This window comes from Metopolophium dirhodum, chromosome 6 (assembly GCF_019925205.1).
Source record: "Metopolophium dirhodum isolate CAU chromosome 6, ASM1992520v1, whole genome shotgun sequence".
Classification (NCBI taxonomy): Eukaryota; Metazoa; Arthropoda; class Insecta; order Hemiptera; family Aphididae; genus Metopolophium; species Metopolophium dirhodum.
Window position 1 is genome coordinate 26,780,992 of NC_083565.1, and position 72,089 is coordinate 26,853,080.

A 72,089-nucleotide genomic window follows, 5' to 3' on the forward strand; every position below is an offset into this window, starting at 1 on the left:
CTCTGTTATTTATGGCACTACCAAAAGAAATCTACTAAACACTCTAGACCCGATTTGCAATCAAGGAATTAGATTAGCTACAGGAACTTTTAGAACTAGCCCAGTAGACAGTGTCTTATGTAACGCAGGTGAACCTCCACTTCAGATTATCCGTGACAGCAATACGGTCAAATATATGATCAAGTCGTCAAACCTGCCAAACTATATACTGCCTCCAATTTCCATCATCCTTTCCCAAACTCTAAAGCAAAAACACCCATTACGATCTACGAAAACTTCACCCGAATCAAAAAGAATATCAATCTGAATATAGACACAATCAACAAAATCCCCACTCCCTCACGTGCACCTTGGAATTGGTCCCCTAATATAAAAACTGAACTACTCAAGTTCAATAAAAACATAACTGAAAACTCAATCATAGTATCCCATTTCCATGAATTAATTTACTTACATTTCCACGACCACGCGCTAATTTAGACATACGCGTCAAAAAGCTCAAAAGTAACAGGTTTTGCAATAGTTGATGGCACCGAAGTCAAAAATTCCTACTCCCATCATTCACCAGCATTTACACAGCGGAAGTATATGCGATATACATGGCAGTACAACTTATAGTCCCATCTCACAACCATTCCACCCTCATAATGAGTGATTCTCTTAGTGCCCTCATATCACTTCAAGACCAATACCCTCAGAACGAACTTATTCAGCGCACCAAAGAATGTATCTCATCATCGAAAAACAAAATTAATTTCATGTGGGTCCCATCACATGTAGGTATCCCTGGGAACGAGAAAGCGGATGCAATGGCGGATGAAGCGGTCACCTCTGGACCTACCCCCTTCATAACCAAAACCATCACCAAAGACCTGATAAATGAAGCCCAAAAACGTATCCTCACATCATGGAAAAACCACTGGGATGACATTCCAACAAGTAACAAACTAAGGAACGTCAAAAAAACTGTTTCAAAATGGTTATACCCTGAAAATGCATCATGGAGAGAACAAATAATAATAAACAGAACTAGAATAGGTCACTCCAATATTACCCACTCCTACTTAATCACCAAGGAACTCAGACCAATGTGCAACTTATGTAACTTGCCCTTTACAATAAATTGAACACATAATCATCAACTACCCCTAATTCGAATCTTCACGCTATCTCCTCAAATATCCTACAGCACTATGGTTTCGTTCCTTTATTGATGGTATGAAACCACTTGTTAAAATTCATGGAGTCTCTTCTGACGCGTTTGTGGATGATGTAAAAGTGTTCTATCGTGTCCACTCTCTAAACGACTGTCTTATCCTACAAGATGAACTGAACGCAATTGTTGCATGGGCCAATAAACTAGGATTGGATTTCAATATTGCTAAATGTCATCATATGACCTTTACACATCTTAAATCCCCAATTAATTTTAAATACACAATTAATGGGACTATTCTGCAATCATTCGATAAATCTGTCACTGATCTTAAATAAATTCTTAAAATATACCAGTCATGTACTTCAGTATTGAATGTCTTCCTCATAATTATTTACCAGTACGTGAGTATCTCAAACTAGATTCACTAGCTGATCGTAGACGTGCTTCTAACCTTACATTTCTATCCAAATTATTAAATGGACAGATTGACTCACCACACCTTCTCTCTCTCATTCCTTTAAATGTCCCTCCTTGCTTCACCCGTCAACACACCACTATTTATTTACCTACTTCCTCCACTAACTATGGTTTAAACGAATCACTGGAGCGCTGTATGTCTATCAACAATTCAGACCCCTCCTTTACCATCTCACAAACCTAATCAATCTATAAACTGTATCTTTAAACTGCACTGTTATATCCCACTATTGTAATTATTTGTATTAATATTAAATGTAAATAGGGCTCACGCCCGTATTGTATGCTAAAATAAAATACAAATAAAATCACTCGATGAAGCCCACAATCAAAACAACATCATCAATATTTAAATTTTTTTTAAAATTAATTTGTTTAGATGATTAACTATAATTCTCCCCTCTGTGCGAAATTCAATCTCTGAGATGTAACATAGAGATCCCATTGAGTCATAAGAGGTTGTGTTTTTGTGCTTAATGACCACCCAGAGATGTCACTGGCACGCTTAATGCCCAGTCTCGCGAAGGTACTGCATGCGATGTCGCATTGTAACTGCCATGCGCAATCAGGTTGAGATTCATGGGACTACCCATTTTCATCATACTGACTTCGCATAGAGTGCACATGCATAGTGAATATCCAGAAAAAAACAGGAAATACCAATTTCATCAGATTTGAACCTGATCCCCTAAATTATTTGACCTACGCCTAACCAATTGGGACACGCTACTGAGATACTATCACAATTGTATTGTAGTGTATTCAGAGTAGAATAATCGGTTTTTGTGATGTATATTTGCAACTTATCAGAGAGATAAATGATTAATAATTTAACCATGTAACTTCTATATAAAGTCACACAAGTATTAGTAGTAAGCAGTCAATAGTTTTATGGTTGAGAGTTAATAGTTTGAGTGGATGGTCGATAGTTGAAGTTGAGGACTGACAACGACCTGAAGAGGACCTGCGGACGACCAGCTCAACCCACATTTGGACGTCGGCACCCACGACACACCATGGCCCGATTAGTAACCCTGAGTTATAATTTATAAGTATTACCTAATAATATAATAATAAATTCATGTTTAATAATAGATACATATATATATATATATATATATATACGTTGAGTACTTTGCATCACATAAGGTAACCCTGATCCCTAGTAATAATAGCACATACCGAGGTCGAGTCTCCGAGACCTCGTTAATATAAACAGAACGACACCGAAAGAGTGGTAAGTGCGACAGGCGAAGAGGAAACGTTACTGGTACGACAGATGTAACATTAATTATTGTGTAATTCGAGATTTTGGTAATAAACCGCATAAAGTATCTAATCTTTCTTCTTTTCAACCAATCTTAGCTGGCGTCCCACAAGGATCTATACTTGGCCCAACATTATTTAACATCTACACATCCGACATCCCGCAATCACCGCACATAAACATAGCCCTCTTCGCGGACGATACTGTCATCTACTCTGAATCTCGCAACCCAGAAGCAATATCTGTACACCTACAAAACTACTTAAATACATTATCTGTCTGGTGCAAGAACTGGAAAATATCAATTAACCCATCAAAAAGCGTAAGTGTATTATTCAGTCTACGCCGTAATCCTACTCCACCACTGCTAACTTTTAACCACGAACCAATTGCATGGCCACACCTCTCTTCTAAACTTCAACAGGCCTATTAACGTCTAGGGATGCTCTTCCCTATCTAAAAGCAGAAAGTCTTCGCTACAAAAAAAAACTTTCCCTTCTTATTTATAAGCAAGTACTACGTCCATTAATCACTTACGCCTGCCCTATTTGGGGTAACTGCGCACAAATCCATCTTAAAAAACTGCAAATATTTCAAAACAAAGCTTTAAGAACGACAACAAACGCTCCATGGTTCGTAAGGAACTCAAACATACACAAAGACCTCAAAATTTCAACTCTTCAAGACCACATCAAGCTCACGGCTCTGAGCTTCTTCGAATCCATCCATAAGTCAACAGGCTCAATAGTCAATACACTACCACATTAACATCAGACCACCTTTACAGCGCCGTCTCAAACGAGGTCGCCCGCATGACCTAATTCCTCAAGACACTATCTAACTTAAGTCTCTAACTACTGTTATCATCTAACGTAAAATTGTAATTTATTCATCGCACTTATTACGCCAAAATGTATTTTATCTTTCATCTCTAGGTATAGATAGCGAAAGCTAGGAGTACCTTATTGTAATAATAATAAAAAAAAAGAAAGAAGTATCTAATGAAGTATCTCTCTTTTCCGATATTATAACTTATACAATGATATATGGCGGAGGTGATATGCCTGTGTGTATAGTGTATACACATGGTAAAATAAAAATATTATACATGTGATATAACTGTTGTAAGTATGTGCTGATAAAATATAATATGTGTCAGTCACTTTAGTGATATGTATGTGCATACGCGTATGCGTTTTCTCATACATAAGTGTGAAACAAAACATTTTACTCGAGTCGGATGGGTTTTGTTGGTGGTGACGGTGACTGGTAACGCATGTGTTTTTCCCATGCACATTCATGAATTATAATATATATATATATATATATATATATATATATATATGTCGGTATTGATATGTAAGTTGTTGTATTATTTAATCAGGTATTGAGTTATGATTTATGAAGACTAAAATTATAATACCTTTCATAAAAATACTTACGCATCAAGTGTTGTTCAATTCATAGTAATTTACTTGATTGGTATGATGGTATATTGGTATGAAACCCTACTATAAAATAAGAAAATAATATGGAACAGCGTATACATTTGAACTAGTTTCAAAATTCGTAAGATTGTCAATGTATATTTTTTAAGCAAAAACTTTTACCATAATAAATGAGGGTTTATCGTTTCAGTATAGTAGACTTGAATATAAATATTTACAGTGATCTATGTTTATAAATGACGTCTGTTTCTACAAACGAATTATGTACCTTATGTTACGTACCCACGTATTAAGTAGTCATATATTAACTATGTACAGCGCGCCGCACGTTTCTAATAATATTTGACACTATAACTAATAAGGCAATTAGTATAGTATAACATGCGGAGGTCGTTGCAAAATCGTAGAGAAAACAATTAAACTATAGAAGGTGCCGTCACATACGTATCTTTCCTGGAAAGCCAACGCCCTTACGCAGGATACGAGTCGACCAGCATACCAAATACGAGACCCGAACTCTGTCTCATGACCCACCCACTCCAAAGGACACAATCATATATATAGAAGCCCAGGACAAGAGCTCTTCAGACGGTTAGGGACATTCAGAGTCAGGTCGTAACACCACTCACAGTTTATATTTTATCTTAAAGAGTCGTAACACCACTCTTTTACACCATAAATTATAACATTGTATTTTTGTACTACGTTAATAAACATTCATCATACCTAGTACATCACGTATTTTATTTCCGCGTTGATGTATATATCGACGTCGGTTGGGACGTAACACTTATACAATGTTTGTATTTTGTATGTATTATCCAGGGATTCTAAGAATTAATGTCGTACAATGTAAATGTTATATTACAGAATAGATGAAATAGATTCCATCTATTCTGTGGTTATATGGGTAGGGAGACACTATTTCCAATCTGTTTTTCACATTTTTTTTTTCCCAAAACTTCTTTTTCTCAATACCATTTTTCCCAAAACTTCTTTTTCACAATACTATTTTTCCCAAAAATTATATTTATTAATTATATTTTTCACAATACAAAATTCAATACAAAAAAAAATAATTTATCGTTAATTTTAAAATGTATAAGTAAAAAAAAAATTATTATAAACAAATAAAAGTATTAAAATTTTAAATTATGACCAATGGCCGTGAGGTATGCAATAATATCATTGTTATTAACAAATTCGTCATATTTAGAAACAATATTATAAATTCGTTCCTCTGTTTTTAGTTGTACCTTATTACGACATTTCCTTATTTTTTGTCCTAGATTCAGTTGTCGTAACATGCACTCAGTGTCAGCTTGTTCTTTTCCAAGTTCATTAAAAAATGTGTATACGCTAGGATGTTGTCGTCCAACAACCACTTGGAACCGATTATGCCAGCCTTCTGACAAATTATTTGTTCTTGCCAATCGTTGGAGTACTGTATGGTACTGGTTCCACAGTTTTGGGGGGAATCTGGGTTCAGTTCCTTTTCTCCGACCTCTGGCTTGCCTCCCACGGATGTAATTTATCTACATTAAATATTTAAGTTATACTTAAAATTTGAAATTTGAATATTATATTATGTATATTAAAAAATAATTTACCTCAAAATATTCTGCAATTGGCATATACTCGTCTGGTACTTGTTCTAATAAAACATCAAACGTTTCGACAACTTTTTCTGGCGGCACAAACGCTAAAGCACCGGTCATCTGAGCTGTGATCTTAATGTTGCGATTTTCTGGATCATTATATTGACTTTGTAACCCTTCTGCCTGTATACGACGATAAAGACTTTGACAAAGATGAAATAAACAAGTATGTATTTCAACTCCAATTATTTTAATCGTCGCATTTATAATTGATTGTTCAAAATCAGTCATCACAAATTGTGGTTTTACAATATTTATTCCAAATTGTTGTGCCTCTGAAAGTATAACTTCATATACTTTTGAATACGCTGCTTCTTCTTTTGACTCTAGTAACGCGTACACCAACAGAAGTCCAATAACTTGATCAGTTCCATTTGTTGTCTGTGTGGTTGGTCCTAGTATGGTAAATAATTGAAAAAATATTGTTGGAACAACTTTAAATGTTCCGTCAACAAACCAGGTAGGGCTGTTCATTAACATTTTCAAATTTTCTTTTGTTGCAAAAATTATTATTCTTCCACATGTTAACTGATAATCAATATCTTCAAATGAATCGTATAACAAAAATTGCTCTCCTGCTATAGTTTGTCTAAACTGAATTGGTAATTTATGCAGTTCGTTCATACTTCGAGGGTTCGACGGCATATTGATTACACGTTGTCGTGTTATTGCCTTTCTTATATTTTGACGCTCAGGAAGTTCTGCTAAAATTCCAGCTGGTAATAGTAGTATACATTTGTATGTTCACAGTCTACTTTTTGTGTCACCACGGTAATTTCACACCGTTCAAGGGAGGATGCCCCCCTTAGACACAATAATTTTACCGTGTAAAAATTATGAAGAATTTGTACACTTTTTACACGGTAATTTCACACCGTTCAAGCTTGGACACAATAATTTTACCGTGTAAAAATTATGAAGAGTTTGCACACTCAAAGTCAGTTTTGTCCAAATATTTACAGTGTACATGCTAAATGGTTTTTTTCTCAACAAACCTTATTACTAAAATGGAATAATTATTTAAAATACAGAACACAAGTTATGTAATAACAGATTTTTTATTATTGTAAATTAATTCTAAAATATATTTACACAAGTTTTCTTACTTTTCTAGTAAAAGGTACATATTCTACAATACGATCATGAATTAATAAACAATAAGCAGTTACACCTGTAAGCGAATCTGAAGCTTCGATTTCCAATTGAACATCCACTGCTGAGGCTGTGGTTGAATCGTTCTGTTTTGAAGTATCGATAACTATAATTGGCGCGTTTGCTACAAAAGTAGAAGGACTCAATATCGGGTTACGAATACTTTTTTCATAGTACGATTCTTGAAACGATGTATACATATTATACAATAAGGTGAAATTATTTTTCGAAAAATCTAAATTCAAATTATCGTATGGATAAGCTATTGAGTTCAGAAATACTTTAACGTTTGTTAGATTACAATGATCGAATATACTACAATCTTTTGATAACACATTTTTGCGTCCTTTCTGTAATCCAATTACGACGAATCGTGGTTTTTCTAATTTTGAAGCAGTTTTCAAATTCCACACAACTTTTTTAGTGGTCCCGAGTTCAGGATATTCAAAAGTTTCAAAAGATCTAAAAGGGATAAACAAACTTTTTTCTTTTTCTATAAGTTTCAATAATTTCAACCTTTCTTCATCATCGACCGTTATATGTGGGACCTTCCAGACTATTTTATTTAAGGTGACTTTACCTTCAGTGGTAGTTGCACCACTTTTAACTTGTAAAGCATTTAAATCACTATGACTTCGGGTTAATATTAATTCCAATCTAGAATTCACTAATATTCTTTTGTAGTCTTCAAACAATCCTAACCAATATTTTAATGGAATACAAGCGGTAAATTCACCTTTATCATTTTCTGATTGCGTTGCGTTTTTAAAATTCCAGCCAGCATTTTCATAGCAATTGTAGTTGTCTGGCGTACCGGATAAGTAACCTTTCAACGAGCTAGTGATTCCAAGAACACGCGTGCTATCTACTTCTATCCCATTGATTTCCAACCGTATTTGCTCAAAAAGGTAAGAGTAACCGTTATTAGTTAGTTTCACTTTGGTAGCATCAGTAATTATTCCTTCCAAAAAAATAAAGCTTTCGTGTAGATATGGATAGACATCCGTTTGCTGGATCGATATACGTATTTCATCATTATTATTAAATGATGTTGTATACGGTGCGTATGAATGATATTCAATTTTTGTAATTTTAGAATCCGTTTCGTACTGTGAAGTTATATCCAAAATATCACTTTCAGGCATTCTGCTTTAATTGATAACCCAAAGCTTGTAAAATTTTTTTATTCTTCACCGTCAATTTTTTTATTTGATTTGATGTTGCTGGTAGCACTTTAGTCTTATGACTAGTTGTACTGATCCGAAGTAGTGGGTTTATATTGAATTTTAAACCCATCTCAAGATCCGTAACGTTTAATATGTAACACAATTGTCAATGCCTCACCAAAATTATCAATCGGATTATGATCTTGATCAACTAACTGAACGGTTATCGAATCAATATTTGTTTTATTCAATTTGTAATATATTAAATTTGGTGGTGACTGAATTACTTTCAACCCTGTCCTCTCACTTGGGAAAAACTCATAAATCGAATGACTCTGAAGATGGTTGTTGAATGATCCTTGAGCTATATTACACATTACTTTTATAGAATTAATTGTGTTTAAATTTACAGCTTTTTCCGATCGAAGAATTTCATTGTGTGGCTTATATACTCGTTTTTCAAAACCGAATACAGGTGCTATACTATACGGATGCTCAAAGTGTAGTATCCCATTACATTTTATATACGATCTGAAATCGTTAGGATCAACTGTAATGTCGAATGTTAAATTGGTTAAGTTTTTACTATTATAGTCATCTATTTGCTTCTTAACTCGTTGCTTAATATCTTCAATTTCATAACAACCCTCTTCCAATGTAATAAAACATATCATAGGATCATTATTGTTTTCATTCTCAGCTACTTGTATAGAAAATTTATTATTATTATCATTAATATTTGGAAACGAATTAAATGACTGTAAACATAACAAAGCTATTTCTGAGTCCTCGTAAAGGTTTATAGGCGGAAAATAATTTACAGATAATATGGTAGCATTCCCAGTTAAACTTAAAGTAACTGACTCATACATTACAAAATCTAAGATATAAATTTAATGATGAGATCCGTGACGTTTAATATGCAGAACAACTGTTAACGTTTCGTTAAAATTGTCAATTGGATTATTGTTTTGGTCAACTAACTGAACAGTAATTGAATTAATATCTGTTTTGTTTAATCTGTAATATATAAGGTTTACCGGAGATTGAACAACCTTTGTTCCTCTTCTCCCACTTGGGAAAAACTCATATATCGAATGGCTTTGAAGTTGGTTGTTAAATGACCCATGTGCTATATTACACATTACTTTTATAGAATTAATTGTGTTTAAATTTGCAGCTTTATCCGATCGATGTTCTTCATGAAACGGTCCACAAACTTTCTTTCTATACCCAAAAACAGGTGCTATACTATACGGATGCTCAAAGTTTAGTATTCCATTACATTTTATATACGTTCTAAAATCGACAGGATCAATACGTACACTGAATGTCAGCTTTGTTCCGTAGACTTTATTAACTTGAGATAACTCTTCTACCATATATTTGTTAATATCTTCTATGTCACGGCATTCGACTGGTACAAAAAATTGAATTTTTGCTATTCTATCTGGAGGAATTGATTTTATTCTCAGCCGGTTATTAGTTGGATTTATAATATTTGTAAATGAATTGCACGTTTGCAAAGATAACAAAGCTATTTCTGAATCCTCGTAAACGTTTAGAGATGGAAAATAATTTACCGACAATACAGTTGAATTTCCAGTTAGATTTAATGTAATAGATTCATGCATTGCAAGAATTCAAGACATAAATGACCACAGTTAAATGTATTGAAGTCTTGATAGTTGGAATAGTTGTATACTATTTTGAACTGTCTGAAATAATGTTGTAATTCAATTGGTGCTGGTAAATCACCAAAGCTATCAAAATATACAACTTTGTCCTTATTTTTATAAAACGCTACCCAATGGCTTCCGTCGCCTGAAGATGTATCCAAGTTTAATATACCACATTCAATCGTATGTGGTTTTTTAGGTAAGTTATCACGTGAAAAGACACCACGGAAATGATTGATTTTCAACTTTCCGATATATTTTATAATATCTTGAGACGAAAGCGGTCTATCAGGTAGCGTGATCATCAGTTTTTTTTCCTTAACCTATTCTTGTTTGATTTCAAACCACTGCCTTTTTTTCTTTTTGAATTTTGAACCGCATTATACACACTAGCACCTCCAGACATCAAACTACCAAGTGCTGACAATCCTGCAAATATAGGTATTAAGGGAATCGCACCTCCTGATTGTCTCGGTACTAAAATCAACCTTTTACCACCATTCTTTTTTTTTGAGATTCTTTTTTTTTTCGCTGCTAGTATACAATTTGTTTTTATAGCACGTTTCCGTTTGCAACCCATACCTATTTTTCTTTTAGCTTTCATTGCGTTTGTTACTGCGTACGCAACTAATTTCTCTTTTCTAGGTGTATCTTTTGCTTTAAATCTTTCCCAAGCTCGATTTTCTAACACTTTATCAGCTTTATGTCTATCGTCTAAATTTTTACTTGTTGCATACACAATATCGTGGTCACGACAAGCAGCATCCAATAGGTTTATTCCTTTATCACCACGATCTAGTCTCTTTTTTAATTTCGTACCAGGACCACAATACTGATATCCTGAAATATGAGCTTCGAACGGGAGACTATTTATAAGGGAGTTTACAAATCCTTTACCAGTCTTGTTTGAATTGTACTTACGAGTTGAACACTCCATCTATAACTGGTTATAAATTTAAAAAATCTAGAGTATTTATACGAAAATAATATGAATTTGATTGAACAGAAAGATAAATTAGATGTAATAAATGTAGATGTTCAGGTAGTAAAAAAACCATCAAGACATGGTTCGTTATTACCTGATACTATACGTGCTATACTAGTGGCTCAGGAAAAACAAATATAATGTATAATCTGATCACACATGCAAACGGGTTAAGATTTGAAAATATTTATTTATACTCGAAAACCTCTAATCAGGAAAAATATGTCTTACTGAAAAAAATAATAGATGATATAAAAGGTGCTAATTTTTTCATATTTACAAGCGCTGATAAGGTTATAAAACCAAACTTAACCAAAAAAAATTCAATTATCATTTTTGATGATGTGATATGTGGTCCACAATCCGTAATCAGAGAATACTTTAGCATGGGCAGACATTCAGGTGCTAGCTCTGTATTTTATTTAGCACAGACATATTCTAAAATATCAAAACAGCTAGTAAGAGATAACGCAAACTTCTTAATGATACTTAAACAAGATGATACAAATTTACGACATATATTCAACGATCATTCGTCTACAGATATGGATTTCTCAGAATTTCGTAAAATTTCTCATTTATGTTGGAATCATAGTGATTATGGGTTTATGGTCATCGATAAAACTCGGGAAATGAATGAAGGAAGGTATAGATGTGGGTTTCATACGTTCATTAAAATAAAATAATTTTATATATTTATACCTATATAAATATACCGTCACACAGTTATTATCTACATAGTGTTATCGACAGTCATACGATACAGGTATAGTACTTTTATTATTTACAATGAACAAACAAAAAGTTTTATTGGAAAATTTAATAACATCAAAAAAAAATATTAAACGAAAAATAATGGAAATGAAACGTGGTGTTATAGATTCTGAAAACTATTTCCGTGAGGCATTTAAACCAATAATTGAACCATTGAGTACACATGCAAAACAAAATGAAATATGTAACACACAGTCAACTGTACTAGAAAATAAATCAGAAACCTCATGCACTAGTGAAGATGATGATGATAACGAATTAAATTCACCATTTGAAAATTTTTTAAATAACCGTCCTAAATCAATACGTTATGATAAATCCTATGGTATGCATTATGATAAAAATAGTGATTCATATAAAATAGGAAAACATTCTGTAACTTTTAGTCACGGTAAATTACTGCTGCTTAATAAATATTATAAATTCACACCAGGTTTATGGTCTTTATTATGTGAGAAGGAACCAAAAAAAACAACTATAGAAGATATAGAATCTTATTACAATATTTTGAAAACTTCTGGAGTCCATTTAAAAGCAGATGGAAAACCTAGAACCTCAAGGTATCATAAATGGGCGACTGTTGTAAAACCGTTGTATGATCGAATGAAAATGGAGGAAAAACAGTTTAATGAAGAAATAGATAAAATTAATGAGAATACAACTCCACGAATTAACTTAAAATCATTTAACAATACTTTACCTTCTAGTCCTTTTGGCTTATTAAACGCTAAACGTAGAAAAATAACACAAGAAAATGATCCATTTGATTTTAATCAATCAGCAAGCAGTTTTTCACCTTCAGATCGTATGTCTACAGATATGATTAATTTTACTTCATCACCTGATCCTAAGACAGGTAGTGGTTTATATAAAGATGTCTTACCTCAAACCCAATTAGTTTATTATGACGATCCGAATGAGCTAGTAACTAGATTAAATCTTTTGACATCATCGCAAAGTGTTGGTAATACTGGTGTTAATAACGAAATCATATCTATTTTAGAAGAACTGCGTGAGAGAAATATTATAGCATAATGACGACCTTAGAGGGTATAGCTAATGAGCTACATCGACCAGCGAGAAAAATATTTCCTAGACGTAGTGTGGTTACACGGTTTATTGACGACCTATGGCAAGCTGATTTAATGGATATGCAATCTCATTCTAAAAAAAATTACGGTTTTAAATTTATATTAGTTGTTATAGATACATATAGCAAATATGTATTTGTGGAACCGCTGAAAAATAAATCAGCAAAAGAATGTACAAAAGGAATGGTTAATATATTGAAAAAAGCTAATCCAAAATTTTTACAGACAGATAATGGTACAGAATTTTATAATACTCAATTTCAAGATTTAATGAAAAAATATAAAATTAAACATTACAGTTCATACAGTGTTATTAAATGTTCAATCGCAGAACGTGTGATACAAACACTTAAAAATAATATATATAAACATTTCACTGCAACAGGTACATGGAATTGGTATAATACAATATCAAAAATTATACATAACTATAATAATACAAAACATAGAACAATCAAATGCACACCTAATGAAGCTCGAATGGATACAAACAGAATTAAATTTAGTACATATAAAAATTTACAAACATTGTATAAACCAAAATTTAAAGTTAGCGATAAAGTACGAATATCTAAGTATAAACATATATTTAGTAAAGGATATACCCCGAATTGGACAACGGAAATATTTACAGTTTCAAAAGTTTTACAGACAAATCCAGTAACTTATCAACTAAAGGATGAATCAAACAATATAATCTTAGGTGGTTTTTATGAACAGGAAATTAAATTAACTAATTTTCCAAACACCTTTCTTATTGAACGTATTGTGAAAAAAGTTGGGAATAAAATGTTTGTTAAATGGTTGGGTTTTGATTCAAGTCAAAATTCGTGGATAACATCATCAGATATTTTTAAATAATAATTTTTTATGTATAACATGTAATACTTTTATAATAAATGCCAGAAAAAAGTTGAAATAATTATTTGTTTTCAGTTTGTAATTTTTTTAAAAACAAAAAAAAAAAAAAAAAATTTACTTCACTACCGTTTGATAGCGCTTTCTGTTTATACCGATTGGAGATTTATCAAGTCTTTTTTTTCTTTAATTATAATATAATTTATCTAGTTTGTAGTGACCATAAGCCAAAGTATTTATCCCGTCGTCATTTATATAACGTTTATCGTCATTAGCGCTTAGAACAAGTTTGTTCATTGTTTTCGATTGAACAACATGTTTGTTTGATTGGATAAAATTCATGACCCTGTGAGTTAATTTATCCTTAACAGATAAATGGTTTATAAAAGCGTGTAGTATATCCTTATAATTTTCGAATTGCATATGTTTTTTAATAATATATTTCTTTACGCCTTTTGCTTTTTTTTCCTCAGTACCGTCTACAGTTTTGTACGCATATAATTTCGGTCTTAATGAAACGAATTCTTTAAGTATAATTCCTTTCAATTCATCCTTGAAAAAGCCTGGCTGACTTTTATGTAATTCGCTAAAACAATAATGGTCTTTGGGATAGTTAGATGTATCAAAATATGGTAATAAATCATTTTTTAAATCATTGAAAAAATTTGTAGTTTGAATAGCGTATATCAAGGAATCAGTATCCGAATATAAAGAACTAATTTTAGTACCATACCTTTTCTTCATGACATTATAGTGAAAATCGTACATAAATGTTTTCGAAACGTCTAAAATTGCAAATCCCACATAAATTGCCTTATCGAATTTAATAGTTTCCTTATGTTGGTGAATAGCCATGAGATTTTTAGAGTATATCGTTCTGTCTTTAAAACTAGTTTTTGTCATTAGTTTATACGCTTTTTTTTCTGATGAAACCAGTTTTATAGAAGTTCTTGCTCGGACATTCTTCATACATTTACCAAAAACGCTAATAATTAACAACTTCCAGAAATTTTTTTCAAACTCATTTTTTGCTTCTGCTCTCATTTTTGTACAGAACTCAATGTATGATGCCATCCATTTTTTTTGCGAAAAGCGGATAGCTCGATGAATTTTTACTAATTTAAGACCGTGAGAAATCGCTTGTTTTAAATTTTTGTAATGTACAATATAGTTTTTTTTCGGTGATAGAGTAGTTAACAATTTCTCAACTTTCGAATTTGGTGGGCATTCGTTAAACGGTAAAAACGGAAAATCATTATGGGTTTTATGTAAATGTTTAGGGTACTCGATATCAACTTCTAATATATATCCTACTTCAGAATCTTCAGAAATTTTAGTTACATCTATGTCGAGATCATCAACCCATTCAAAATCTTTAAAAGGTAGTTCTGTCAACATAGACTTTCCATATAAATTTACACAGTCGAGATATGTAATCCAAGTAATCGGTTCATTCGAATTATAGTCCAATCCTTCAATATTTGGTATGTTTGCTTTAGCATATCTTTTAGTTGATTGACAAATACCGCCTCGGATTGATTTTTCGAAGTAGAGTAACATATTATAATCCTTTAACCTCTCTAATTTAACCTTTGTATACTTAAGCATACAATCAAAAGCAAATCCAGGGGCAGTCAAATAATGAGCAGGATCTATTCTGAGAGTAGATAAACATATGTCTCTAAAATTTTCGAACACGTCAGCTAGTATGGTAACATCAGTTTTTAAATAAAGATCGCTATATTCACCCAAAGTCTTTACGTCAAATGTATTCCATACATTTTTTGCATGTCTATAATCTTCATCACTAATTTGTTCATCTGTTAACGAGTTATAAAATTCAAGCTTTGATGGTAAAAAAGCATTGTCTAATTTACTCCAACTATCGACATATTCGTAAGGGAAGACTCCTTTCCGTGTAACTAAATCTAATGATTTGATTGAAAATATTTTTAGGGTTTCTCTAAACCTCAACTTATCTTCAGATAAATTGGCTGCAAGTTTACTTAGCGACTCACTCATAAAACGGAATGTATCGACAAATTTAATACTAAATCTAGGTGCGATTTCCTTGCTAAAGGATATATATTTTTCCGATGAATTAGGAATAATATGAATATCTTTATCATCGCAACCTAGTTCCCGAATTATGAAGTGACTATCATAAGATAAATTATGAAAGAATATTGGAACGAACGATGGACTAGTTATTTCGAAATTACATTGAAGACAGAGACATTGCCTATATTTGCCAGTAAAATGACAGTGATCTCGAACTTTAACCAAATTATTGTTTTTAAAATGTTTTGAACATTTTTGACAGAACTTGGTTCTTTGAAAACGTTGTTCCTCTTTATCAGTTAATTTGTCCATCGGTGTATTAATTTGATAAATTTTATTAATTTCATTTCCAATATCGATCATATTTTTCATAAATTTTTTTGCAGCTTTCTCACCTCTATAAATAATTACTTTCGTCGGAATTTCAAACTGTTTTACCAGCTCTTTCGATATAATACTATAGTCAACTTTTACATAAAACCCATAACTCATAATTTCATGTAAATGTGTAACATGAGTTTTCTGATTTTTTTGTTTTTTACGTCTATTAATGAATTTATTAGGTTGTTTAGGAGTTAATATACATTCGAAATCTGCATAAATGACAAATGGAATCCTCTGCGTTTTTTTATAACCTTTGAAATAGATGAAATCATCATCCCCCTCTTCAAACATTATAGGCCTCCCCAACGGATTCTTTCCACAATTGCGTCGATGTTCATTTAATCCTTCTACACCCCAAAGCTTACTTTTGCACGGTTGAGTACCAAAAGTTGTGAAACATCTCTTACAAATAATTAGCTTCGAACAATTTTTCGTTTTCTGACTTCTGATTAATCTTGAAAAATTATGAATATAACAATAATGTGATGTTTCATCATTATTATACAAAAATAGGTCAAAATGATCATTTCTTTCGGTATTACATACATACAAGGGAAAAATAGTTTTTTTGTCATTCAAACTATAAATATTTATTGAAATATTGTTTATACGTTCAAATTTAGGTATCTGACTGATTGGTGTTGGAAAATCAACACATTTAAAATTTAAACTACTTTTTAACTCTAACATCTTAAAATATTTTTCATGAAAATTAGTTTTATTAGAGCGATTATCAAACTTGGATAATAATGCATATTTAAAACATTTATTATCACTATTTTTCACATTAATAATCGCTCTTTTATCTTTAATATGCTTAGGTAAATCAATATATGTTCCTCCTTTAAGAGGATTCACTATATTGATTCTCAACTGTAATGTTTCTATTACCTTAAGCGTCCATCCAGAACCTTTCTGTGTAAAATCTGCCTCTTCCCGCAACAATTTATTGAACATATCGTTTAGTATTTTTTTTAAATTAGATGAATTACATGCAAGAACATTAAAAGTTTTGAATGCAATATCCTGTACTTCTTGCGTAATAATTCTTTCGTAAACACTATCCACGACTAAATTAAATTTTATAGATGTATTTTTACACGATTCTTTTAACTTAAAAATTAATTTCTCTGAAATATAGTTAAAAAAAAGCGTGTAATCTATAAAATCTAATGTATTTTTAATGATAAAAGTTTTCGAGCATTTTTTAAATCGTTCAATTTCGAATAATTCTTTATCAGTAGAAATTGTCCGCTGGCATTTTCTCACCGTTTGTCTTTTCATGATGAAACTGTAATAGAATATATAAAAAAAAAAAATATATAATAATGTAGAAAGATCATTTTATTTAAAATATCATTCAAATAAATTAGTACATTTAGAATATATTTACAAGACATAAAAAATAAAAAAAGCTGTTTTGAGGTAAAAAAATAATGAATGAAAACAAGAAAATTATGAATTACTATTAACCATTGTTCATATAATTGTACTGTGCATATAATATAGATAATTCTTTTCGAATATTTTTTTCACGTTTCTTATCTGTATGTAGCAAATGTAAATAATCATTTGCAATCTTTTTTTTTTCATTCATTATTTTTTTTTGTTTTAAACCCGCTTTTTTTATTTTTATATCAATAATTTTAATTTTTTTTTTAAATTCTACTGCTGCCTCATCCATTGCTTGATCAATTTGCTCGGCCTTTCGGATAACATCGTTAATTTCATCCATAATAAATGATTTTGATTCCATTTTTTATTTTTTATTTTTTTTTTTTTTATTCTGAAAATGTCATAGTTTTTTTTATACACTAACTGATAGTAATAAAAAAAATAAAATAGTGTATATTAATTAGTGAATAATACTTATAATAATAGACTAGCTTATGTATTCACACATATGTATAAATATTATCAACAAATTAAAATAAATTATGGTTATACATCATCTATAAACATTAGTTTGTGATTATTGTGTCAAGTTTACTTCAATTAATAAATAAAACATTTTTTTGTATGGTTGGTATATTTAGCTTATTTACAATTAAATAATTGAACAAAAAACTTTTAGTTTAGAATGTTTATTTATTTACATGTGTCTATCATCAAATTATTTTTTAAACATAAACATAATAAATACAATACTTTATATTAAAAAAATATAATCTTATTTTGTTTTTAACAGATTGTACTCAATTCCTGTAACTGATAATTAAGATTTTGTATCTGCATATTAAAATTATTTATACATTGCCAATAGTCAGTACATCTAGAACGATAAAATATAAGGATCTTTTCTTTCTCTTCTTTTAAAAAAAGCAATTTTTCTTTTAATACACATGTATGTATATAATATTCGTTAATATAAGTTACATTGAGAGAAGGAGAAGGACTTATTCTAGTTAAAAACAATTGATATTTTATATTTTTAATATTTTTTTTATTCTGTTTAAGTCTCCATCTTCTCATGAAATGGTCTTTTTCATCCGTTTCTGTATAACTTTCAATCATTTGTTTATAATAGTCTATTTCGTTTAAAATATCATTGTGAGAATTCATTATCTAAAATGGTTAAAAAAATGTTAGAACTAATATATATAAAGAAATATGTTAAAAAAAAAATCTGATAATTAGAAACTGGTTCCTATATCAACTAGCATTGCGTATAATTTAAAGTTAGCTGATAATCAAGTTTTATATCATGTTATTCAATAAATATAATCATTTACATACTGTATACGGAATACAAACTTGTTTTTAAACGTATCCCTACTTTTTAGCATTTTTTAATCATTAAATATACATTATGGTAGTTAAAATGACTATAATATATCAGTCAGCATAGTGAATAATTTAATGTAAGCTAATATGTCTATATTTTATATATTATAATAATCAAGTTTTTATATTATGTTATTCATATAATTATAATCATATACATACTGTATACACTTGTTTTTTTTTTCAACTTATTTCAACTTTCTAACATTTTTTTAACCATTTAATATACAACATGATAAACATAGATATTTTAATTAATCAATCTTTTAAATTTAAAAAAAAAAATTAATTATAAAAACCTTGTACATTTAATATTAAAATTACTAATAAAACTATTGAATATCGGTTCATTATAACCACTTATAACCACTTCCCTAAACGCTTATGTTATGTTATGTTTTTTGCTATCGTGTATTATTTTTTCGTTTAAAAACTAGTAAAGATGTGGAGTTTTAGATTCGATAAGATGATTTTTTTTTTTTAAAAATATATAAATAATGAAATAAATAGGTACTTACATTAAAGTATTTTCTAATGTTTAGAGACGAATGACTGTTGATGATGACGGTGTTGGACTGGTAAACTATGTAGGTTTGAAGTATTTTCCAATGTTGAGTGATGAATCCTTATTGATGATGTCGATGCTGGACTGGTAAACTTGGTAGGATTGAAGTATTTTCAATATTCGATGGTGAATGACTGCCGCTTGTTGTTGCTGGTAGAGAACACAAGCTGGACTGATATCGTTTGACTATCAAATGCTGCGTTATATAGTCGAGAATCGTCTCCTACTTTCCTAGTTATCGTTTAAAACTTACATTCTATTCGAAGAAATCGTATGACCTGTTCATGTAATATTAATTTTAAAAACAACTAAGTTATTTTGTAGTAATAGTAATTATAATATATAATGTATGTATTGGTGTTGACCGTAGTCCGGAATATTCATTTAAAAATAGCTAGGTCAAATTTTAGGGCGTTGTCCGAATAAAAACTAGTATCGATAGGAGGTCGTATAAGACCGTTGGCGGAATAAAACTGGGCGTTGTCCGAATAAAAACTAGTATCGATAGGAGGTCGTATAAGACCGTTGGCGGAATAAAACTGATATTAATAAGAGGACAAATTAAGGGCGTTGGCTGGTTTAATGAACATTGCTATGAATATTCCACATTTCAAAGTATCTATGGTAGTGGAAACATTACAGTATATAAGGCTAGCGTATTAACATCAATATTACAGTCAACATTCAGCAACTAGAACTTCTTCATCATCTATAACAATTCAGCTTCAAGATGTCTTACAGAACTTCGATCATCGATTCCGGATCAGAGGTTAGTAATTGAATCACTTTAATAACTAAAGCAAATTGGAGGTCAGTCGTAAAACTACTCAACGCTATGGTTATAATAAATTCGTGGTTGATTATAAATTTATTTTAAACATAATATTAAAATTAAATAATAATTAGAGTGTGACTGTAACGTTGCTCAATATTGTTTTAGAGATCGGCTGTAAGCCACTCATACATTTATAGTTATTCACCTTAGTTTATGTTTTATAGAACGAATTTGAGTCCCTGGACACAAAAATGAAGCCTTCTACTTCAAAGCAGGTCAAAACATCGTTAAAAAGAGGGGCTGAAAAAACAGTAGAGAAAAAAAACAAAAAAAACAGATGAAAACAGTAAGATAAATAATAATTTATCATATTAATACTTTATCTAATATTCTAAGGTTATGAATTATGGTATGAATTTATTTATTTGTTTTTTTTTTTAGAGTTCATCATACAGAGAAATTCTCGAAGAGAAATTGCGGGCGGAAGAATTTGATGAAGAGATTTTTAATTCTGTCACTTTTCGTCAGGGAGATGGTTTGGCTACCATCAAAAGCCAATTTAATCCAGACGAAAAGCCGACGGATTATTGGACGATAACGCATTACAAGTGTGCGAATATACACAACGTCCCAACAAAGGAAAGGTAAAGACTAGACTTTGGTTTATTTTTTAATTAAAAAACTATTGCTAAATGAAAAAAATCATTAGTTTTTATTCACTGCTAAACTGATTGAATAATTAATTTATGTTGCAGGTGGCGACACTCTGAGGCATCTGTCAAGGTGACGACATCGGACAAGTCAAAAGATCAGACTCTCAATACAAGTTTAAACGAGACCATGCAGGTTATATTTGATGTAATTTTAAAAGACCCTGAACGTCGTACAATAAGAAATAAATTAGCCGCATGAAAAAAAAAAAATGTAGTATAAAAATATTTTTATTTATTTAATAAAAAAAAACAATACATAAATATAAATGAATTTGTATTATATCATACTATTAAGTCCTGTAAAATCATGTCAGACATTACATTAAAATGAAATTGTAAAATCTCATACAAAAATGAAGTGTCATCGTTTTGTAGATGAGAATAATAACTAAAATCATAGTTCTGTATATACTGGTTTGTGAATTCGTTTCTCTGGCAACTGATGGGTAAACCACGGACATCGTTTTTAATCAGTTCGTAAGCTGCATCGAATGTTGCTTGAAAAATCGGTAGACGTTTCTGTTTTTCTGCGATATAAAGGTCGACACAATGTTGAAGTTGTTTTAGTCTGCAGAAATCTATATGCGAGAGTGTAATATAATCATCATTTATATGCAAGGTTATTGAACTCTGCTTCACATTAATTGAATATGTAAAGTTCTCAGTAATTTTTACACGTCTACACCTGGTATGTAAGTTGTTAGTAATTGAAATGTAATTAGATTCAGACATGAGCGTACACCATTGCTCTAAATTTAATGTAATAATTTTTTTCGTTAACTTGCACTCTAATAACACAATAATTGAAATTTGTTTGCTGATTAATAGTCCAACCGTAACACTCTTCTTACCAAATGGACGTATGTCAAATACCGATTTTGACACAATTACCGGTAGACCCATAACAAATTAAAGTTCTTTTCTTTTTAATAATTAAAAAACCTTTAAACTATAAACGTAATTATTTTTTTTAAAAATTTGATGTAATATAACCGATGAGGGATATACTTTGAACTGAAAGCGTTTTTACTTTGCAAGCGTATTATATACTAAACTTGATAGATAAAAAAAAAAAAAAAAAAATGCAAAAAATGTGAACGTATAGCATAGTCGGCTACTGCATGTAGTAGAGGGGAGAATTACATATACTTACCTGTTACCTGAAAACATTTAAATTATTGCTACACGCGCTAACCCACTAGGCTATACGTTCACGAGATATTAAATCAAATATTAACACATATAAGTTGTTTTAAAAAATCAACATTTATTTTCATTTACTATAACATAATATAATAAAAAAACATGATTAACAAACGGTATCGTATGACCCAGTTTCACAATTACAAATAGGTTCGGTTTTACAATATTTACTTAATATGTTTTGAACATATTGATTACCTTTCATTAATAACACATATAAACACCTTGGGCTGAATCTGCAATGTTCAATCCATGGATCGTCCAGCCTTTCCCAGTTATGAAGAATAAGTCCGCAACAAAAGCATTCTACAACATCATCCACTCCTGAATATTTTAAGCCACATTCAGACAATGTATATTTATTTTGAAAAGTATTTTTTGGGAATAATTTAAATGTTTTAAATCTTGATGAAAACGAAGAAAATTCTGGATGAACTGCAGCCGGATTATTTCGTATACGATAAACTAATGATTGAAAATCATTTGAACATTTTTGAAAGTTCATTTTTGAAAAAAATTTATAAATTGTAAAACAATTTAATGAAATTTTAAGAAAATAAAGTAAAATGAGACACAACTTGAGTAAACGGCGGATCATTGACGACTGAATATAAAAAACGATTAGCTTATAACTCAAAAGTATATAAATTAAAAAAAAAATATAGACATTCATTAATTAGATAAATTACAGTGAAACCAACCTAAATGAAAAAAAAAATGTGAATATATAGTAATATTTAGTAATTATAATTTCAGTTTTATAATAAGGCTTGTGTTCTGTATTTTAAATAATTATTCCATTTTAGTAATAAGGTTTGTTGAGAAAAAAACCATTTAGCATGTACACTGTAAATATTTGGACAAAACTGACTTTGAGTGTGCAAACTCTTCATAATTTTTACACGGTAAAATTATTGTGTCCAAGGGGGACATCCTCACTTGAACGGTGTGAAATTACCGTGTAAAAAGTGTACAAATTCTTCATAATTTTTACACGGTAAAATTATTGTGTCTAAGGGGGACATCCTCCCTTGAACGGTGTGAAATTACCGTGGTGACACAAAAAGTAGACTGTGAACATACAAATGTATACTACTGGTAATTGTTGCAATTCTGTTCTCAAGATTTGTGCAGGGGGTGCTTCAGGATGTTCACTTGCTTTTCTTTTTATATCTGTCATAACTTTTAAGGCATAAACTTCTTCTAAATTCGGTGCGTGGTCATGTATAGAACTTTGAGGGCCTTTATGGATTATTATATTTTGTCCAGAATTACTCGTTATAGCCCGAGCAGAGCATTCACTTTTTTACGACAACACCAATAAAATCGACCTTCGTTTTCCGAATGTTTGTAGTAGAGATATCCATCAACATGAAGAAGCTTTCCTCTTGAATTAGAATTTATAATTTCGGCCATAATTCTAATGAATACGCTTGGTTGTATAAATACGATTTAATGTACAAAAAATTCAAGTTAATCTACGAAAAATTACACGTTTGGCAACAACTGTTAAAATGAAACTAAACAAGGTATAAATAAGACATTCGATAATCAATATTGAACGGATAAACTTAATCACGCAACAAATGGATCGAACGGCAATTGGGCGCATGCGTTATTTCGACGCATACAATAGGTATTTTGAAGTTTATGATACTTATAATCTATAGATACTGTATAGGAATAAAAAATGTATAGTTGAACGGCAAACGGTAATAAAGATAAAGATGAAATGTGTACCATTTAGGGATGTACGATATAGGTTTAGGGATTGTTAGATATATGGATCATGGATGTATATAGTCCGATTAAGCAGTGATAGGCTCCTACCTAAAATGCGTATACGTATCATAGCGTCTATCATCATATAAGTAATAAAAATAACGATGTGGTAATGCCGATCAGCACGATAAATATAAATCAAATAAATCAAATTGCCGATTTAAAAATATATTGGGAAAATGTTTTTATGGTAAATATTGAAATTGGAAAAAATGGATTGGTCATATAACATTTGGGAATAGTAAAAATTGGGAAAAATTAATTGGAAAAAATAAATCGGGAAAAACAGATTGGGAAAACTGTACTACAATCGGTTATATGGTGTAATATCTAATATATACTATGCAACAACTCTATACTTCAAAGTGAATATTTTGGAAATAATAATTCCTTAATATATAATATAAGGCGAGTTTAAGTAATTATAATATTATAGACTAGTGGATATGGTTAAAATGAAAAGTAATTGTCGCCGCCGCGACAATAGCAATGTATCCACCGACCGACCACACACAGTTATTATTAAGATTATTAATTATTATGTAATATGTAGATTAGACCGCAACCAGGTACTGTCCAACAAGGAACAGGCGCGGTGCAGCAATCAGTTCGTTCGCTCGTCGCAAACAGTCGACACGTAGCTACCTTTTTATAGGCGCGAATCGCCGTCGTTTTTTATACCGTACCTAGTTGTCGTGGCGCAAATCGCCAGCGTTATTATTATTGTTTTTGGTCGGGCACGAATCGCCGGCGCTATTATTATTGTTTTTGGTCGGGCGCGAATCGCCGGCGCTATTATTATTGTATTTAATTATTGTTACGACGCATTGTGTGTGCCGTCATTATTATTATAATTATTATTAAAAACCATAGGATAGCTGGCCAGCTGATCACCGTCGTATTGTAAGTTTTTCTTATATATATATACTTTTATAAATATCTTTTTGTATTATCGGTTTGGTACAACCAGCGCCGTTTATAATTATAATTTATACATTTGTACCGCTGTGGTATTATTATATACTATATTGTGTATTATCAATATTATTAAATTAAATTTGTGAATTATACAGAAACGCATTTCACCTAAAACGTGTTACAATTTTCTTTTAATTATATACACATCACATTACACACACATTTACACACCCACCCACACACTAGCACTCACAGGTCTTGCTCGGCGACCCCGTCCACTTCCTTTGAGTCGCTACACACACATACACATCTATACACAGGTCGGTCAGTGTGTGAGTACAGCGCGCGAAGTAAAAGCGATCGGGCCGTACGGGCTAACTATTGTTCCGTCCCCGGCACAATCAGTAATTATGTAAAAAATATTTGTGTTTAATTCAGGGCTTACAAACGTTATAATAACACTATGATTATAACGTTAAATTTTACTAAAAACGATTGAAATTTTTAAACGTAAATATAACGAAAAGCGATAATCACAAAAAATTAAATACCGCAAAACAAAACATAACGATTAACAAAATATGTTATATATCATTAAACAAAACAAAAGTTAAATAGGGCAAGTTATAACTTAGCGGCGGCGCCTGGTAGGTGAGGGGTATCTCGCGCACGTACGCGACCGTGGTGGGTTCAGCCGTCGGCGGCAGGATCTGCTGGAATCTGCTGTCCGGTGTCATGGATCTGCTAGAGAGCATAGGAATATGACAGCAGGATCTGGTTTTGGAATTGTCTTTCTTATACTATTGACACTAAAGCGCTGACTCAAATGACTTCGATGTTTCCATCGGAAGTCATTGTTCAGACGAAAGTGATACTCGGATTATACGCCACTGATGAACAGATCGTTAAAGGCCAGTTGTTGGTACTTAACTCACTCCAGGTAGTTGATCACAATTTGATGATAACAGTTGACACATTTTTGAGGGTTCATAGTTCATTCATTTTTCAGATATATTATAGACACGTCTTTATGTTTGAAACTATTTGTTTAGGTAGTTTAAAAACGTACACTTATTAATATTGCCACTCGATAAATAATTATTCATTATATTACATAATATATATATAATGCTGTTTAATCAGTTTAAAAAGTTGTAAGCAGTCTTTTTAAGTATAAATTATATCATTTTTTAATGTGTAGTGTTAAGAACCCCTGGTTATATTAGTTAGTATATGTATATCATAGTGTATAATATAATATTGTATGACGGCGACTGTCTGGAATTGCTGCGACAGCAATTCCAGGCAAGCGCTGGGTACAGGCACGGCTCGTATAGCAAGCCGTGCCAATGGCATTTCAGAGCAGTAGACGGAACATTGTGATTCGCACCAGAACATTATATTTGTCAGACCATTTTTTATAAAACATTAAATAATTCATTAAGTGAATTGTAAGTTTTTCTTTTCAAGTTAAATATAGAGAGTAGTAATTAGTTCGAAAGTGTTCGTTGTTTTTATTTGTGCACGGACATCCAGGGAGATCCGTAACATTTTTGGTGGCAGCGGTGGGATCATGACAAATATCAGTATCCCGTTACCACGAGCAATAGCCGAACTAGACTTTCAACAATATATTAGAAGAAAAGGAAACGAACAAAAGCGTATCCATCCGAAACAGAACATTGTACACAAGTTGCGTAAGGTAACACTAATAGTATAAGATATTATTATTTTATAATATTTTATATATTTTATATACATCTATATGGTGTGTATATATACATGCAAACGGTTGCGTGTGAACGTGTCTCTATAAACGCGCGATCAGCAAATTCCCGGCGTGGTGTAAAACATACATACGCCGTCGAGAAAAAAAAAAAAAATTGACGACAGACAGCTGCCGTGTGTGTGTGGGCCTGGCGTACGTGTTGCCGCCGCCGTCGTGGTTGTGACGACATCCGTGTCGCCGCCGCCGACGTTTGAAAACTGACGACAACACAGCTGTTACGATAATACGATATCAGAGCCGCCGCGCGCCGCCCTCGTTGTTTATAAACACGATAGCGCCGCCGTAACGAATTTATATCAAAATATAACGATATATTTACGTTATTTAATCATCAAAGCCAAACCCAATAATTAATTATTGGTCCCCGCGCCAGCAGTTTCGGGGCGTAGAACATCGTTCCGAAGTGGTTAAGGTGTCGAAGAGGAAATTCGACGTGTTATTGTTCCGAGATCAATTCGACGTCATATACCAGAGCATTCAGCATCAATCACAACGACCAGACGCAGACGAACACTGAACATTTCAATCCATTATAGTCGAACAATTGTGGTGGTCGTGAGTATTTAGCATTAAGTTTTCAGCTCTGTTTATAGTTAAATAATTTTTTTTTACAAACATAGGATAATAAATTATTATACATCGTATATTAACATAAACCTATGGTAGAAAAAAGGTATTTCTTTGTAAACACATGTTCTTAGTGTTTCTTATTCCGAATTCTCTTTTTTTATATCTCTTTACGATTAGAGAATAAACATTTTAGGAAACTCTTAGGCAAACTTTAATGAGCGCAAATTCGGGGGAGGATTCAACCACCAAGGGGGCTAACACGTCCGTTATTGATACCCCTACCCCTACACCAAGAGTAAGTTTACCTGTAAGGTGCTCCAATCCCGACAATCCAAATTCCGAGCGTCAAATACACGAACTTTCCGTCGACCATTTACTTATTAAGGAGGCGGATTTGTCTGTAGCAACAAATAGTCTTTTAACCGAAGTTAACGAAGAACTTAGGGAAATAGACAAAAGTTTAATTCACGTCGCCTTCGAAACCACTTCAACAGAAAATTCAGAAAATTCCCAAAACACAAAAATTCTACAGACCAATCAAGAAAAACTATTAGACTGGTCTTCAAACGACACAGTTGAATCGACAAACCAAGGAATTAAGCTTTTTGTAAATCAAAAACCATTGGAAATAATGGGAGATAAAAATCAACCAACAGAGAGTGGTGCACTAGGACCACAGTTGAACACAGACATTTCAAATAATCCAGATTTAAGCCAATTAATTGATCTAAAGATTCAGGAAATCATGAAGACAAGAGATAGCACCAGTTCGAGACATGGAGAATCGATATCAAATAATCAAATAGGACTTCAAGATGCGATTAGGCCACTACCAAAGTCATTTGATGGAAAAGACACCGAAAATTTAGAGATTTTCCTTGAAAAATGCGAATTTGTTGTGTCATGTGTAGTGGAACCGGCAATTCCAAACCAGGTTAACCAGGAAAGCGAGGCAGGCAACAAAGTTTAAAACATTCGACACATGGGAAGAATTACGAGAAACACTTAAAACAAGTCTAGAACCTCGGCGAACCACACAACATCTATTTTTAGAATTGTACGCCATCAAACAAAAAAATGGTGAAGATATTCTGACCTACTCCATGAGAGTAGAAGCTTTACAAAATCTTATCATTGAACAGGAAACTGCAGACTTTTCACCAGAAATTGCTCAAGCGATGGAAATTTCTATTAAGAGACAGGTAATTCAAATCTTTATGGAAGGCTTGGGGAACCTAAAGGACTACATTAAGGCAAGAAACCCGCTTACTTTAGATAAGGCAATACAAGCCCCCGAGAGGAAGAACGGATTAGGATGTCATATTGTCATCCAAAGAATCCAAGAAACTGTACAAAGGAAACTCGGTGGCAACGAAAAATCCAAATGGTTCTTGCAACATTTGCAATAAACCAGGACATTGGGCCCGCGATTGTAGATCCAACCGAGGTAACAACACAAATCAATCAAAAAATTCCAGCACGCCACACGGAACCTCCAAAGCTACAGTGAACACTGTCACGTGCCAGTACTGTAAAACATCCGGGGCACACAAAAGATGTATGCCGGAAATTAAAATATGTTACCGGGAAAAGGAATGAAGCAGCTCAAGCAGAGACTTCGGAAAACCAAAATCAACTGGGCGCTTCCGGCGGACGTCCGGTAGGGAGCATAAAAAGCGCCGCCATATCATTTCCAGAATCTTCACATTAAAGTCAAATTGAACAGATAATACGTTTACATGCAGAACATCTCAGACAATTAACCCCAATGCTAAATTTTTACTGGATTCAGGAAGTGATCTCAATCTAATTAAAATTTGTTCACTTTTGGATCAGGTAATGGTATACGAAGATACCATTTACTATTTAAAGGGCATCAACGAACAGGTTAGTCCCAACATTAGGACGGACAACTATAAGTATTCAAATTGGCGAGCGTATGATGCAAGTAGAATTTCAATTAGTACATTCCAACTTTCCCATTACACAAGATGTAATTTTAGGGAAACCCTTTATAATAGGGAACCATACGATCATTAATTATCAAACTAATGAATTAATAGTACCAGATACCGATAACATGAAAATCCAAGCTCGAACAGAAACTTTAATCGCAATACCTATCACAGAATATCAAGAGGGTGAAACACTTTTAATCCCAGCTCAAAAGGTTTCAGAGAATATCCTATGTAGCAATACGGTTAACCAAGTGCACCAGAATCAGATACTCATAGCGGTGATTAATCCCACGGAATCTTCAGTGGAACTTACCCAAGCACAAACGAAATCAATTACTATCTATAAGTTTGATGAAGTTAATGTTTATGCAACTCAGAACATACCAGAAAAGATCAGCGGACAAGGCCGTTTAGAAACCCTAAGGGAAAAATTAAATTTGGATCATCTAAACCAAGAAGAAAGAGAATCTCTTATGCCAATATGTGAGGAATACTCAAATATCTTCCATCTAGACGGAGATAAACTATCTTGCACTGACCAGATTTATCATGAGATCAAAACAAGTGAGGCCACACAACCGATTAATGTACGTCCATATCGGTTGCCTTTTAAGCATAGACAAGAAATTGACAGACAAATTCAGAAGCTTGAGGAGGACAACATTATTGCCCCGAGCAAAAGCCCTTGGAATGCGCCATTACTCGTAGTTACCAAGAAGTCTGATGAAAACGGAGTCGTGAAGTATCGCGTGTGCGTGGACTTCAGAAAGTTAAACCAGATATCAACAGGAGACGCGTATCCTCTACCGACCATTACAGAAATTCTGGACCAATTGGGAAAATTCAAGTACTACACTACGTTGAATTTGGCCCAAGGGTACCATCAAGTCAAAATGCACCCAGATCATTGCAATAAAACCGCCTTTTCTACGGACAAAGGTCATTTCGAATTTTTAAGAGTTCCATTCGGGTTGAAGGGAGCTCCAGCCACTTTCCAACGTCTAATGAATTCCGTATTAACGGGATTGAATGGGATCAAAGCATTTGTGTATTTGGACGACATCATTTTTTATGCCCTAGACCTTGAAGATCATTCAAGGAAATTAAAAGAAGTATTCGCCAGATTACTAGAAGCAAACCTCAAACTCCAACCGTCAAAATGTTCATTCATGCGAAAAGAAGTGAACTATTTAGGACATGTTATAACCGACAAAGGAGTAAGGCCTAACCCACAAAAGATTGATTGCGTAGTAAAATTTCCAACGCCAACAAGTGCTAAGGAAATCAAATCATTCTTGGGTCTGTCAGGCTATTACCGACGTTTCGTTCCGAATTATGGACAAATTGCAAAACCGCTCACGTCGTTATTAAAGAAGGATGTTCCATTTTATTGGTCGGATCTTTGCCAAGAATCGTTTGACAAATTAAAAGCTATTCTCACCAAAGAACCTCTCCTACAATACCCTGATTTTGAGCAACCATTCAATCTCACATGTGACGCCAGCAATTTTGCAATTGGCTGCATATTATCTCAAGGACCAATTGGGAAAGATCTACCAATTGCATATGCATCGCGCACTCCAAACAAAGCAGAGCAAAATTATAATACAACGGAGAAGGAACTTTGTGCAATAGTATGGGGAGTCAAACAATACCGACCGTATCTATATGGTCAGAAATTCAAAATTATTACAGATCATCGAGCGTTAGGCTGGCTTTTCAACGTAAAGGACCCGGGGTCCCGATTAATCCGATGGAGGTTGAAACTAGAAGAATATGAGTATGAAATCCACTATAAGCCAGGTGTTGCTAACACCAACTCTGATGCATTAAGTTGAATCAGAACTGTCACGACTAGATCCAAAATCAAGTCAGAACCTTCAAGACTAGAAGATAGGGTAACGTCTAAAAATGGTTCCGACAGAATAAACATTATAGATTTACCGGAAGTCTCGAACACTTCAGAACCTCTATACAATACAGAGCCTTCCGATGAATACCAATTTTTTTTAAATACCGAAGCTAAACCTACTACCAATGTAATTGAGTTACCAGGTAATATTTTCGACTCAGAACCTACTATATCAATAGCACATAGCGTTTCCGCTGATTTTAATATGTCTCGAGGTATCGCCCTTCAAATGAGACGGAAATTCGGGCAGGTGGACCAATTGCGAAAAGAACAAAAATCAGTTACTGATGTAACCGTTATTCAGTCAGAACAACGAACAATATTTTATTTATTAACAAAAGAGCATCACTGGCAAAAGTCGACGTATCAAGCAATCTATAGTTGTTTACAGAAACTTAAAGAATTGTGTATGCAATTAAAAATAACCAGTCTAGCTTGTCCAAGGATTGGAAGTGAAGCAGATGGACTACAATGGGAAATCATCCGAAACATGTATCGAAACACCTTTGGAAATTTGAAACATCAAAGTCTGTATCTACACCAGAGATGAATTAACAGAAGATCAGAAAATACAGAAAAAAAAAGAATTGCATGAAAACCCGCTAGGAGGACATCATGGATTAACTAGAACGTTCAATAAGATGTATGAAGAACATAACTGGAAGGGCATGAGAAAACAAATCAAACAATTCATAAAAAAATGTCCAGATTGTCAAAAGAATAAAACAGCGACAAGAACACCAAAAGAGCCTATGGTGATTACCAGCACAGCTACCAGAGCCTTCGAAAAGATATTCCTAGATGTCGTAGGACCACTACCTCGTTCACATAGTGGAAATTCTTTCATCTTAACTTTACAAGATGACCTCACTAAATTCGCATGGGCTTCCCCCATGGAGAATCATGAAGCGAATACGGTAGCACAACATTTTGTGACCAAATTCGTGTGCTTACACGGAATACCACAAAGTCTGGTGACAGACTGTGGTACGGAATTTTTAAGCAACGTTTTTAAAGAGGTGTGTAAACTCCTTAAAATTCGACAGACGTCGACCACACCTTACCACCCTCAGAGCAATGGCAGTCTCGAAAGAAGTCATCGTTCTTTTGCAGAATATTTACGAAATTTTATCGGAAAAGATCAACTAAACTGGGATACCAAAATTCCATATGCGATGTTTTGCCATAACTCCACTGTTCATTCAGCCACAAAATTCCAGCCATACCATTTGGTTTATGGAAATTCTGTAAAAATCCCCACATCTTTCACTAACGAACCAGAACCTCAGTACAATTATAATGACTACCAATTCGAAGTCAAAAGACAAATGCAAGAAGCTCAGGCTTTTGCAAGAAGCAATTTGCTGGAAGCAAAGAGTAAGTCAAAGGAAGAGTACGACAAAACAGCAAAACATCAAATTTTTGAAGTTGGTCAGAAGGTTTTACTACAAGAAAAAGCCGCGAAAAACAAACTGGCCCCGAAGTGGTTGGGTCCGTATGAAATTTTAGATGTAAATCCGACAAATAAAAATATAACCATAAAAAAAAGTAACAAGAAGAATCAGACCATACACCAAAATTTACTAAAGTTATTTCACGAAAAATGAAACAAGAAAAATTAATTTGTTCCAGGAAACTCATCATGGCATTCTTTGGAATTTCCAAGAAAAATCCGTCATTCCCGAAAATGGTAATCCTGATAATGTGGATATGGGATAGTACATCAGAAGCTCAAGAGAATTATAACATTGCTACCTTCCCGGATCACAAAGGATTCTATTATGAATCTCACGGAATGATCAAAACTTCTCACACTAAATGGAACTTGGTTACGTATGTGGATATTGGAATCTTGACCACAAAATATGAAAAGTTGATGACCCAGTATAGCGAAATGGAGACAATTTGTAAGCAAATGATAGCAAACTTTGGTAATTCAGAAATAGAAAACATTTGTAATCAATTCGTAAACCAATTTTCTACTACAACCCGTCCATATTTATATGAAATTCAGTTAAATCGTCGTAACGCGATGTTATCGATAGAGCATAACTCAAATAATGAAATTCGAAATCGCCGAGGATTGGGAGGTACCTTCAAGCGCCTGATCAATGTTTTGTATGGTGCATACTCGAAAATCGACACCGAATTCATATTTAAACAGATCGTAGAATTAACCAAAAACAAAACTCAGAATATTAATTTAGTCAAAGAAAAAACAAGAGTTGTACAAGCAGAAATACTGGATGCAAATCATACTTCACAGGAAGTCACAGAACATCATCAGAAACTCGAAAATAACTTGTAGTATTTACAAAGACTGACCAAAGAAAGTATCGTTAAAATCAACAAATTAGAATTTAAAAATAAACTGTTAGAGCAAGCTTTTTTATTCGAGGTAACTCTCAATCAGTATGCTTACGAAACACAAAACCTTGTTGCCATTATAAATGCAGCACTGGATGGTCAGATCCACACCAGCGTAATCACCCCCAGAAAATTATTACGGGAGTTAAAAGAAATTAAAATCAACTTACCCATAGGAAACGACCTCCCTATAGAAGTAATACCCGAGTCCATGCCAAACCTTTTCAAAATCTCTGAAATAACGATTTTCGTGCAAAACGAGTACTTAATATTTTCTATTGAAATACCCTTGATTTCAAGTAAAGTATTAAATGTGTATCGAGTTGTTTCATTACCAATGATATATTCTACCAATACATTAATTTTAATTGAACCCGAAGTCGAATATTTGGTAATTAACAATGATAATGAGGAATTTTTCACTATGACAGGGAAACAGTGGGAATCATGTGTAAATTTAGGAACATACAAATTATGTAAAGGTGGTCAAACATTTCACCGCCACTCGAGATCGAACGTTTGCGAAGTAGTACTTCTAACATATCAACCAATCCCAGAAACTTGCAAAATAAAACTGGTAACATTAACAACATCCATTTGGGATAAGTTATTGGATTCCAATGCATGGTTATTTTACACACAACCAACTTTAGTGACCATCAAATGTGCGGAACCTCCACAAATAGTAACATTTCAGATCTCAGGCGTAGGAAGGTTGACCACCTCCCAAGATTGTGAAATCCATACAGAAAATTCCATTATATTTCCGACAAGTAGATCTAATAGAGGTATCTCTACTGATTTAATTCCAGAAAGCAAAAAATATGAATCAGTATTATCAGAGAGTCTTAAAAATATAATTCCCCAGAACCTAAAAGACATAAGTATCGTACACGATTTTAATTCTTTATCCAAAAGGCTAATAGAAATAAGTAAGATACCAAAGGTAACAACAGATTCTCTAATTTCTATCTAATCTCTGGATTTACCGGATATTTTATCACTAAATAATCGATAAGTAAACATTATAATCAAAAATTTAGTTGTGAAAACATATTGTACAGAACATTAGGGAACCTTTAGGTCCCGAAGTTCCATTTAAGTTGGGGGATGTTAAGAACCCCTGGCTATATTAACTAGTATATGTATATAATAGTGTATAATATAATATTGTACGACGGCGACTGTCTGGAATTGCTGCGACAGCAATTCCAGGCAAGCGCTGGGTACAGGCACGGCTCGTATAGCAAGCCGTGCCAGTGGCATTTCAGAGCAGTAGACGGAACATTGTGATTCGCACCAGAACATTATATTTGTCAGACCATTTTTTATAAAACATTAAATAATTCATTAAGTGAATTGTAAGTTTTTCTTTTCAAGTTAAATATAGAGAGTAGTAATTAGTTCGAAAGTGTTCGTTGTTTTTATTTGTGCACGGACCTCCAGGGAGATCCGTAACAGTAGCAACATGTGTATTTTTTCATATTTACAATATTATAACACTAATATTACATTTTATATGTATAGATTTTAGAATATTATGGGTAATATTGAAGTCTATGCCCCCAGCACCCTCATATCCAAATGTTGATTCAAAACCTATACCAATCGTTTGTACCTCGTTTGTACCTGTTTGTACCTCCAGGGAGATCCGTAACAGTAGCAACATGTGTATTTTTTCATATTTACAATATTATAACACTAATATTACATTTTATATGTATAGATTTTAGAATATTATGGGTAATATTGAAGTCTATGCCCCCAGCACCCTCATATCCAAATTTTGATTCAAAACCTATACCAATCGTTTGTACCTCGTTTGTACCTGTTTGTACCTTAAGTAAAATCGTTTGTACCTCAATGGTTTTCCAATGGTCCCTACTTTGATTTTGGGGGTGCCGAGACAACGCTGAGACACCCACCTTTGAATTTCGAGTTTAAACACTTACCAATCGATTTTACCTCGTTTGTACCTGTTTGTACCTCAACGGTTTTCCAGTTATTCCAAGTTTTAAAGTGGGGGTTCCAAGGAAACGCTGCACCCCCACTTTTGAATTTTGAGTTTAAGCACATACTAATCGTTTGTACCTCAATGGTTTTCCAGTTATTCCAAATTTTTTAGGTGGGGGCGCTACGTGTGTGAATTTGGCCCCACCACGTTATGATAATTACAACGAAGTCATACAAATATTTTGCGACTAATTTGCAACTTTAGGCAACCAATATTAAAAAATATCAAGGCTGGGCAAGTTAATGATTTTTTTTTAACTCAGTTAAGTTAAGTTAATATGCACCCATAACAAAAAGTTAAAAGTTACTACACACTTTTTGTTAACTTTTTATTAAGTTAAAAAAAAGTTAATTTATTTATATAACGCTAGCGTACTTAATTTTTACAAACGATTGGTATAGGTTTTGAATCAAAATTTGGAGGCGGGGATGCTGGGGACATTGAGCTGTAATATTGTTGAGTGCAATATATATTTTTATGCTTAGTAAATCGTTTTTGCTTTTTATATTATTATAGATATAGATATGAGTAGTATAAGACTCCTTGTATACAATATTTTTGATTCTTCCTTCGGGAAGCAGTATTACCAGACTATCAGAAGAGCTTACACGTGAACAGGCAACGTATAATTGGCCATAAGAGAAACAGTCATTCCATAAATCCTCTCCTGCCACCTTCAAAGACTGTCCTTGCTCTTTGTTTGTTTGCATATGAAGGTAAAACACTTCCTATTCTATGGTAAACTTGGCCTTGAATTTTAAAGATTGGCATAAAGCCACATAAATTTACAGTTTTAGCCCAAAATGACGTCATCTGGAAACAGCCGTTGTATTTTTTAATGTTTGTTAAAAAATGTTGAGATTCAGGATGATTGTTTAGAAGTAGGCTGTGTAGTAGGTCAGGGAGTGTTTCAGTTGGAGGAAGAACAACTTTACCATTAGGTACTACAACAAATACCTTGCTTTCTTCCTTCCATTTCTTTGCAGAACACTACTTGCATTCTGTTGGCTGTCCTATAGAAATAACTTTGTCATTACAGTAGTCTATTGTGTTGTTGTATTTAAAACCTGATAAACACTTTGATTTCCATGGAATCATTGGTCTTTTTTTACTGTACATTTGAACAGCATCTCGATTGACCTTAGGATTTTTTTTTGAATATCTAGAAACAGAAGCTCTCTGTACATCAGGATTTGCGATTGTATATCTTTTAACAACAGTCTTCCTATTATCTTCAGGATTTTTATCTGTATAATTTTTCACGACTTCTCTATGTTTTTGTATCTTGATTCTGTCATTTACCCTTGAGTGGCGTTTTCTCTTTCTTCTTTTTTTTATTAATTACTATAGAACTGTTGTCTGATAAAGAGTAAAGTTCAGATTGTGCATGTGGTTTGACAGTACTGCCTGAGACGAATGAATTACAGAGGGAAATATCAGAAACACTTGAAGGAGGAATAAGTGGTTCAAAATGTGCATTGTGCGTTCATCATAGTACCAGTACACTTAAAACGAAATATTAATCTTTCTTCCAAGTGTAAAATAACATCGCCATCTCTGTATAGCACTAAATGGTTAGGTGTATATTTCAGAAGCAGCGTGAATTTCCCAAGGTGTGACATACGTGGTATGAAGGGACATATGAGCATGATATTCGGTAATATTTCTGTAAATATTACCACACGGCATCATGCTTTACAGTTCAAACCGTTGCCAGTTGTTACAAACGTATTGTACGACACTTGCCCGTAATTGAGGCTCATGTGAGACATACATGGTGCCATACATGTGATAGGACAGTGAATAAAAAAAACATGAACCGTCTAACTCCACAGGCAGAGCACGGTGAGGTACCATGACACCGCAAACATCGATGAGCTCCATGTTTAGGGGCATCGTATATTATAATAACTATTATAATAAAATAATATATAAAATTATACTTGTAAATATTTGTGATGTTTGAATATGTCACTTGTGTCTGAACTGCTGGTAAATGAAATGAATATTTGTTCGCGAGTACATGAGAATGTATATTGTATAGACACCGTGGCAATAATAGAGAGATAACTCATAAATAGAATTTGTATCTATGTGTATCCATCTCAATGAAACTGTTTCAGACTGTCTTTAATAAGTTGAAGTACACAGATATACAGAAGTTAAAGGTAAATAATAATAAGATCGGATATATATAATATAATAATAAGTATAATGATACGATGTACAATAGTGTTACGAGGCGTAATATAAATCAACGACTAACTATGTATACCCGGCTACACTATACAAGACATATATGCTATAGTATTATAAAAATGTATAGTCAGCGTCAGCTGAACTACAGTGTGAATATATTACTTATACACTACATTATATAGGGTGTTTTGTTTATAATTCCAATATAATAAAACACATTTTGTTACCATCGCAACAGATAATTTGCAAGTTCGAGTTATATTTATTATTATTTTTTTTTTATATTATCCTAGGAGTTAAAATTTATAATTGTTAATTTCTCCACTAAAACGCAACATTTTTGAAAATCCTATCTTATTGCACGGTGAAAATATAAGAAGAACCTCTATTCCAAATTGCAAGTTCGTACGTTCGTAGTTATTGAGTTACAGCGATCAGTGACTAAGTGGTATTTTGATTTTATATGTATAGATTACATAATATAATTATTTGATGTAGTAACAGGAAAATCAAAGAAACCAATTTTAGCAAAAATCGGTAATGAAACTGAAGATGAAGCGAGAAAAAGGCATAACGTTGATTTTTCAATATGCAACTGGGCAGATAATAAGGCTCAAAAATGTATCGTCACATCGTTAGATGAACAACCTCTACAATACATTATAAACTGTGACACATCAAGCTAAAACGTTTACCCCGCTAAGCCCATTGAAAATTGACTTTACCATGCGAACCGGTGCCGTACAAATTTCGGAAACTGTCGTAAAAATGCATGCAAATCACGTGCTTAATATTGGAATAGAAAATTTGGAAAATTAGGAATGGGTGGGACTGGAGAAATGTACGTGTTAAAAACAACGTTAGACCAGTTGGTACGTAATGTTAATAATAACATACAGAATATATACAACGATAAACATTTCGCAGACATTAACATAACATTTAATATTGATCAAATTTAATCAAGGAACTGGGGAACTCATTCAGTCAATAATTTGGAATCGAAAGGACAACCACATTCTTCAATAAATAATCCCAAAACAATAATAAAGCAGCTAAAACAAATAGAAAAAATACTTCCTAAGCAGCTATCTATCCCACAAAATCTATAAAAAATAAATAACTTCCATACTACTTAATTTATACTATATACTATATTATATTCCTTTGTGTAAGTTAGATACTTATATTATATATCACATAACTCCCTTCCCAGTAGGTACCCATAACAAATAATAATTAAATTTTTATTTCTTAGTAAGCTTTATTATTGAAAGATTGTCGTTAGAAATTCTCGTTGGTTTTTCATGACGCTTTAGAAAAGTACTGAGAATATTTTAGGACCAACTAGATTTACTTTTTTATCAGAAAATATGTTGAATGCTGATGTGGAAAATCAAAGCATTTTTGGTGCCCCATTGTGTAGACTTACACACACACACACGCCATTGTAAACACAATACATACATCACTATGCTCAAAATCTAAGATCAGAGAAAACGGGATACTCTTCTCATTATTCAGTGGTTCATTATTATTATGCTTATTATTTGAATAATAGAAAAATACTGTAAGTATTCTAGGTATGTATATGTATATGGTAAAAAACATATGTACATTCATTCATTAATTTGCAGCTATTTATAAAACTATTCAAATGCAATTTAAAAATTAGCGATACCTAATTTTTTTTTCACCATAGAATAAAAATTAAATACCTATCCATCTTACTTTTGTATTAATAAAACTAGCTCTAGCCTCTAAGTGAAACTCGGTGCCCGTTTGACTCGCTGAGAGTGGGTACCGATTTTGGTGGCAATGTCTTTGGAATTATAAAAGTCGCAAAGGTTGTAAGACGAAAGCTTAGGATTTGTGATAAGGATTCGTGATATGGATTGGAGATAAGTCTTGGCGCTTCAGCGGGAATGTTTAAAAGTTTGAGTGTCTAGCAATCCGTCACGAACATTGTAAATGGATACGATCTCCAGAATCTCCTGGTGTTTGTCCGCTGCTTTTGGTTGTTAAAATTGTTAAAAAGTGTAAAGTCGATAGGTGTATTTGATTATCTTGCTATCAGACATCAAATCACATAGACCCATAGGTAGGTGATCCGACTGCGTCAGATCACGGACAATATGCGAAGCGTATATCACCAAGTATGCAAGTAGATAACTGTAGATAACTGTAGGTAACTGTAGATAAAAATCGAAAAAAAAAATGCAAAAAAGTTCAGACGTTGGGCGGCCGTGTGTAATTAAAGCGCGCCGCCCGGAGAGCGTACGACGGATTGGAACTCGGACCTACCTAGCAACCTACGTTTGGGGAACCTACGACCAACATACCGTGCCACAGTTTGTGCTGTGGAATACGGTCAAAACATCAATACTTAAACTTTTTCCAAGTTCTCTAACCTATTACTGTGTCCATAAAAAATTAACTGATAAGTATATATATATATTATAATGTCATTTTATTTATTTATAAACTGTGAAATTTAAAGTTATACAAAATACATTAATTACATGTGTAGGTATTAACAAAAAAAAAATAATATTTTATAAAGTTAGTGAGACTTTATTAATACATAATATAATATTATCAAAAAATGAATATGCTTTATCAAATAAAACAATGTTATTTTTATATTATCTAATAAGAATTATTATTTTAAATAAATATATTTTATTATAAAAATCATAACAATATAAAATCGTTTTATAGAATAATTTGGGATTTTTCTTATATTTAACCATCATAATTCACGTGATGACAAGTTATAGTAAAAAATAAACATCTTTCGTGTATTTTTCAGTTAAGTGGTAACTGAGGATACCTAATACAAAATTCAGTCGGAAATTCACCTGGTAAATAAAAATAAAAATCAGTTAGACTTGCATTAATTTTTTTTTAGATTTAATATTATTATAGAAAAAATTATTGGTACTCAGTGTGTATTTTAATTAATTACAAAATATTATATAATGTGTCAGATGTATGTATTGTAACCAGTTTAATAGTTGGGGGAACTCAGGGTAAGTTGACGAGTTTGGGTAAGATGACGAATTAACAATATCAAAATACTCAATAATTTGATAAGACTAATAAGTTAGTAACATTTAATTTATCAAGTTTCAAATTATTTTGATACAATATGTCTTTTACAATTTTAATTACAGAAAACGAAATCGAGACTAGCCAAATATGTAATAGGCACTTCGTTGCCCGTAATTATCGCAACTCTTAAAAAAATAAACGTTCAACTCCTTTGGGGTGTGCAACTCTTTCATATTGGTAGGCAATGTTCAATAGTTTTATTATACCCAGTACAATTTGTTTTTAAAAGTTATTAAAATGTATTAAAAGTTAACACAATATATTTTGTGTTAATTATTTGTATCTAAATGTATTATACCTAGACGTATCGTTATTATGTCAACTTACCCCGATACAAATGTCAGATTACCCATGAGTTAGCCAATTTGACGAATTTTAAATTACATTTTTTTTTTTAAAGTTTTAACACTTTAAAAATTAAAAATAAGCTTCAGTCTTAACTAATAATTTTATTCTATCATTACATCTGTCTGAAGATATAATCGAGCATAATATTGGTGTTTAAGTATTCATAAACAGCACCTATTTAAAAAAAATAGTAAATGTTAAGTGTTTGTCAAATTACCCTGTTCACGGTAATGTTTACATTTTCCCACATAATCTGAAACAATATACATTAGTTTCAGGTAGGTATTTATTGTTACTTTATTAGCAAAACATTTTTAATTTAGATGCACAGTAATAAATATACATGAATTATTGACAATTTATAATTTATTTCATCGAAAAACAATATTTTAAACAATAATCATCATAGAACATTGACAACAATAAAATTACTTACATGGCGTTTTGACACTTTTATCTTCTAAGCAATACAATAAAATATAATATGAATATTATAAAAATATATAATATTAGCGGTCCCGTCATCCGTTGCATGCGCCAAAGACTTGTTTCTTTATCTATACTATTATTATAAAGATGTAAAGTTTGTGAGGTTGTAGGGGGTAATCTCTGATTTGAATGAACCGATTTTGAAAATTATTATGTGCTGCGCGTCTGAAAAAGTTATTCTTCCTAATATTGAAACCACCAGAACCAATGAAAATCCTTTTGGCTAATAATCACACATCATCCCCGTGATTTTTGAATAACGTACATAGATACGATAGCCTTTTAAAAACAAAATAAGTTTCAATTTCCACCGTGAACCTCAAAATCTTTGTTTCAGGACCTTTCTACATGCGAATTTTGGAAAATCCTTTTTTAGTAGGTCCTTGCATAATAAAACGAAATTACTAAACAAACTGCATATCAGTCTAGCCAGATAAATCAAGCAGTCAGTTAGGATAACTTTATAGATTTGTAAACAAATATATGCCATATTTCTAATAATAATTAGAGTATGTAACCAATAGAAGCCATTTAAATAAACTAAAAACAATATTCTTTTTTTGTGAACTGAAATAAAATCATATGTAAGCTACACTGCAGCTACAATGATACATATTATAGGGGTTGGAAAAATAAGCTGTAAACACCACCCTTGTGAACTTGGCAGCGCAACATCAGCAGACATCGATCCAATCAATCCAACAAATTTGTAAGATGTCTGATAATGTTGCACTGCCTAGTTCACAGGGGCAGGACCCGTTTGGACCAATTTTTCTAAAACACAGCTCGTTTGGACCAATTTTGAAGACCCGTTTGGACTAAAAAATATTACTTTTATACAACTCGTTTTTATTTTTATTATTGTTATTGTTTTTTTATATAATAAATAATAATATCAAGAATGTATGATTACTTCGTCTTAAAGATAAAAATATTAAAAAATAAATAGGTACATTAGGTAAAAATTATTAATTTTTTCAGTCGACTGAATTACGAAAATATATTTTTTTAAATTCGAGCTGCTTGAAACATTCGTACAATAATCTTCAGATACGTCAATTGAGATATCTCACCATTTTGATATTGTGCCTATCGTGCATGTAGTAGGTATGTTGTGTTTTTTAAGTGTGTCATTTCTTTGAACATTAATTTTATTATTTGAAATTGATGATATTTTCAGCATAGTTTGAACTTGGAAATCTTTAAGAACGTCAATTACTTGGAAAATGTTTGAATGGGGTGTATAAAATTGTGAATTGTAATGAGAGTGAAACGATTCAGGACCATTTGTTGTACGTGGTGAATCGGAAGGTTCTGTTGCCCAAATATAAGGATTACAATCTGCATCTTCTGATACGTAATAATTTAAAACATAGTCAGCAAAGTGAGTAACGTGTTCTATATTGGGAGCAATAGACATCAATTGAGCATACCCATCTCCAACTTCAGATGGTGGTAAAAAAGCTAACCCATAAAAATATCTTAACCAATTTCCAACTTCTGAGTTTTCTTCTTTGTATTTATTATGTAAATAATAATGTTTTTGAATTTTGCGATAAAAACTTTGGCTTAAATGAAAAAAGCAGCACACAATTTTACAATTAGGAAATGTATTTAAAACAGCACAATGTGCAGGTTTTTCAAAATCTGCATGGAAATTTTTTACATCTAGTTCTTTGCCAGTTAAATGTTTACATAATAATTTTATTTCATTCCACATATATTGGTACATTTCTAAGTTTTTGAATGGAAGTAAACAATAAATTACAGGAATGTAAAATTTATTTACATACACATGAATTGTATATAGCTGAAGAAAGAATTTAGGTGCATAACGAAATGTACCATCTCCAAAAACATGTGTGCTATCACTCAGCAGATTTAGATTTGCTTTGCAGGTGAATAAAATAAAATTTTTATCCGAAGAAATATGACAACATTTTTCATTGTTAAATTTTGTAATATTGTCTCCTTCTGCCGAAAGTATATCAATTGTATTTTCTAATGTTTGTGGTAACGTCGGAAATAATTTTTTACGGGCACAATATAATGATTTACGCACTAACCTTAAATTAGAATATTCAATATCGGTATCAAATCCACTTTGACGTATTTCTTTTAAAATAATTTTGTTTGGTTTGGTATGCAGGTCTTCTGTCCCCTTTCTTTTTACAGCTGTTCTAATGATGTCCAATTTGATCGAATTATCTTTTAGAGGAGAATGCTTGTGAGGAAAATTTTTGGTTTCAATTATTTCATTTAACTTATCATTAACGATAATAGTCACGTTGCACGAACGATTTGTACACCGAAAACGAATATTACTATTCATTAAAATATTACATTTACTGAGTTTAAAATTATCAACAGTTATACACGTATTACCTCGTTTTGTTTGGAAAACATTTTCGATTTGGATATCCATTTTAACTACACGAATATTAAGAGTGCACTAACTAAAATTGAAAATACTTATACTAACCTAGTATGGTATGAGCTATAGGAACAGGGCCTCGATGTCACCACCACCACTGTGCATACGTAGAACATAGTGTTTTGAATTTTTGATAATAATGTATAAGTAACCACAATATTGCCAATTAGTATTATCGCACCGGCCGATAAGGCCGTTTTGTAAGAGATATCTATTATATATTTGTATATATATATATATATATATATATTTTTTTTTTATATTGGTATTATACGTATGTATAATATAACTGTGGGTTTTTGGTCAGTTATCAATTATTAATAATTTTGTTCTGTACATAATCTACAAATTACAAATTAGTTTTCACAGTTTAACTGACGATGGCGATGGCCGATACGGCGCGTATGAACTTAACCAGTGTAAACTAAAAGCGCGCGCTTACGGCCTAAAAAAAATTGGCCCAAACGGGTTCACGGATTCTGGTCCAAACGGGTTGTATTTTTATTAGTGACCTAAACGTCCCTGGCCCAAACGTGCCTCGCCCGTTCACAGGGGTCGATCCAGGACCTGACCGCAGGCACCACGCTTATAATTGGTACCAGGGTATGGGAAATTGGTCAACGCCAAACATAACCAGCCAATAAGATACCAGGAAAGACGACGGGTGGTAGTATTTAAATTTTTTTTTTTAGTTTCAACTAGTCCACAATGAATGCTAGTTGCTACTCCATGACACTGATTAGTGATTACCAATGTATAGTATGTAAAATATTTTATCATCCTGTTTGTACAATGTATATTAATAAATATTAAAACACAATGCTATAAATAATCAATGTACACTAACCATATTGTGCAAGTTTGGTCTTCCATCCGCGTTTATTATAATATTCTATATAAAATATTTAAATTAGTGTAAAACTCACGATTTCAGGCTTCAGCCCATTTCAAGGAATACATATGATTGCCAATGTAAGGTAAATTTAAGTATGAAGCACCTATTATTATATGTCTATGTGTCTATTAATTTTCACCTTAGAAAATAAACAATATTGGTAAAAAAATTAAAGAAAAAGGACGATAATAGTTGACATTGGTCCAGTTTTATAGTGTAAATTATATTTTAATGGACTAATTTCAAAGAGAAAATTAACTATTTATTATATTGGATAACATAATACCTAACAAACAACATTCCACTAATAAAGAATTAGAATCCTTTAACAGAAGCCAACTATAAACTTCCTAAGACATTTCAATATAAATCAACTGGACATTTTTACAAATAACATACCAACAAAAACACAAAAATTCACTGTTTCATAAAATATAATGAAATTACACAAATGTGTATGTTTTCCAACTTTACGAGAATGTTTTTACTTTTTTAATACTTACTTGTCATTGTTTAATAAGGAAATAATAAATACACGGACTATAAAATTGAAAAGTACTGTGTACGAGTACAGTTCAAAAATAAATTTAACCGCAGATACTTTAGGTAAGTTAATAACCTTCGTCTACACAACAAACTATAAAATTAAATATGAGGATTTAATCGAAATTAATAAAGTCATACAATGTCATTTTGTAAAGCAAATCTATAGGAAACATCTCGGAAGTTTATCAACAGTTTAACGATCTGATATATAACACAATTGCTTAACTAAATAAAATATATTTAACACTTGTAATCAAAGCCAGGGATGGATTGGGCCACTGAGAATTTGGAAGTTTTCCCGGTGGGCTGCTTCTTCAAATAACTGTTTTAAAATAGTATTATACTTCGAAACAAGTCTACTTTAATCGATTTCCTGGGAGTAGTAAATAGAAATAGTCAAGCTGATTAGAGCAGTAAGCACAATAAATATAATTTTGAACAATGTAACTAAAACAATAGATTCAAATACTATTAAGTTAAAAACACGTACATTTCTCCAGCCTTACTCATTCCTAATTTACCAAACTTTTCTACGCCAATATTTAGCACGTCATTTGCATGAATTTGTACGATATTTTCCGAAATTTGTAAGGCACCGGTTCACCCGATAAAGTCAATTTTCTATTGGCGTAGAAAAGATTTGGAAAGTAGTTTTTCCGCGTGGGTGGGGCTGGAAAAACGTTTCCGCCGCCACGCTTATTGAAAATTGACTATTGCATACGAACCGGTGCCGTACAAATTTCGGATACTGTCGTACAAATATATGCAAATCACGTGCTAAATATTGGCATAGAAAAGTTTTGAAAATTAGGAATGGGTGGGGCTGGAGAATTGTACGTATTAAAAACAACGTTAGACCAGTTGGTACGTAATGTTAATGATAACATACAGAATATAATATACAAACGATAAACATTTCGCAGACATTAACATAACATATTTGATATTGATCAAATTTAATCAGGGGACTGGGGAACTCATTGAGTCAATAATTTGGAATCGAACGGACAACCACATTCTTCAATAATTAATCCCAAAACAATAATAAAGCAGCCAAAACAAATCGAAAAATTACTTCCTAAGCAGCTATCTATCCCACAAAATCTATAAAAAATAAATAACTTCCATACTACTTAATTTATACTATATATTATATTATATTCCTTTGTGTAAGTTAGATACTTATATTATATATCACATAACTCCCTTCCCAGTAGGTACCCATAACAAATAATAATTAAATTTTTATTTCACTATCAAATGAATATCTGGCAATAAGTCAAGACAACGAAAAATTCGCCATTTTTACACACTATAAGATTATACGATGTGTAGGCACTCGTTAGATATATAAATATGTAATCAACATTATATAATAATCAGAAACACCCATGACCAGGGCTCGGATTTTATAGCACTAAAAATAACTGCAATATGCGCCATAATATGACCTAAAAAGGAGGGTCGGAGTGGCCGACGCTGGTTCAATTCCTCAGTCATGGGCAGAATTTTTTTCGGCAAGACTCAGTATCCGGAGAACAAGTGCCGCTATCCCTCACCCGGGCATGGCAGATACCTACGGGTGCCCAAATCAAGAATTCTGCCAAAACAAACACACATGTGTGGAGGAGGGCTCCTACTATAACATAAAATCCTACAAACAAAAAAATAGCTAATGGCTTTAGTTACCTGGCTCAAGATCAAAAAAAAAAAAATAAAAAATGACCTAAAAAATCTTAAAATAAGCGCTAAAATATGCCCTAAAACACGAAAAATAGCAAAAATAAAAATGTATTCTGTATACAATTTAAAAAAACTTATATTTATTAAACACAACTATTAATTAAAGATTGTTGTGTTTTTAATATATATATATTTTTATTATTTTTGTGCAACATTAAATTAAATTAACAATACATGAGAGAGTATAATATTAAACATATTATATAAATCTAACCAATAAATTATAAATTGATTATATTAGTTTCACTAAATGTGTTTATGAGTTATCATTTAGATTTTAGATAACTTATTACAATTTTTATTGGACAACCTACATAATTCACCTAAATATCTGTGTCTATTACTGTTGAAGACTTAGACTATCAACGTCGCAGCCGCTTTGACCGGTTTTTGCGTGCGTGTGCACAAGTCCGCGATTACCTGTGGACTTTGGTCCCGGTGGCAAATCGCACCGGTCAACGGCGATTATCGCTATCAGCTATCTGTGCCGCCAGTTTTTGTGTGGCGTACAATGTCCCGCCACCACTCTAGTATGCTCCGGACCTGCACGACTGGTGTACGCGTCTGTCGTCTGTTAAAACGCGTCATTAATTACGTCTTAAAGTTTTAACGCTGTTGTTGCCGTTCGTCGTGTGGACCCGTCTTCTTGCTGTCCCTCACTGTTGACGATCGTCAATTTGTTGTTCGTTGTTCCGCTGCCGTGTACTACGAGTTATTCTTGAACGTCGCGTCGACCGCCGCTGTCGGTAACGAAAGTTACGTAATTGTGGGCCGCCGCGAGCGAACATCGTACGTGCCGTTGTTACCTGCCGTCCTATCACGTTAAACGGTGGGTTTATTGCCTCGTTGCCGTTATCACCGTCGCCAAGCCTGTTGATACCACTCCGTCGGATCACCGTACGCTGTACACTAGTAATTGTACGAGAGCCGCCGTCAATAGCCGTAATCAATCTCACGGTCGTATCATTTTTTGTGTTGTTGTTATTTTCTGTACCTACTCAATATTGTATATTATTTTATTGTTTTTCTTTCTGATTATCTGTATTGCGCGTAGGAACTTAGTACATAATTTCTCTTGTGTTTGTTGTTAGATTATATTGTTATGTAATAAACCAAAATACGGGTTCCTATCACTACAGTCAAAATTTGTCTTGACTTTTTTGTTCCACACACATGAGTTTAATAACCGACGCGAGTCGTCAAATTAACCACCTCAAGGTAGGAGTTTGATGGCGCAGCATTTGGTAGCAGAGAGCGTGGTTTTACCACAAAAATTAGTAGCGTTCTGTTAATAAACTTGTTACTGCATTGTATTCAGTGTAATGCAATATTATTTGATGTGTCTGTAGTATAACTAGTATAAATAGTATAACTCTGTAGTACTTATAGCTATTCTGTAGTATAACTTGTTAAAAAAAAAAATATTGTAGATTTTTTCTCATTCACATCTGAGTTGAATACACACGTTAGTTAGGTAATTGTATAGGTACTCCTCCAGCTTAGTATTTCGTTTCCTATCCTTACCATAATGCCGGACCCTGAAGATAAAGAATCTAAAGAACAGGAGCGAGTAGACCGACGTCGAATCAAAGCGACATTTAAACGGGATAGTGCTATAGCAAGTATTCGCGCGATTCATTCATTGTCCGTGAAAGCATCCACTAATAGTGATGTAGTTCCAAAATTCTTAGTCGCCGCTCGCAGCTTAAATAGCTTGTGGACGCAATTTGAATTGGAGGATAGCATGGCGCTTGAGTGTATGATCGCGTTGGGCACATACGCGAAATATAGTGAAGTACTTCCGTCGGAAATTCGTGCTCTTGTCGACGAATCTATTTCTGTTGCTGAAGCTTTAGCACCGACTGAGACTCCGGATGCCGTTCCACCCAAAATTCAACGGTCATCACGTCTACCGGAAATTCCATTGCCGTCGTTTGACGGAGAATTGTCAGGGTGGCCGGTTTTTCATGATCGTTTTACCGTACGTGTTGTGAAAGATACCGAGCTTACAAATATAGAACGGTTCTATTACCTCTTAGGGTGTCTTACCGGTAAAGCTCTTTATGCCGTAAGAAACATCCTGGTATCTGAGAGCACCTATGACCTTGCTTGGTCAACTTTGGTTGAGCGTTTTGACAAGCCAAGGCAGTTAGCGACAATTATCGTCGACAAACTTATAACTGCCCCTGTCCATTCACAAGAAACAGTAGAAAGTTTAAAAGATTTTATAAGTTTGTTTTCGGACCACGTGTCAGTGCTTAAATCGTTGAATATTCCGCACCTCGGTGAATTTCTCCTGTTCGCATTGTCTGCGCGCTGTTTACCGTTGTTCACTCGCAAGGCATTTGAAGAGACGAATAATGCTGAATTTCCTGAGTTTTCGGATATTGCTGCATACGTCAAGGCCCGTGTATCGCTTCTGGAGGCAGTCCACTGTTCTAATGTTCCAAAACATCCTACTCACACTCATAGTCATTCGAAACCAGTTCCAACTAGGTTTGGATCAAAAGGTTCGAAGGTTTCGTTGCTGTCTTCAAAGACTGATGATTCGGCCTCATCAAAGTGTCTGTTCTGTTCGGGAAGCCATGCATCAGTCGCGTGTAATGAGTTTTCAAAAATGTCTCTGGATGAGAGGTATGACGTCGCCCGTAAGACTAGGATCTGTTTTCGGTGTCTTAATTCAACTCATTGGTCTAATCATTGTAAAACAGCCAAACCGTGTACTAAGTGTTCTGGTCGTCATCACACTTTATTACACCCCGTAAGTAAGCCCTCGTCGTCTTCTGACTCGACTCCGGTTGTCACAGCGTCAACAACCTCTTCAATTACGAACTCACTAAACAAAACAACTGTACTTTTGGGAACAGCCTTAGTTCACGTGCGTGATCGCTCTGGTTATATGCAATCTGTTCGAGTTCTTATTGACTCTGCCTCTCAGATCTCCGCCATGTCCATCGCCTATGTGGATCGTCTGGGACTAAAAAGAAGTAGATGGACCGCACCGATAACTGGCTTGACTGGCGTATCGATACCAGCAATATCAGGAAAAGTCGATTGTTATATGACGCCCAGACATACTACGGACCCAACATTTTCCTTAACTGCTTGGGTCATGCCAACTATAGTTTCAAATATGCCATCTCAACATCTACCGAAGCTTATCAAGGACAAGTATTCCCATCTTGCTTAATCTTAATTATCATCCTATTGATATGCTACTGGGAGCAGACGTGTTTGCTCGAATCATGGATGGAAAACGGGTGTCAATTGATGATTCTTTACCTGTCGCATACGGATCAGTCTTTGGTTGGGTCTTGATAGGCGAACTCCCTGTTCAACAGTACCATTGTAACACCGCTGTATCCCTGTCAGTATCACTGGAAGGGCTGGTCCAACGTTTTTGGCAACTCGAAGAACCGGATGAAGCTCCTACTACGTTTACTAGTGATGGACAATGTGAGTCCATTTATGCTTCTGAAAGCCGTCGAGACAACTCTGGTCGATTCCTAGTTCCTTTGCCATTCATACCGAAACACCGCGATGAAACATTTCCTGGTTCTCGCAATATTGCCGAACGTCGTTTTCAAAACCTGGAGCGGAAACTTTAAAACGACGATGTGCTATATACCGCATACAAACATTTTATGAGCGAATATGAAACCTTAGGTCATATGTCAGTTGCTACTGAACCTGGTGCCTACTTCATTCCGCATCACCCTGTTTTCAAGTCCAACTGTCCATCGAGTAAAATCCGAGTGGTATTCGATGGATCGGCGAAGGCTGCCTCTCTGTTGTCATTAAATCAATGTCTATACGCCGGTCCGAAGTTACAGCTGGATATCGTGGACATTCTATTTCGATTCCGACTTCACCAGTTCGTCTTTACTGCAGATGTTTGCAAGATGTACAGGCAAATTCTCGTTCTGCCAGAATACCGTCGCTTTCAGCACATCCTATGGAGGCCTTCTCCACTAGACGAGTTGAAAGAGTATCAGCTCAATACCGTGACATACGGCATCAATAGTGCCCCCTTTTTGGCGTTGAGAGTCTTAAAGGATATTGCTGAAAATGATTGTACAGGATTTCCTGAAGTACAATTGGGGCTGAGGGAACAAACCTATGTGGATGACATTTGTCTTGGTGCCGACACCGAGGATGAATTGTTGACTTTACAGTCAAATCTGTGCTCCGTCCTGAAACGTGCTGGTCTTGAGTTGAAGAAGTGGTCGAGTAACACCGTATCTGTGTTAGAAGCTGTATCGCCGGAGGATCGTGTCATGGAAAGTCTAAGCTTCGATGAAGACGTCTGTGAAACCACCAAGGTCCTGGGGCTGCAGTGGGATCCGGCCAAAGACATTTTTAAATTCAACGGCCATTCTACCACCACCGTCGTCACAAAGCGGGCAATTCTATCGACTATCGCGCGCATTTTTGATCCTATTGGGTTTTTAGCGCCGGTGACCTTCTATGCTAAACATATCCTACATGAAATCTGGGAAGAGGAATTGGCATGGGACGACCCTTTACCTCCGAGATTATGTCAAAATTGGAAAACATTTACGGATGAGCTACCGGTTTTATCTGCGATCAAGATTCCACGCTATGTCGCTACTCAACGTCAATCATACGTCGAATTGTGTGGATTCTGTGACGCCTCCGAACGCGGATTCGCTGCAGTGGTATACCTTCGGGTAACAGTTTCAGACGACGACGTGTCTGTGTTCCTGCTTGGATCCAAAACAAAGATGGCACCGATGAAAACCGTATCCATCCCGAGACTTGAATTATGTGCTTCAGTTTTGCTCGCTCGATGGATGGCGCGCATATTAAAAATGTTCGATGGGAAACTCATGATTAACGGACTTTACGCCTGGTCCGATTCCCAAGTCGCTTTGGCCTGGTTAATGAACTCGCATGTTTCCTTTAAGGTGTTTATTTCAAACCATGTACATCAGGTGCGTAAACTTATTCCGTCATGCCGCTGGCTCTATGTACGCTCATCTGAAAATCCTGCGGACTGTGCTTCAAGAGGAATACTTCCTTCGGAGCTATCCGTACATGCATTGTATTGGTCCGGCCCTACGTTCCTAAAAAACCCAAGTGAAACTTGGAGCATGCTGGTCCCTTCGGTTCCTGTTGAACAACTACCAGAGTTCAAACCCGTGTCGCTGGCCGTTCAAGTTACCTCAAATAAAGAATGGTTCTGTCGCTTCTCGTCTTTCCTCAATATGATCAAGGTCGTCGCTTGGATGCGCAGGTTTATCGGCTTGTGTAATTTCTTGTCACGTGAAGAGATAAATCAATCGTTAATGGTAATTGTACAATCTTCTCAACAACGTTGGTTTCCTGAGCTGATTTTGGATCTGTCACGTGGCCGTGGTGCAGCTCGCCCATTATCTAGTCTACGGCCATTTTTGAATTCGCAAAATATTGTGTGTGTTGGTGGCCGATTACTGAAGTCCGATTTAGATGATGCGGAAAAACATCCGATGCTGCTGTCCAAGGAGTCACATCTTTCTTTGTTAATTGCACGCCACTGGCACTTAGTTACGTGCCACTCAGGTCCCCGAGTCATCACGTCTTTAATCATACGTCAATTTTGGATCTTATCGATGAGATCGATAATTCGAAAGGCGATCGGTCAATGTACTCCATGTGTCAGAGCTATTGCCCAATCGCCACATCCCGTGATGGGTAATCTTCCCAGTTCACGAGTCCAAGCATGTCGACCCTTTTCAAAAGTTGGAGTAGATTATGCTGGCCCACTGCCAATGCGTGAGAGTAAGTTGCGAAAATCCCGACAGTATAAAATTTACGTTTCTGTTTTTGTCTGTATGGTCACCAAGGCTGTGCATTTGGAAATTGTAACAGAGCTATCTACAGCAGCCTTTTTAGCCGGCTTTGATCGTTTTGTTGCCAGACGTGGTCTTCCAACAGACGTGTACTCCGACTGTGGAACCAACTTCAAAGGTGCGTCAAAATATCTGTTTGAGGTCATCAACGATCCAGCTAATCACCATCTACTGTCATCTCATTCTTTCTGCACGTGGCACTTCAATCCACCCGCAGCACCGCACTTTGGCGGCCTATGGGAAGCGGCTGTGCGTTCTTTTAAAACGCTCCTCGTACGAACCGTCGGTGATCATACCCTTACCATGGAGGACATGTCAACCTTACTGTGTCGGATCGAGGCTGTATTAAATTCCAGACCTCTGACTCCAATGACTGCCTCTCCCTTAGATTTGGACTATTTATCACCTGGTCATTTTCTTATCGGGCAACCACTTTTGGCGGTTCCTGATTTGAACATTCCTGAAGGACGCTCCAATGTGCTGACACGATGGATGTTGCTACATCAATGTCACCAATCATTCTGGCGTCGTTGGTCTACGGAATATTTGGCTTCTCTTCAAGTTTGGGTCAAGTGGACAACGGATGTGCCCAACATTCAGGTTGGACAAATGGTCGTGATCAAGGATAACCAAAGTCCTCCAACATCGTGGCGACTGGGTCGCATTCTGGAAGTGAATCCTGGTCAAGACGGCGTGATACGAGTCGCCAAGATACTAACGTCCACGGGGGAGTTAACTCGTCCGGTCGTTAAGTTGGTGTTGTTGCCCACGGATTAAAGGTTAGGTTAGATGGCTGCAATCCTTTTCCTTAAACAATGAACCTACATAAACATATTTAAACACTTCTCTATTTCTTTTCTGTTCCTTGATGTTAGTTTATAAAAAAAAAAAAATTTTTTTTAAATCTGTAACCCAAATGTTGCTACGATAAGTCGTTTGGTTAGAACTTTGTGGGGTGTGTACTGTAAGTAAGAAACGAAAAAACCTGTTAACTTCTGTGTGCTTGATTACGGTCCCATATGACGGTGGCCTCTGTTATGCCGCAATTCCACCACATGCCGTTCCAGGAAATACGCCATCAATCAGCGAAAGAGACCTTGTGACCAAAAGATGTGAGGCTGGATCATCGCACCCTCCCATGGGGGAGAATGTTGAAGACTTAGACTATCAACGTCGCAGCCGCTTTGACCGGTTTTTGCGTGCGTGTGCACAAGTCCGCGATTACCTGTGGACTTTGGTCCCGGTGGCAAATCGCACCGGTCAACGGCGATTATCGCTATCAGCTATCTGTGCCGCCAGTTTTTGTGTGGCGTACAATGTCCCGCCACCACTCTAGTATGCTCCGGACCTGCACGACTGGTGTACGCGTCTGTCGTCTGTTAAAACGCGTCATTAATTACGTCTTAAAGTTTTAACGCTGTTGTTGCCGTTCGTCGTGTGGACCCGTCTTCTTGCTGTCCCTCACTGTTGACGATCGTCAATTTGTTGTTCGTTGTTCCGCTGCCGTGTACTACGAGTTATTCTTGAACGTCGCGTCGACCGCCGCTGTCGGTAACGAAAGTTACGTAATTGTGGGCCGCCGCGAGCGAACATCGTACGTGCCGTTGTTACCTGCCGTCCTATCACGTTAAACGGTGGGTTTATTGCCTCGTTGCCGTTATCACCGTCGCCAAGCCTGTTGATACCACTCCGTCGGATCACCGTACGCTGTACACTAGTAATTGTACGAGAGCCGCCGTCAATAGCCGTAATCAATCTCACGGTCGTATCATTTTTTGTGTTGTTGTTATTTTCTGTACCTACTCAATATTGTATATTATTTTATTGTTTTTCTTTCTGATTATCTGTATTGCGCGTAGGAACTTAGTACATAATTTCTCTTGTGTTTGTTGTTAGATTATATTGTTATGTAATAAACCAAAATACGGGTTCCTATCACTACAGTCAAAATTTGTCTTGACTTTTTTGTTCCACACACATGAGTTTACTAACCGACGCGAGTCGTCAAATTAACCGCCTCAAGGTAGGAGTTTGATGGCGCAACAATTACTATTTATATTAGAATGTAAATTATGTTGGTGAAAAAATTAAGGAAGACGATACTAAAAGTTTACAAAAATAGAAATCGCTCATCCATATTTTTGGGTCTTTTACAATAAATAGGACCAATAAAAATGATTAACCGTGAAATTCATGATGTGTTACTTGCATTATACTGAATTTGTTAGTTTTTCAATCAATCTATGAAATTTATATCTTAGGTATACACAAAATGTCTAATAATATATTATAAGAAAACCTATTAAAAATGAAGAGCAAATGAATGAAATACATACTATCAAAAATGATTATGTTATTCAAACATCATTCTTAAATACTTACTTTTGGTTTTTTTGCCCCAATCTATCATACCATTATTTCCAAATTGCGCTGCAATTTATTATATTAATATATATCATATGATGATGTTTCAAAAAAGTAAAAACATCGACTTTTTGTAATATTTAAAAATATTATCAACCAATATTATAGATAATAAATATAGAATGCATTTAATGTTTATACAACTATAATATTAAATGAGTGTAAAAGATATATTTGTAATAGGTACATATTATATAATTATATAAGTTAAAGTCTTCAGTAATTATATCTTATAATTTACACCAATAAGTCTTCTGTTGTATGATTTAACTATATATTTAATTTGTTAAAATATTTAGAGAAGTGAAACTAAAATACGGGATTCCAAAATATGTAAGAACTAGAAACCATTTTTTTATTTCCCTCATGTGTTATCCCCACGTCATTGTGGTGAACCATTTGCACAATACATAAATAGGTAGTAGGACATCATCTGTCCCTCTACATCAACATTCTAGAAGATAAGATAATCTGTGCCTATATACAAGTACATGTTCGATATTTTAATTACTAAACTCAATAATTCAAATTCAAAAATTTAAATATCACAAGATTTAGAGCTAATTAATATTGGGCATTGAAATTAATATAAAATATCGAAAATCGACTCATATAAAGGCCTAGATAAACTTCTTCTCTTAGATTTGTATAATGAGTGGTCATACTACAATGTCACTCGTTAAGCTATATTATTGAAAAATTGAAATTGGTAAAAGTGGGGAAATGTACGTATATTATTGGAAATATGAAACTAAGTATCAGTGTTTCACTAAAAAGCATATGTGTACCTAATCATCGTGTAAAATGCCGCGTAATTGTCATTTATATGTGCATATGCAGGAGCGCTCCGCCATTTATTTTATGTACAGTCACTCATAGTCATGAATTATTTTATGTACAGTCACTAATAATGATCACAAAAAAAAAAAACAAATCAGAAAAAATGGGAATATGCAAGCAAAAGCAGTTTCAACAACTTCTATTCTCTTATTTAATTCACTGCTCTCCCCCTTATTCAATGATTCATTATTGTTATGCTTACTAATTGAATAAAAGTAAATAATTACTAATTGAATAAAAGTAAAATGCTATACAATACATGATTGAAAATAAACGGAGAATCCACACACTGCATATAAATATATCGGTGCACCGTACATGTTTATGTATATATTTTGTAAATTTAATACATAATATAAAAAAGTATAATGATGTCCACCTATTATTATTAACCATCGGTTATTAGGGGCAACCTATAAATTTAATAACATAAGTTTCATCTTCGTTATTATTTGGTTTTGTTGGCATAGTAACTGCAACGTGTTATCAGTCAGAAAAATACAATAATATTTTAGGCTCCAAGCCTCAACACGATGACATCACGGTAACTTTCATCTCCTATTCTCGAACAAAATTATAGAAGGAGCCCAGCCATTAGATAAACATTAATTACAATTACAATTAATAATTGCAACTATTGTCTATTATAATAACTATTCCAATACAATTTAAAAATTAGTGAAACGTAATTAATTTTTTATATTTGCATATAATTAAAATATCTATCCAACTAACTTTTATATACATAATAATTTTACAGTAGGAAATTGATCACATTATGATTAGTAAGAAAACAATTATTATAATGATACTTACAGAAACATTGACGTTGTTCTTGTTATGAAATAATTAATGGTTAGTAAAATAGTACATTGTGTGGCGAAGGCGGGAAGTAAGATATTTCAGTCACGGGCGACGTGTGCACCACTAGCCGCAGGCGAGGGCCGCATTTCGCCAAAGACTGAAATTGCCTTCCCGCACGAGCTACCCGTACTATTTTTGTCACGCATCTGTGTTCATTGATCATGGCAAAGGGTATGCAGGGATCTATGCAACAACCAGACGGCAACAATATTTTATGAAAGAAACGATTTGGTTTTATTCATTTCAAACGTCATGCATGGTGGTTATAATATGACTATACGATGTATCCAAAATGTTATGTTTTATAAGGACCGTGATATAGATTTCAGTGTCTGGTTGTGCAGTGTCTGGGATACGCGCGTGATTTGTGCGCTCAGAATTTTTGGGGATTTCTATTTTATCGCCCGGCACTGTTGGGGATTTTTATTTTACCGTCTGACATTAATTGGGATACCCACTTTGCCGCCCGTAATTTTTAGGGATTCTCACTTTACCGCCCGCTGGACGGAAAAAGGACGCTTTCCAACGCTTCAAACACTATCGAAAACCAAACTTTCGGTGCAGGTGTAACAAAATAGTATATTGTGTGGCAAGGGCGGGAAGTGAGCTATTTCAGTCGCGGGCGCCCAAGACCGAAATTTCCTTCCCGCACGAGCCACACATACTATTTTTTGTCACGTCTCTGCTTTCATCGATAACGGCAAAGGTAATGCAAGGATCTATGCAACAACTAGACTATAATTATACGACAATAATATATTTCATTAAAGAAACGATTTGGTTTTATTTATTTTAAGCGTGACGCATAGAGGTTATAATACAATTACCTATGAAATGTTACCAAAAGTTTATAATTTGTGGAGAACCGACAACCGTGGTATAGATTTCAGTGACTGTTTGTGCAGGGTATACGTGCGTCGTACGTCAATAAATGAGCGGAGCAGCACTTTTGGGGATTTCCACAAGGCCGGAAAAAGGACGCTTTTCAACGCTTCAACCGCTATCAAAAACCAAACTTTCGGTGCAGGTGTGACAAAAATATGTTATATTTCAAAGATAATTATATTGTAATATGGATATCTAGCGAAACCACAGCCAAGGAGGTGGGGCATGTGTGTTTCGCTGGGCGCCGCGGGGTTGACGGACCGCGGCGCTTGCCGGAGGCCGGGGCGTCCACGTCGCCGGCGGATGGATACTGACTTATAAAGTTTGCTAACACCGAGCCAATCGTCCCATTTACGGTTGATTACGTGAATCAACCGGTGACACGAGATCCAATCACGGCGTCTCCGACGAGTGACTCGCTGGAGTGCGTGAGATGAGAATCACAGAAGGCCGACGCTAGCTCCTACATGCTTAAGGCGTCGCGTCGGGTGATTACTTCTCCGAACATCCCTCATGAGTACCTTGACCGATAGATGGTTCGCATTAGCTATGAGCAAAGATGCGTTCCTGGCGGAAGAGATCAAACCGTTCCAATCTCTCGACGCCAGCGGAGGGCGCATCTCCGAACCGACTCGCCTGGTGATATGGCGAGAACTCGGCGCCCTGGTCGCGCGCCGTTTAATGCAGACTACTAATCTTATGAAACACGATGGTACAGAATAAAGACACCCCGTCGGGTTAAGGCCCGGTAGGTGGGAATTCGGATTGCGGGGTCCCACCACCAACGTGTATAAGACTTAGTTCTTTAGAGGCGGAGCCGAGCAGCCCGTCGACAGATAACCCCCTCTCGGGCCGGGACGCTGGCGTCACTCCAGTCGACGCCACCGTGCTGACCCCACCGCCACGCAAAAAGAATGGCAAGTGGAGGAGAGGGCGGAAAAGGCCAGCGCGAGTCAGACCTCAAAAAGAAAGGGTCGACCCTGGCATAGGTCGCTTGGTCCTCGAACGCGATAATATAACAGACAGCCCCGAAGATCGGCAAGCTCGAACTGAGAATGGTGAAATGCAAGGAACGGCTATGTCAGTTGACTGCATAATCAACGCGGACATTGGCAGGCTTGCGGTCCTAAGGGAAGACGAGACGCTAATTAAAGCAGTTCAGATAAACGCAGCTAGATCGAAGATCGTAATGCATGAAATCGAACAATTATTGGTAAGCAAGACCATAGATATCTGTTTGATACAAGAGCCCGCAACCGATGGTAAATGGGTCTACCTGCTAGACAGGCGCCCCTTCAAGGTGATAGCTAGCGGCTGCGAACCCAAGTCCGCGGTCGTTATAGTGAACCAAGCCATATGTGTCTTGGGCCAAAGGCAGTTAAGTACCTCGCATAATGCCGTGGCCACAATCGCAAGGGACGGTATTCAGCTCACGCTGATATCGTCCTACTTCCAGTTCTCGAAGCCCACCCAGAGGTGTGTCAACGCCCTGAACTCTGTGATGGACGGACTGGACGGCGGCATACTTGTGGGGGCTGACGTGAACGCGAGGTCCACGGTTTGGCACGACGACAGGCCGGACAAGCGAGGTGACATAGTGGTAGACTTTATTAGCCAAAGGAACCTAAGAGTTCATAACCGGCCGGGCGTACCGACGTTCAGGAACCGCGGGTCGGCGAGCCTGGACGTGACTCTGTTGTCAAACAACGTCAGAGTCGTGAACTGGTCTGCCACTCACGACCTAACGTTGAGCGACCACGCCCTAATCCGTTTCGACATCATCACGCGGAAAAACGCGCACGTCTGTCCAGAAGAGAACGCTCGAGGCTATAACTACAGCCAGACGAACTGGACCAGATTCTGTAAGACCTTAGGAGACCTGAGAGATACGAGGATAAGGGACCTCGAATGCCCGGACGTCGAAAGTTGTACGATAGCGCTTTCGGACGTACTGAGGGAAGCGTGCGATAAGCACATGAGAAAACTGAAGGAAAGCAGGCACAGACCCCCTCCGTGGTGGAACGATACATTTCTAACCACTGTGTGACGGGGAGTTATAAGACCATTCCCTCGGGGGTTTATACATATGTCGCGAGGGCGGCTCCTTCACGCCTTTGGATGACGCGGAAACATCCCTCCGACGGGTTACGTCAGGGCGCCCTGGCGCCAGGCTGCTCTCGTACGAGATAGATCGGTGGGTTTCGTATAACCGCGTCGGCGAGCGCTGGATTCGACCCAGTCAAGTAACTCCCCTTCTACTAAGGCGCTACTCCCGACAGCCCCCGCGAGGACATCCACATATGTCGCGAACGCGCGGCCGGCGAGCGCGAGCACGCGAGGTACACGCGCGCGTCGGCCGGACGCACGCCACACAGCTCGATGGGCATTGTTACGGGCACTGTGGAACGATACACTGGGTCGAGAACTGAGCACCCTCGGCCGTTGGAATGCGAGACTCAGGAACGCTACCAGCGCATTGGTGCGTCGGGCTACGCGCGCCAAGTTTAGAAAGCTGAAGGCGGCCCACAAGAAACATTGTTTCCAAGCCAGGCGAAGGGCCTGGCGTGAGTTCGTAACGGAAACGGGGAACAAAGAACCCTGGGGCCCCGTCTTCAAATGGCTGAAAACTGGCGACGCTAGACCCTCGGAGAACCTTCCAACAGCCGTTCGCAAAAGCGACGGCACGTTCACCACGTCTCTAAGGGAAACAGGGGAAAGACTTATGGAAACCCTGGTCCCTGAAGACAGCTACGATAACGAAAGTCCTGAGCAAATAGCGGCCAGGATGGAGACGGGAGTGAGGGTCGGCTTCTTCAGTAAATGGTCTGAGGACCCCGGGCATATCGAACCCTGCGAAGTCGAGGAGGTTAAAAGGGCCATATGGCGGATGGCACCAAGAAAGTCTCCAGGAATGGACGGTATAACGGCTAAAATCCTGCGACAGGCCTGGCCAGTGCTCGCGGAGAACATAACACACGCATTTAATAACTGCCTACGAGCAAAGAGGTTCCCGAGCACATGGAAGACGGCCAAGTTGGTCGTGATCAGAAAGGCACCGGGCAAGGACCCTTCTGAAGCCAAGCCTTACCGTCCCATAAGCCTCCTCCTAGTACTCTCTAAGGCGCTAGAGCACGTCATAGTGGAGAGAATCCGGTGCGACACAGATTCGCACATGTCGAAAAGACAGTTCGGATTCACTAGGAACCTCTCGACCGTCGACGCTATCCAACACGTACTCGACTGGTCTAAGGCAAGAACGGAAAAGTACGTCCACGCAATCTTCCTGGACATCTCGGGCGCGTTCGACTGCCTCTGGTGGCCGCAACTGGTAATGGACATGAAGGCCGCAGGCTGCAGAGACGGCCTCGTAGAGCTCACTAAGAGTTACCTCGACGGTCGCCAAACGGAAATGAAAATTAGCGACCAAGTCATACGGAAAACCCTCACCAAGGGGTGCCCGCAGGGCAGGGAGTACGGCCCTGACCTGTGGAAATACGCTGTGAATCCACTTCTGTCAGAGGTGCTGCCCATAGGTACTGAACTAGTCGCGTACGCAGATGATCTTGCACTGCTAATCTCGGGCAAAAACAGGGCCGAACTAACCGCAAGGGCAAACACCCTTCTCGAGAGAGCATCGCTGTGGGCGAATCAGCGCAAGCTTACCTTCTCGGCAGCCAAATCACAAACATTGTGGATAAAAGGTTCACTCTCCAAGCCACTGGTCCTCCGTCTCGGCAACGATAGAATAAAGCCGACCGAGACGGCGAAATACCTCGGTATAACGTTCGACAAAGGCCGAAAATTCAGCGCCCACCTGACGGAAAAAGCGAAAAACACGAAGGCACTGTTTGGTCGCCTGCACGGAGTTGCTAAGACCAACTGGGGACTGAAATCTGGAGCGCCGCTCCAGATCTATAAATCAGTATTCATACCACAAATGAGCTACGCGGCCTCGGTGTGGGCCATGGACTGCATGTCCCAGGCGCACCATCGGGGCAGAGCGAACTCAGCCCAGAGACTACCGTTGCGGGCGATAACAGGTGCCTATAAAACGACGTCGACGGTGGCGCTGCAAGTACTAGCGGGGACACCCCCCTTGGACTTGAAGCTAAAAGAGATGGCCAGGGTCGAGAAGGACAAGATCCTCGTAAGGAAAGGCGCAATGACGGCCGTAGAGGCTGGTCGCAATCTGTCACATTATACAAGCGAGACCATCGACCTCTGGCAGCAGAGATGGGTCGCTATAGACAAGGGAAGGTGGACTTACGCCTGGTTCCCAAGCATCCGTCATCGGTTGGAGCGCACTTGGTGCGTCATGGACTATTACACGTCACAACTGATGACGGGACACGGGGACTTAAACGCGAAACTCTACATGTTCAACCTGAGAGGCGATGCAGTTTGCGGATGCGGGTCACCAAACCAGACCGCCGAGCATCTGCTGTATGAATGCCCACTGACTGACCAGGAAAGAAACAAACTCGAGCTCACGGTGCGAGCGGCCGGTGCGGACTGGCCGTGTGAGCCCGAGTTCATGACAAGATCCGAGGTCTTGTTCCAGGCGGTGAAACAGTTTGCACACGCAACACTGAGCCGCTCTGAGGAAGGACGTGCCCGTTAGACGTGATTTGGCGTTAAAGTAAGATTCCGACCCGGGGCCTCTGGAAATACAGTAGCCGGAGGCCAGAGGGAAGAGGGATACCTCTCTAATCCGCACGGGGCTCACCCGTCCGAGTGACATATCAGCGCTAAAAGCGGCGTGGAAAAATGTTGCGACACACCGGCGGAGGCAATTAAGCGAGGGGATGTGACGGAAGGGCTGGACCAAAGCAACCGCGGGCAGGCACCTCGAATTTTTCCTGTCCGCGGACCTCCAGCCACACGCCGGCACGTTCCCCGCCCAACTCCGGCCGAGAGTTCACGGGCCCGGCCAACTCGTGAATGAACACGTGCAAGGCGGAAGTCCGGCTGGGGAACACCCACCCGACAGGCACCCAAACCCGAGCATTCGGTACGGACACGGCACCCGGCAAAAGAAAACCGTACCACTCATAAAAGGTCGCGTCGCGGCAGCGTAAACAACTGTCCCGACGCCGATGCTAGTGGGAAAAGAGTCGTTGTGAGTACTCTGGATAACGGATCCTTAAATCTCATTTCGCGGGTCACTGGGAGAGCCCTACTGAGAACCCGACTTAGCTAACGCCCGAACGGTATCAGTGCCCAGTGAGCTTTGTGGCGTGCGTCCGGCCGACGCGCGCGGGTACCCCGCCTGCTCGCGTTCGCGACTTATGTGGATGGCCTCGCGAAGACTGTGGGAGTAACGCCTTAGTAGAAGGGGAGGAATTTGACTGGGTCGAATCCAGCGCTCGCCGACGCGGATCAGCGAGACTCAACCATCTACCTCGGACGAGAGTAGCCGGCGGGGGAACGTCAGCCTGGCGCCAGGGCGCCCTGAACTTAACCTGTCGGAGGGATGTGACCGCGTCACAAAGGCGTGAAGTAGCCGCCCTCGGGAAAAATGGCTAAAGGTGTAAAAACCCCCGGGGGAATGGTCTTATACTCCCCGTCACACAGTGGTTTACAATTGTAATATGGATATCTAGCGAAACCACAGCCAAGGAAGTGGGGCCTGTGTGTTTCGCTGGGCGTCGCGGGGTTGACGGACCGCGGCGCTTGCCGATGGCCGGGGCGTCCACGTCGCCGGCCGATGGATACTGACTTAGAAAGTTTGCTAACACCGAGCCAATCGTCCCATTTACGGTCGATTACGTGAATCAACCGGTGACACGAGATCCAATCATGGCGTCTCTGACGAACGTCTCGCTGAGGTGCGTGAGATGAGAATCACAGAAGGCCGACGCTAGCTCCTATATGCTTAAGGCGTCGCGTCGGGTGATTACTTCTCCGAACATCCCCCATAAGTACCTTGACCGATAGATAGTTCGCATTAGCTATGAGCAAAGATGCGTCCCTGGCGGGAGAGATCAAACCGAGTGGATGGGAAGGCGCACTGGCGACTCGGTCGGCGGAGGGACGGTGATTTGGATTCAGTCAATCGTTTACAAATGACCCAGCTCTGGGGGGAGGACTCCGATGTTGTGCGCCGGAACCAACCTCGACGGCTGGGTGCCACCAGTGGCAAAACCTTGAACGCACCAGCCCGAGGGCCGGCAAACACAGTTTGTCGTCAAAATAAGCACAATTTGTTACCGTAAGACTGAAATCACCGAAGAGTGGGCGGAGTCAGGAACCACATGCCTGACCTACGGGCAGGTAACATCTTAGTAACATTAGGCGGAAGCGAGGAAGCGGGAGCTAAGGCCCATCGCTGCCGTAAGAACGGCTAAAGAAACTGCGGTGACGACGGCGACGGCGGGCTCGGATCCCCCGCTGCTGAGCGGAAACCGACCGCTACAAACAACATGAGGCCACCAGAACTCTGAAGGCGGCAGAGCGAGGACAGGTCTGGGGGACCGCCGGCTACACCGGGCCGGTGTTCCCGCGCCCCCACGGGTGAAGCGCCCGCCGTTCGGGGGGGGGGCTGGCGGGCCCCCGGAACGGTCTGACCTAGGTTGCTGAAAGGGCATCGAGGTAACCCCGTGAATACTTACTGGCGCTCACCCGCCTGGCAAGGACGGCCCAACCAGGTCATGACGAGTCAGGCGGATAGACTGACCAGTACAAGTACACACCTGCTACCGACCGCGCCAAGACGAGTCACGTTGAGAAACTGGCTGACTAATCTGGTCCGGGAAAGGGTCAGGCGGGGTACGGTCTTAACGAAGCTAGACCTAGAGCATCGAGTTAACTGAACTGTAATCACAAGGGCTCGGGGCAGGCCATGCTTGGTGCTAGCGAATTGACCAAGGACCTCCGAGTTTCCTGGGCCACCTGTACCTTCCAGGGTGGCAACCCGGTGGTTTAGAACACGCTAAGTCACAAAAGGTTTTAAATGGGTAGGAAGGTGATGGGGGGCGCTTGAACAAGGCTACACCCTCGAGCGCCCTCACGAAAAGCTCACTCATGATTGTGCAGAATCGTGCGGAGCAAAAAGAGCCGCGGGATTGAGGCCGCGGCTGACGATGTCCTGCCCGGGTACAGGTCTGGGCGGATGACGAACGGCCGGAAGGCGTCTTCGCACCCCCGGGCTACTTGAGGTCCCCGTCCCGATCTCAACGCCAGTGGAGGGCGCATCTCCAAACCGAGCTTCCCGGGGTAATAGGAAGCACCTGGAGGTGGTCTCAGAGACTTACCGGTGGCGACGGGGAAGGGTCATCAATGAAGGAAAAGAGGACTGGCTAGGCAGTTTTCAGCAGACCAGCCATTCCAACAGTATACCCCAGAGATGGGCAGCTTGCCAAATACAGGTCCTCAAGGATCGCAGAGCATCTGCTTACACATACGACTGCCCGACCGTCAGCTACGAAAAAAGCTCCGTGCTCAAGGTGCAAGCGATCGGAGCGGACCGAAACGCAGAGCGCGGACTCACGGGAAAAACCAATAACCGTGTTCCAGGCGTATCAACGCACTGAGGAAGGGAAGACCTGATAGGCACGTCAAAAGACCCTGATGTGGGTCCCCGTACAAGGACGACCGAGGTGATGGAGGGCACCTTCCTTTTCCGCACGGGAACCATCTACCCAAGTGGGGGAATTATACCACCTGCGACAAACCAGTGGGCTTGGGCGAGAAGCGCCAGAGCATGACGAGGGAAGCAGACGCGGACCTCCGTCAGCGCGCTGGTGCTTCTAGCACGAACCTGACTGAGAGCACACGGGCCCGACCAACTCGTGTGCGAACACGTGCAAGGTGGAAGTCCGGCTGGGGGACACCCACCGTCAAGCACTCAAACCCGAGCATTCGGTACGGACACGGCACCCGGCAAAAGAAAACCGTACCACTCAAAAAAGGTCGCATCGCGTCAGTGTAAGAACTGCCCCGGTGTCGATGCTAGTGGGAAAAGAGTCGTTGTGAGTACTCTGATAACGAATCCTTCAATCTCATCCCGCGGGCGACGAGGACAGCCCCACTGAAAACCCGACTTAGCTAACGCTCGAACGGTAACAGTGCCCGTCGAGCTGTGTGGCGTGCGTCCGGCCGACGCGCGCGTGTACCTCGCGTGCTCGCGCTCGCCGGCCGCGCGTTCGCGACATATGTGGATGGCCTCGCGGGGGCTGTCGGGAGTAGCGCCTTAGTAGAAGGGGAGGAATTTGCCTGGGTCGAATCCAGCGCTCGCCGACGTGGATCAGCGAGACCCAACGTTCTACCTCGTACGAGAGTAGCCGGCGGGGGACCGTCAGTCTGGCGCCAGGGCGCCCTGCCGTAACCCGTCGAAGGGATGTTTCCGCGTCACCCAAAGGCGTGAAGTAGCCGCCCTCGAGAAATATGGCTAAAGGTGTAACAACCCCCGAGGGAATGGTCTTATACTCCCCGTCACACAGTGGTTTACAATTGTAATATGGATATATGGTTGACTTTGAAGATGAAGTCAAACTCGTTTTAAAACGTAATAGGTATGACTAAAATTTAATGAAAATGTATCACATTATAATAAGTGGAACTCAATGTATGTACATGTGTAATATATAGACGTGCTGAAAAGTAAAATATAATAATAAATAATAATTACTGTCACTCAGGCCATCTAAAATAATTAAAGTTAGTAAATAAAATGTTGTATTTCAAAGATACTGATGTTGTAATATGGCTGATTATGAATAGGAAGTCAAAATATCTTTTAAACACATTTAAAGTACTTTAATTTATTTTTGGAAAAACCAATGTAGTAGTTAACGTCCATTTTAATATTAGATTGAATTTACCTATTTACCTACATAATTTAAATATACTAATATTATACAATCCAACATATACTATTTGATTAATATTTGAATATTAATGACGTGAATTACGACTTTTTTAGCATTTCGATATTGTAATATTTTGAAATCTTAATGAAAACTTAAAAATTCAAATACCAATGAAATTATTATGTGATCATTATACCTAGATAATGGACAATATTCCGATCACGATGTTTAATGATGAGTCAATTAAAATAAACAATAAATAATTAGGTCGAATAGACTGAAATTTTCTGGCATTACGTTCGTAAGACAAGGAAACACATGTGGGTGGGTGGTGAGTTATTCTCAAAGTATGTTGTAAAGTAAAATAATATATTAACTTACCATTACTGACACCAATGTTTTTGCAATTCTCTAAAAATATAAAATACTCAAACAATTTAGATTTAAATATATATTTTTAAATGATAATAATATTATAGTATAGTTATAATTAATGAATATAGTTTAGATTGGGTGATTATTACGAACACATTATTACAACTAACGTAAGTATAAATACTATTAATAAAAATATTCATAATACAATTTTCATCATACATTTATATAAATAACAATTATACAGTAGAAAAAAAAGCATATTATGATAAGTAAGAAAAAATAAAATAAACTTACCGAGATTATCTTCTGGATCATCATATACTTTTGAATCTTGTTCTAAAATAATTAATGGTTAGTAAAAATATGTTGTATTGCAAATATAATGAGGCTGTAATATGGTTGATGAGGAAGTCAAACTCGCACTAAAATGTGTTAAGTATGACTGATATACAAACATTGTTGTTTATCTAAACCAATCTTGTGATCGTTTACGGCTATTTTTATAAAATTCCTTGAGAACTCTACCCCACACACTTCATTGTTGACATTATTGATTTTTTTCACAAAATTCTTTTTGTTTTAAAAAATTCACACAAGTTTCATCAGTATAAATAAAATATCTCTATAAATCACAAATTAAACTCATTTTGAACACAAATACAAATGACAAACACACACGAATAGTTCACAGACATAACTAATCATTGAAAACCCCCGGGTCTAACCTTGTAAAATGTATATAAATATTGTCACGAGTGTATAGATAACATAAGACGATAAATAGTATTAATTGTAGATAGCATATGACAATAGTATTTAATGCGTAGATAGCATACAACACCGCTATCAAAAAGTAGAAATATAAAATTCTCAAACAATTACAATTTTAAAATATATTTTGAAATAATTATAAATAGGTACCCGAGTAACAATTTCATGGGGTGAGGTCGGCTAAACAGATCGATAGGTGCATGGAGATTGGAGAGTGTCAATTTTATTTTGAACTGTTTTTAAACTTTGTTTGGTTCCTGGTCCGTTCGATTGACTGTACCGTGTCTGGACCGTTCATGAGGTATATAATTGACCGTGGGAAATAATATTCTGGTGTTAGGTCCGTGCAATAGACTGAACCGTGTTTGGACGGTTCACGAAAAAAATTATTGACTGAAAATTCTAAAATCTGTGGACACCCACACATTTCACAACATTACCCAGTCTACAGAAAATAATTATTTTCATTGTGTTATTTGTAACTACATAATATCATATAATTTTACACAGCCAATCAAACACACTGCACCCACCTACCAACCAATATAATGAGGAACTATTGTATAGGATAGCCACCACTGATACCTAAACATATATTTTAACTAGTCTAACTTATAACAATATTATCCCTTTTATATCAATATAGATGCCTTCTTACATTTAAATTGTTTGTATATTTAGTTTTTTTCAGTTATTATCATATTTATAAATTATACAATATTATAGGTAATCCAATAATCCCAGGCTATAAAACAATTACAGAACAAACATTAGTATATCTTATAAGTATCTTACAAGTATATATTATATCGAATTAGAGCACCGATATAAATATGAAAAGAAAAAATATTTATTTAATTTTATTGAAGTAGCATTATATAGATATAAGTAATATTTTTACCTAAATGGTTGTATTGCTAAGAAGGTTTAAATACAAGTACACATTTTAAAATGTACTGTATATTGTATGTTATATTAAAGTGATAAGTAAATAAAATTAGCACTAAGTAAAATAACTCATAATATATTTAATTTTTAATAAGTTAAAATATTTACCTTTAATAATTGATGTTAAATTACATTTAATTTGACTTTTATTCTGGTATATAAAATTTATTATTCTAATAACAGCAGTATATTTTCTACTAAACATTATAGTAATTAAAAATTAAATTGTAATTACTAATTACTATTCATGGTTTATTTGGTTTAACTTATGCCTAATAACTTTATTTATTAGGTAATTATTTTAAATATTATATTATAATACTTTAATTTTACATTGTATTGATCATTAGGACAAACCGGATGAATGTTTATTTAATATTTAGACTTAAATAAAATTGCAATTTATTTTAATGTTTAATCATAGGTACCTAGTTCATTTTTTGGCATGCAATCCCTTATATTAAAAGTATTTCTAAACATATAGACTTTTTTTTAAAATTTATTATCAATATTTTTAATGAACAGATTCCTACCACAATAATTAGATAGATTTTTTTTTTTATTTCACTAACACTTCAAAGGCTGAGTCTATATATTATATAATCTAGAAAATTCGTATATTTATTGGGCCCAAGTATAAAAAGGTGGATAAGTGGATGTCGCTCTGCTGTACAGTAGGTTACAAGTGGGTCACTGTAATGGATGGTGTTAAATTTGAATTCAATGATATAATATCATTGTATAAGAAAAACGATTCTGAGCGAAAACGGTCAGTCAGCCTATGATTTTACCAAGTATATTTGATGATATTATTGTGAATAAAGTAATTTATATAATATAACCTATTTACGTGGAACTTGTTTTAAATTTTCAATCCTTAGCCATAAAAGTTAAAAATTTATAAATTTTTAACCACAAAATAATTAATAAATTATAAATTTGATAAATGTTGTCAAAATTTGAACTTTATATGCTTATAAAAAAAAATTGTGTCTATGTATTTTTAATATTTTTCAACTGCTATTAGAACGATATATCAGGAGCCTTATATTAAATTTTCACGCTTTTTACCCAACAAATAAAAATTTATTGATATTTATAGAAAAAAAAAAACTAAAAAAATTGAAAACTGACAATGTCCGTAAACAGCTCAAAAAGAGTCAAAATATTTTCAACGTTTTATGGTGTATAGAAAATGCTAATATAAACATTCAGTGAAATTTTCAAGTATCTACGGTCATTCATTTTTTAATTACAATAAAATAAGAAAATTGTTACATGAGAAATCGAGTAAATATAAAATGTTGTAAAAATATAAATTTCAGACGCTCATAAAAATTTAATTTAAGTTTCTTCTAGACATTTTTTTTTTGATAAAGGTAGACAAACTTATGAGTAATCTTATATTACATTTTCAAATTTTAGATTTAAAAAGAAAAATTTTTATGAATTCTCATCAAAATAATTTGCTATTTTTCGTGATTTTTCCGTATTTTGTCAAAATTTGAACTTTAAATGCTTATTATTAAAAACTGTGACTAAGGATTTTTAATTTTTTTCATCTGCCTTTGAAACAATAACCTAGGAGCCTTCTATTAAATTTTCAAGCTTTTTTACTCAACAGATAAATTTTTATTGATATTTATAGAAAAAAAAACTAAAAAAATTGAAAACTGACAATGTCCGTAAACAGCTCAAAAAGAGTCGAAATATTTTCAAAATTGTATGGTGTATAGAAAATGCAATTATAAACATTCAGTCAAAATGTCATGTCTCTACGGTCATTTTTTTTAGAGTTACACCAAAAACCAAAATCGATTTTCTCGAAAACAGATTTTGTGTATAAATTCCCGTTTTTTATTAATTTTTCTTTTGTTTTTCATGTCGCGTTTGAAAACTACTTTTGATGTATTTTTACTTTTGACCCCCCAAAGTACCAACTAGATTCACTTTCCTATCAGAAAAGTTACTATTGAAGAAAATCCAAGCACTTTTACTGTCCTAAAAGGTGATGACAGACACAAAACTAAAAAAAAAAATAAAAAAAAAAATAAAAAAAAAAAGACACATCATTGTAAAATCAATACATTCATCGCTTCGCTCAGAATCTAAAATACATTCAATGTTTGTTAAAATAATTTACTATTTTCCGAAGACATTAAAATATTTATGGGGTCGTATGACGTATACTTTTTAGATGAATGAGGAATATAAAATAAATAATTGTTGCGAGTGTAGTGGTTTTTGACTTTGAAATTTAATTGACTTAATAAAAATGAATCATCAATCTTGTTATTTAGCAATTTGGTGAGGAAGGTGTTGTATGATAAGTGTCTACGTACATTTAAAGGTTCTAAGTTTAATAATTTTAAAATATTTTCGTAACCAGAGTGAGGAGTTCTTTGAATATTACATTTATGACCTATAAATCTGAGAGCTTTATTTTGAACTTTTTCAAGTTGATCATTATGTCCTACATTGTTGTGGTCCCAAATTAATGGAGCGTATTCTAATAAAGAGCGGACTAGTGAGGTATATAGACATTTTAAAGTAACTGGATCACGAAAATCGGAACAGTTTCTTTTTATCATACCAAATACTGCTAAAGCTTTATTTTTAATCGCTGATACATGAGCATTGAATAATAGCTTGGAATCAAATAAAATCCCTAAATCTTTAAACAATGACGAACGATGTAAGTTAATGTCACATATATGGTAATTAAAATGCAAGGGATTGTGCTTTTTGGAGTAAGTAACAATTTGGCTTTTATCAATATTTAATGAAAGACTATTTGATTTATACTTTTTTTTGATTCATAAAAATTGAATTTAGAACGAGTATTTTATGAGTTATAAGTATAGACAAGCGGAGTAGTGGACAAACATTTTGTGGGATAACCCCGCGTACCACTTCACTCCACCATCGGCACCATCTAAACTTTTTTATTTATTAAATTTTCATTTTCCATTATTTTTTAGTTTTATTTTTAGAAATGTCAATAAAATTTTATTTGTTGGTTAAAAAAGCTTGAAAATAT

General features: G+C 35.9%; 5 protein-coding genes and 2 pseudogenes across 5 annotated transcripts in view; 4 read left to right on the forward strand and 3 right to left on the reverse strand.

Moving 5' to 3' along the window:
• Positions 1-5,642: 5,642 nt before the first annotated feature.
• Positions 5,643-6,240, reverse strand: LOC132947593 (uncharacterized; annotated as a pseudogene).
• A 7,660-nt stretch (positions 6,241-13,900) lies between these two features.
• On the reverse strand, positions 13,901-17,116 carry LOC132947594 (uncharacterized). Its single transcript, XM_061017885.1, has 3 exons — positions 16,318-17,116; positions 14,165-16,242; positions 13,901-14,077 (listed from the first exon to the last, which is right to left on the reverse strand). Exons 1-3 carry the CDS (start codon positions 17,114-17,116, stop codon positions 13,901-13,903), a joined length of 3,054 nt encoding a protein of 1,017 aa, XP_060873868.1.
• A 3,122-nt stretch (positions 17,117-20,238) lies between these two features.
• On the forward strand, positions 20,239-21,195 carry LOC132947595 (uncharacterized; annotated as a pseudogene).
• Positions 21,196-31,333: 10,138 nt separating this feature from the next.
• LOC132947597 (ADP-ribose glycohydrolase OARD1-like) lies at positions 31,334-31,678 on the forward strand. The gene has a single exon (XM_061017886.1). It carries the CDS (start codon positions 31,334-31,336, stop codon positions 31,676-31,678), a length of 345 nt encoding a protein of 114 aa, XP_060873869.1.
• A 17,127-nt stretch (positions 31,679-48,805) lies between these two features.
• LOC132947598 (uncharacterized) lies at positions 48,806-50,467 on the forward strand. Its single transcript, XM_061017887.1, has one exon. It carries the CDS (start codon positions 48,806-48,808, stop codon positions 50,465-50,467), a length of 1,662 nt encoding a protein of 553 aa, XP_060873870.1.
• Positions 50,468-50,948: 481 nt separating this feature from the next.
• LOC132947599 (uncharacterized) lies at positions 50,949-53,906 on the forward strand. The gene has a single exon (XM_061017888.1). The coding sequence runs from the start codon at positions 50,949-50,951 to the stop codon at positions 53,904-53,906; it is 2,958 nt and encodes a 985-aa protein (XP_060873871.1).
• A 13,232-nt stretch (positions 53,907-67,138) lies between these two features.
• LOC132946394 (uncharacterized) overlaps positions 67,139-72,089 on the reverse strand; it is an 11,217-nt gene continuing 6,266 nt past the window's right edge. The window contains exons 2-3 of the mRNA XM_061016383.1: positions 67,625-67,666; positions 67,139-67,363 (exon numbers count right to left, since the gene is read on the reverse strand). Coding sequence (XP_060872366.1) covers positions 67,149-67,363; positions 67,625-67,666 — 257 coding nt within the window. The 3' untranslated portion in view covers positions 67,139-67,148. The remainder of the gene's footprint in view (positions 67,364-67,624; positions 67,667-72,089) is intronic.

Excerpts from the sequence above, each read along its gene's own strand:
- LOC132947594 (XM_061017885.1), bottom strand. The coding sequence starts at position 17,116 with ATGTTCAATAAATTGTTGCGGGAAGAGGCAGATTTTACACAGAAAGGT. Across the intron at positions 16,243-16,317 it reads TAATAAATTCATTAATAGAC|TTGACTATAGTATTATATCG; the intron begins GTAAAAAACAAA and ends TTTATGTAAAAG. Across the intron at positions 14,078-14,164 it reads AGGAAAAAAAAGCAAAAGGC|GATAAATTAACTCACAGGGT; the intron begins GTAAAGAAATAT and ends TTATCTGTTAAG.
- LOC132947597 (XM_061017886.1), top strand. The coding sequence starts at position 31,334 with ATGTCTCGAGGTATCGCCCTTCAAATGAGACGGAAATTCGGGCAGGTG.
- LOC132947598 (XM_061017887.1), top strand. The coding sequence starts at position 48,806 with ATGCCGGACCCTGAAGATAAAGAATCTAAAGAACAGGAGCGAGTAGAC.
- LOC132947599 (XM_061017888.1), top strand. The coding sequence starts at position 50,949 with ATGTCAGTTGCTACTGAACCTGGTGCCTACTTCATTCCGCATCACCCT.